Source organism: Pelophylax lessonae, assembly GCF_965119305.1.
Source record: "Pelophylax lessonae genome assembly, chromosome: 2".
Lineage (NCBI taxonomy): Eukaryota > Metazoa > Chordata > Amphibia > Anura > Ranidae > Pelophylax > Pelophylax lessonae.
Window position 1 is genome coordinate 221,445,043 of NC_138769.1, and position 72,089 is coordinate 221,517,131.

Sequence of the window (72,089 nt, forward strand, 5' to 3'; positions counted from 1 at the left end):
TGCATATATTATTTTTTCTCTTGTTTGATGGTGTTTGCAGGTGATAAGGGTAATAATTCAACTAATAATGCCATTTTCAAAGTAAAAAACTCAACTGTCCAGACTAAAATATAAATATATATACGCCTTTCTTTATTTTATGGATAGACCATACCTATACCCTACACATCTCCTATTTATTTAAATGACGTATTACTGAACTTATAAACCCTTGGGATCCTTTTTTTTTTATAATAATATGACTACTTAAATTGTTTCTAAAGTGCATGCAGAGAGGTGTTAGAACAACTGTCAAGCTTTTATTGTTGTCCCTTCTGTGAAGATAAGAGCCGCGTACCCGACTTGCCGGGGCGACCTGTGAACTCGCACCGCGACCTCGGAGCGGCATGCACGGACTTCATATCATTGAAGTCAATGCAGGTCGCTCCAGGTCGCCCCAAAGTAGCTCGGGACCCTTTTTCTAAGTCGGAGCGACTTGTGTTGCTCCTATTAGAACGGGTCCTGTGCTAATCTATGGCAGGCGACCCGCGGCGACTTTTCAGGCGACCAGGTCGCCTGACAAGTCGCCCCAGTGTGAACCGGCTCTTAATCCTCTCCATTTGCCCAATTGTGACTTGGACTGAAAGTGAAGGAAATCCAAAATATTGATTTGCCACCAGAACAGAAATGGGGGGGGGGTGGGGGGGGATTCCTCCACCACTTATACCACTGATAACTATAAAAAGGCTACCAGGTTTTCAAAATGAAATCCAGATACGCATTACTAATAACACTCACTTTTAACCACACCCGCAAAATCATGCCTTCATCTGTAGCTAAACCCACAAAATAATGCCTTCATTTATAACATTTTTTATACGAAACACTTGTTCAAATACTTTTAGAACAAGAGAGACATTCAAAGTATAAAAACAAAATAAGCAGATTTCAAATGAGAGACACCAAGATATGCATACATATTTAGGATGGACATCCTGAAGGTATCAAGAAGAAAAACAAGGTAAAAATAGCACATCTATGACCAATAAAGTGGTGTTATTTTAGGGTATATACTGTAGCTTGTAATGTGGAAGTATAATAAGCCCCAGGAATGTTGTCATTTGCATTACTAGACATAAATGCAAACTGTCAGAAACATTTGATTTTGTTGGAAAAACTTATGAATAGAAACTTTTGACAGCAGGGTCACTTTTTGGTGGTTGGATGATAAGGATGTTAGCATGACCATTGCTCCTAATGTCTTTGGCCAGTGTCTGCAGTCCCAACTGTATTGGTCACCCCCCATGCGTGCACTCAATGCTTAAGAGCCTGGGCACTGGAGGGTGCACTGTGCAGCACCTCTGTGCCTGCTTCATATTCATTGTTGCTGCTACGCTAGGGACGCTTAACTCTGGAGGCCAGCACCTGCTTGGTGTTCAGGCAGAGCTGCTCTTTGTCTATAAATTTGTCTTTGTCTGGGCACTGCAGGTGGAATACTGATGCAATGCGCATAGTGAACAATGAGTGTAGCCATGTTGCACTGACCCTGGGAGGGCTTTGAGGAGCACAGTAAAACAGAATCTGGACCTGCTCACTGTATACACAGTGCACATATGCCACAATTCTTGTACCCAAAAATGATGCTTTAATTGCGTGTCACAAGCGATGGTATCACAGCACAATATTTTTTAAAAACTGAAATTAATCTATCACATAAGCTTTTCTAAACACAGAATAAAGAACTAACACTTTGTCGGAGCCTACCTTAAAGAAAATGTTTTAAAAATAGTCAGGGACTACATAGCAATTAGCAGCTGTTGAGACAATGAAAGCTGCCTGTAGCTCCCTATCAACATCCCTAATGAGCTATTAGGACTTTGGGACAAATCACTCAGCCTGTTTAGAAACATGTTTTCTAGTAGGTGACATCAAGGTTTCTTGTCCATCAAGCTGGGTGGTGCAAGACTGGGGAAAAATTAGTCACCAATGACATGTTTTGGATCCTGCTATGACAGACAAGAACTGGCAAGGTCTAGATACAATAACCTGGCATAAAATAGTAAAAATTTTCAAATGAGCACACCATTTATGCTAATGCCACTAATACACTTTAAAATACAAGATTCAGACCATTCTCAAGCCATATTAAACCTATTTCTAAATAAGATCAACAAAATGTAGTTGACATGCAGATGTGTATGGGGCACAGTCCAGAATCCCCATAGAAAGTCCCAAATTCTTTGATCTTTTCTATGACCTGATCTGCAGGTATTATGCATAGTACTTTCCACACATATTCTGACATCTAACGTGCTCCTGGCTGGGAATTAGAATGTAGGCAGGGTGCCCAGAATTTCTGAAAGGATTACCAAGCTCACCAAGCTGTGCATAGAGATAGAGGGCAGTGAGACTGCACTTCTGAATCTGAAGATGCCTCATTACAGTGTGACCAACATGAACCCTGCTAGTCACAGTAACATTTGATGGCAGGCATTCTCGGCATCCAAGGCTTTAGGCAAAAGACGTGGAGCCCATGCCCAAACTGCAGCACTCTAGCAACCTCACTGCTTGAAAAGGTGTGCAGGGACACTAGGAGGTGCTGTATAGGTCAGGAGAGCTCTGTAGACTGCTTACCTCTGTTCCAGCACCATACTTACTGCCACTGTTAATGGCACTTGTTCTCTGGAGACCAGCGCAGCTCTGCTGTACACTACTAATGTGTTTATTTTCTGGGGATACACCTTTCAAAACAGGGATCCTGCTTAATGAGGGCAATGAGGGCAAATGACAACCTTATTGTAAGAGTGGATTTCCCTGACTTTGGAGAGACTTCTTCTCACATTTTGAGAAGGAAGGACATTCAGAAAAAAACCCTAATGGAACACAGGGACAAAAAATATATAACTAAAGAAAATATGACAAGTGTTTAAGCGTTACCAAATCCCTAATCATTATCTGTGATTTTCCAACAAGCTCTTGATGATTTATTGTTTAAATTAATTTATCAGTATTGGTGTTCAGGTTATTTTATTAAGCCAGCCATAGATGGTTTGAATCTAGACCCGTTCAGCAGGAACCGGCCAAGATTGTAACCATGTATGGGCAGGCTGAATGTACTCACAGGAGGGATTCCCCTGTCAAAACTGTCTATCTGTGATGAGCCTAATGCGTCGTACACACGCAACGAATTTCCGCCGACCGGTCGTCCGTCTTTTGTCCAGAGTGGTGTCTGTTGGTTGGAATGTGCTCTAGACTGCACATGAATTTTCCCGCACGACAGAATTCTACTTCAGAAGTGATGTCATGTGTTGGATTGCTTTCTTTGTGTTCTTTCATCTCTGAGCATGCCTAGTCTTGCTAATAAGATTTTTCCCCATCGAAATCTGTACTAATGAGATGAAAATCGGACGTGTTTTGACGGTCGACAAAAATTATATGGTCTGCACACCAGGATTTTTTCGGCCGTCAGAAGACACATACTAACAAGCCGAAAATCTGCAGATCGGTCGTCGGACGAAATTTCCCGGCCGAATTTCTACTCGTGTGTACGGGGCTTTAGATAGCAAATATTGGGCTATTGAGGACAGCCTAAAAATAAATGCTAAAACAAAAAAAAAATATATTACAGATACCCAGTTGAGCAGAGTAACAGTTTATTACATACATGTTTACATGAGACTGTCAGGCACATATTTTCTTCCAGGTGTATAACTTTGCTAAAATTATGACAATGCCAAAGATGCCATTATGTCAAAAGATATCATGTTTCATTTAGAGGTTTAGAGGACAGACAAATAAGTTCACTGCTTTAGTAATTGCATTTGTTTTATGTGAAGCAACAAATAAACTGTAAATGGGAGGATAGGAAATCACACTGCCAAGAAGGTAAGATGCTGGGCCCTGAAGAAGTGGCAGAAAATATGGTGGTGGGGGTGGATGATGCAGTGAGCGTTAGAACTAAATTGTAAGCTTTGGAGGAGGCCAAAAATGAAGGTAAGTTTGCCATAACATTCAAGTATTTCCTCTGTAGATGGCAATGTCTGGTGACAAGAAGATTGACTGAGGGTCTCATATTTTGATTCAGAATGATCAGACTCCCATATATATATCCAGCTAAGTTACTGCTACCCTCAGATCTGCAAGGAATCAGTAGACATTTTCAACTTGGTAATTTGTTGTTCCTGTCAGCCAGTCAGTCTGTCAGTCAGATTGTGGTCCGACTCCTAAATCATGCAATAGAAGAATTATAACTGAAATCTCTTTGGTTCTTTAGCATAATATAGAGTTCCTCATGCTTTATCAAATCAGCTAGTTGTTGTTGATGAACATCCTTTTTTTAATAAACTAAGACAATAACAAAATGATAGATATAAAAAAAGGATGCTTATTTATATTTAATGCAATAATAAGTAGCATTAGGTACCCCTTATAATAAAGTAATACATTTTCTGTTGGAGAAATTCTTGAACGTATTTGTTTACATGCCTCTAGCAATAGCATTGTATTTTTCATGCTTCTTACCACAAAAAAAAAAAGAATATTCTCTCAAGCCAAGAAAGATGTTCAGAATACACTATAACATTGTTTAAATCCACATGTTTGCTTACTGAACATAAAGAGGTGCCAGATTAAACACTGCCATCAGTAAAGGAGGAATTTAATGTGTTTTCTCCCATTTCTCCAGTCAGATATTAAATGCATAGGGATTTGTTAACTAAAGAGATACACAGTGTTAACCCTAGCAAAGTGTAGGTGGAGCCAGGACCATGAGGCGAACTAGGCAGTCACCTCAGGCGCTGCCATAGCCAGTTGTTGTTGGGTCCAAACCCCCCCCCCAGAGCATCCTGCCCAAATACCCAGCCAGTGTATCTGCTGCCAGGATTGGGCCACTCAGCATTAGAGCAGGCTGTGGAGCATCCCGAGCTGTCCCTGAATGTATGGCGGCTGACAGCATCCACCTGCCCGCCTCCCCCAAACCTACCCGGTCCCAGTGCCCAGCCTTCCAGATTCCACCTGTCCTGTACCCGAATGCAGGAATGAGAAGGAACGGATCCTGATATAAGCTGGAGTCTCCACAATACTCCCTCCTCCCCTCCACTACTAAACCACTCCACTCTCTTTACCCCACTCTTCTCTTTCTTTCTAACTTTGGACACCCTATTGCAGGGCTCAAAATTTCAAGTCATGAGCTACTAGCCAGGACTTAAGAGTTACTCGCCACTTGTTGCCCCACCCAAACTCTACCCTGCTCCGCCTCTAAACACGCCCTCATAAAATATCTTATAAAATTACACTGTTAAATGTTTTATTCAGAATTAAGTTACAAAAAAATATTAACAACAACAACAACTTTAGAGTGCCCCCTTAAATGCAGAGTGACCACAGTGTGCCCCCTTTCAATGCAGAGTGCCCACAGCGTGCCCCCTTCAATTCAGAGTGACCACAACGTTCCCCCTTTAATGCAGAGTGCCCACAGCGTGCCCCCTTTCAATGCAGAGTGCCCACAGCGTGCTCCCTTAAATGCAGAGTGACCACAGCGTGCCCCCTTTCAATGCAGAGTGCCCACAGCGTGCCCCCTTAAATGCAGAGTGACCACAGCGTGCCCCTTTCAATGCAGAGTGCGCACAGCATGCTCCCTTAAATGCAGAGTGAGCACAGCGTGCCCCCTTTTAATGCAGAGTGCCCACAGCGTGCCCCCTTCAATTCAGAGTGCCCACAGCATTCCCCCTTTAATGCAGAGTGCCCACAGCGTGCCCCCTTTCAATGCAGAGTGCCCACAGCATGCTCCCTTAAATGCAGAGTGACCACAGCATGCCCCCTTTCAATGCAGAGTGCCCACAGCGTGCCCCCTTTAAATGCAGAGTGACCACAGCGTGCCCCTTTCAATGCAGAGTGCCCACAGCATGCTCCCTTAAATGCAGAGTGACCACAGCATGCCTCCTTTCAATGCAGAGTGCCCACAGCGTGCCCCCTTAAATGCAGAGTGACCACAGCGTGCCCCCTTTCAATGCAGAGTGCCCACAGCGTGCCCCCTTAAATGCAGAGTGCCCACATCGTGCCCCCTTTCAATGCAGAGTGCCCACAGTGTGCCCCCTTCAATGCAGAGTGACCACAGCGTGCCCCCTTTCAATGCAGAGTGACCACAGCGTGCCCCCTTTCAATGCAGAGTGCCCACAGCCTGCTCCCTTAAATGCAGAGTGACCACAGTGTGCCCCCTTTCAATGCAGAGTGCCGACAGCGTGCCCCCTTAAATGCCGAGTGACCACAGCCTGCCCCCTTTCAATGCAGCGTACCCACAGCGTGCCCCCTTAAATGCAGAGTGACCACAGCACGCAGAGAGACCAGCGTGCACTTACCTGATGCAGCGGCGGCTTCTCCTGAATCCTCCGTGTCTCCCTCCTCCTCCTCCTCCTCCTTGGCCAATGGCAATTGTTCGCCTTTCGGCCAATCAGGAAACGGGTCTCGGACCTGCGCCCCGATTCCACCCTTTTCTTACAGCACAGCCCTTACTCACCATCCTCATCATTCCACTTGCAAAATGCGAGCAGGCGAATGGAATTTTTGAAGGCTGTCCTATTGAAAGGGAATGGGCTCTAGGGACCATTAACCACTTACTGACCATCCACGTAGACCTACGTCGGCTGCCTTTAAGTGGTTGTACCGGGGTGATGCCTCTAGCTAGGCGATAATGACCGATGTGGCTCGGGAGCCGCTCGAATGGGTCTCCGATGACGTAACCCTGAGGCGGCATCCATGACGTCACATCCGGATTACTCGGCTGCTAAAGGTGCCGGATTTAAAAAGATAAAGAGTACCTGTCACTGTAAACATTCCTTGTGACAGCAATAAATGTGATCAATTTTTTTTTTTAAAAAAATCCTGTGCTAAAATTAAAAAAAAATAATAAATAGAAAAAAAATAAATAAATTTAGCCGCCCCCGTCACCGTGAGCTTGTGCACGAAAGAAAATGTATACAGGAAGTCATGCCGCAAATTAAATCGCTGTTCAAACCACACATGTGTGATCACCAGAGCGAGATCAATAATTAAAAAAAAGAGCTATACTCTAACTCTAAACTGGTAACCGTTAAAGCATTTTTAAATGGAGATTTTTATTGACCGTAGTTTGTCGCCATTCCGCGGGTGTGTGCAATTTTAACATGTTAGGTATCTATTTACTCGGCGTGACATCATCTTTCACAATATACGAAAAAAATGGGCTAACTTTACTGTTTTGTTTTTTTTTTTAAATGCAGTGAAATGTTATTTTTTGTAATTTTTCCCCAAAAAAATGGCATTTGAAAGACCACTGCACAAATACCACATGACAAAAAATATTGCAATGACCACCATTTTTTTCTCCTTGCTAAAAATATATATATATATAATGTTTGGGGGTTCTAAGAAGTTTTCTAGCAAAAAATACTGATTTTAATTTGTGAACAAAATGTGTCAAAAATGGGCTCGGTCCTTAAGTGGTTAAGTAAGGGGATTTTGGGGATCCTGATGAAGGGTTGCTTTAGGGACCCTGATGTAAGGGGGCTTTAGGGACCCTAATGTAAGGTCCCTTTAGGAATCCTGATGTAAGGGGGACTCTGGGAACCCTGATGTAAGGGTGGTAACGCTAGGGATCCTAATGAAAGGGAAATGTAAGAGGGAATGCTGGGGTTCCTGATTTAAGGAGAGGGGGCTATGTGGACCCTGATGTAAGGGGGGACTTTGGGATCCTAATGTAAGGGTAGATTTTGGGGACCCTAATGAAAGTGGGATTTCTGATATAAGGGCAAACTCTGGGGACCCTGATTTAGGGGGGAACTATGGGAACCCTGATGTAAAGGGGGGATGTTTCTGGGGACACTGATGCAAAAAGGGGGAACTCTGAGGACCCCAATGTAAGGGGGAACTTTGGGGACCCTAATATAGGGGTTTACATCTCATATAGGAGGGGTCAGACCTGGGGGGCCCAGGCCAAAAGCTGTGTAAGGGGCCCCAACATTTCTGTTGGTTGCCCTGTTCCCCACACACTGAACAAACATTCTACATACCACTGCAGAATTGGATGATGCTAGCTGGAGACGAAGCCTTCTCCTGCAAACTTCAGCCAAACCATGAAGAAGAGATATCCAGCCAATGAGGTGTCATGCAAGCCATGCTTCGCGCAACACACCTTACTCCCAGCTCTCCTGTCCGTCTTCGCGAGTTAATGTTTATTGGTTGAACTAGATACTAGATAGATTTTTTCAGCCATACTAACTATGCAACTTTGGCAAGGAGGTAAGAAAGTATCCCAGCACTGGCTGTATTTGCCACCTTTATTTTTTTGGGGGGATGCAAGTAGCGGTCTTGCCTAGAGAGCACAATAGTCTAGCACCAGCCCTGGGTGGAACACTACATACTCGTGATTAACTGATTACTGTGCTGCAGTTATTATTTGATAAAAACTGTGCACAACATTATATTAATGTTGAAGCTGGGAGTTCAGCAATAGCTGAATAGCTTGAGGCAGGGAGTAGCTTCTGTTCAGTAAATATTTTCAACTAATGTGCACATAGCATAGGGAGAGATAGATTTGGGCAATCATTCTTGAATAGAAAGCAATCATTCTAACGTTTGCTGAATGTATACATGAGATCATCAGGCTCCACCTGCTGTCTTAGTCCCAATGGAAGTCACAGTGGCACTATCTCCTTTGGCTTTAGAGCTCATTAAACTCTCAGTGCATTTGCCTTACCTATGCTATTAGAGCATAAGAGTCTACGTACTGATTACAGTTACATCATCTGATTTTGCATAGCCATATCAAAAAACTTTTTGCAATTTTAGCACCTTATACTGTCACTGTGCTTAGAGCTTAAGAGCCACGGTTTATCCATTTATGAATTACAGTTTTATCATCCGATTTATTATACAAAGGATAAGCGCAGCTCCATTACTGTAAAACTTGTTATATATTCAGTTGTTTGTGAAAGGCTGAAATAGGAGCTGCAGCTATCCTTTACTTCTAGTATATATCTACTTTTTCCCTCATCTGTCCCTTTCTGTTCATCTGGTGATAGCGCAGGGGCCCCTCTCTATTTACCATATTTGTGTAATGATGTCAACATTATGTTCCCCTTACTCATTCACATATAGGGGGAGGTTGTATCTGGGTGACCACGTATTGTTGTGGCTTACATATTTTGATAATCCCCCTGCCCACAACCCCCCTGGTGAGGTCCCCCCTTTCATGATCTGCCAGGTTTCATGCTCAGATATGTGCCTGGTAATGAATTTTTGGAGGGAGCTCGTGCTCATGCTTGTGCTTTTTTTTGTCTTGATTTTTGCATTGGCTCTCCCTTTAAATTCATGCCACACTTGAAGGATCTGGTAAAGAATTTAGAGAGCACTTTTTTTGACAGCCCCTTTAAATTCATACCAGACTCATTCCTGCTGGAGATTATGCTAAAACAAAAGTCACAGTTAAGCCCCGTACACACGTACCGATCGTCGGCTGACGGAACGTCCTACAAATGTTCGCGGCTGGTGTGTTTGTTGTTTGTCTGTTGAAAAGTGCTCAAAACTTGCCCAGGACATTTGTCTTCCGACAGAAAATGACGTCACTACGTTCCACGCACGTTCGCCGCTACAAAAGAGGAAGTGAGTGTTTGGCCGTGACCCTTCTGGGCATCTCGCGCTGATTTCGGTAGCATTTGTTTGGTTGACGACATTTCGCTATTTTCCGAGACATCGTTCGAGAATTTATTATGGCGACCGTGAATTCGTCCGTTGCTGTCGTTAGTGTTGGAGTTTTGGCTCTGAGACGACGTACGAGCAATAGGAAGAAGAAGCGGACCTCCTGGATGAAAAATTGGTTGCTTAACCGTGATCAATTTTCTCATATGTCCTTGCTGAGGGAGCTCCAGGAAAATAATCCTGATGACTTCAGGAATTATTTGAGGATGACGGATCCCATCTTTTACCGTCTTCTTGCCCTGGTGTCCCCCTATATTCTGAAGCAGGATACTTGTATGCGGCTTGCAATTACTCCTGAGCAAAGGTTAATTGCGACGTTGAGGTATCTTGCAACAGGGAGAAGCCTGCAGGATCTGAAGTTCACCACAGGCATCTCCCCCCAAGCTCTTGGAGTCATCATCCCTGAGACCTGCTCTGCCATCATCAAGGTCTTGCAGAAGGACTATATCAAGGTATGTTTGATTTTTTACATTACATTACATGTATTACTAGTTTCACCTGAATTATGATGTTTTTGGATGTACAGCAATTGACACAGGCCATTATTTGTAAACTACCCTCTGTCCGCATGCACATAGTAGTAAAGATGTAGATTATCTTTAACCATTTGTAAAATTACCCACTGACCACCCCACCATTCTCTCCTATGTGTCCCTAAACGCATTGCCTGTTAACAGTATGTCGAATTTATCTAATTTTATTGCTTTCCCTCAAACAATTATTCCTTGGCCAATGTTTTAGTACCTAGTTAATGATTTATCTAAAATACATCAGTCCATCCATTCCCACCTATGATTCTGTATGTTTATGTAATGATGTTAAAACCTTCACTGACCACAAGCCCTTATTGATGTATAAATGCCCAGTTTTACTTACCCATCCCCCACCCACATGCTAAATCTCAAAGTCAGCATATACCAAAGCTCAAGTTCAGAGGTCTTCAAACTATGGCCCACCAGTTGTTCACGAACTTCAATTTCCATCATGCCTAGTCATGTCTGTGAATGTCAGAGAATTACAAGGCCTCATGGGATGTGTAGTTCTGCAACAGCTGGATGGCCGTAGTTTGTAAATCTCAGCTCTAGCTGGTGAGTATAATGGGCCATACACACTAGAAGATTGTCAGAACAATTTATCCTTCCGATTTACCAAAACCAAATAATATAAGGTCCAACAAACACTTTCAAATCCTATGCAATCTGGTAGGCCCTTGCACTACATAGAAAAGGTAAATCTGCACGAAAAAGTCTTCAGAGAATCTTCTAGTGTGTATGGCCCTTTACAATATAAGAACAATAGGAGGTTGAAAATAAATGTATGTAGATGTTACATCCCCATATCCAAACCTTTGCCTTCCTGTTGTATATTTTTTTAGCAAGTTGCATAAGCATTTAACAGACAACTGTGTGTGTAATTAATAATGTGATGTGCTCAAGCACTAATTTTTTTTTTTTTATTTTTTCCCCACAGTTTCCTTCAAACGCAGAGCAATGGCTGGAGATTTCTGATCAATTTCTGGAGAAGTGGAATTTTCCCAATTGTGGGGGTGCTATTGATGGGAAGCACGTCCGCATTGTCCCCCCTCCGAATTCGGGCACATTTTTTTATAATTATAAAGGTTTTTTTAGTATAGTCATGCTAGCCATAGTTAATGCAAACTATGAGTTTATTTTTTTGGATATTGGCAAAAATGGCCGCAATTCGGATGGGGGAGTTATTGATCAGACGGAGTTCACTCGTCGTCTAAAGAACGGCACTCTGAACCTGCCATCCAGGGAGCAAACTGTTGAGGGTATGAGCTTTGTGTTTATCGCAGATGAGGCTTTTGCGCTTGGGGAGCATCTCATGAAGCCCTACCCTCAGAGGAACCTCACCCCAGACCAAAGGATTTACAACTACCGGTTGTCCAGAGCTCGCAGAGTTGTGGAGAATGCCTTCGGGATAATGGCCAACCGGTTCCGGATATTCCTGACGTCCATAAACCTGGCACTGTACAAAGTGGATAATGTGGTCTTGTGTTGCTGCATTTTGCACAACTTCCTACGCAGGAATGCACAAAATTATGTATTGCAGCAACTGGATACTGACCCTGCTATGCCAGGTACAAGTGGAGAGGCCCAACCTTCTAACCAAGTGGAGTCCATGACGTCAATGGAAGTTGGACGGTCAGCATTGGCATCACACAGGGCCCGTCAGATCCGCCAGGAATATCTGGACTATTTCGTGGGGAGAGGAGCTGTGTCCTGGCAGCAATCACTGTCACACACCCATTAATCTTGTTAAAGATTGGACACACAAGATAAATGTCAGAGATATATTATTTTTCAACACATTAAACAAAAATTGCAATGATTCTGTATTGTGGATTATAATCATTTGGGCACATATGCCAAACACAATTATTTGGGTTAATCATGTGTTATATATGTGTGACTTTGGAAGGGTTAATACATTCATCAGTGTGTTTCTTGACTGTAGTCTCTCACCAGCTGATCCAAAGTGATGATGGCCATGTGTTATTTTTTAGCCAGTGGTGTAAATACAAGGGCCTTCTGCACCCCACAAAATGTACACAAACCCTGTCACATTGAGAACTAGGTCACACCCAAGGTTCATCTAATGTCACCTTACATTGGTGTTCATTGTCCAGAAGTTGCCCATACTATATATTTCATATAATACATTAGGGTATTAACAAAGTACCTACACCTGTTATGTTGTGTTCATTTATGACATCCTTCTCACTGCCCACCAATGTTAGGATATGTCAGTGTTATGTGAAACTTGATCATTGTTCATCTCAAAGTGTTATATATATAGGTAATGGAAAGTGAACTAGAGCAACGAACAAGCAATACACTATAGATTACACTGATCTCCCTACACTGATTGCTACTGGCAATATCAATGCCATATTGAATCCTAGGACTGCTAGTACCTTGAGTGTTGAGTCACACTTATGCGATGCGGGAAGTCTGCGACTTTGCAGCCTTCCAGCATTGCATAAGGGTGACCCGCCACTTACTTTTTGCACAGGATTGTATTCCACAAGTGTTAAGCACTGTGCGATCCAATCCAGATACATCAGAAATAAAGGGTCATGTGCGACTTGTATGCGTGTTCAGTGCGAATGTAGCCATACAAAGTGTATGTCTCAATTCACACTGCACATCTGATGGCATGTAATATCGTAGCGCACTGCTCCTTTATTACATGCGATCAGATGTTCATGCGAAAATCAGCTATACAGTTTGTATGGCTCAATTCGCACTGCACTCGCACAAAAGTCGCACATGATGCATTTATTCAGCCGCATCAGGATAGGATCGCACAATCGTTCAAACTTGTGTGATCCGATCCTGTGTGAAATGTCAGATCGCACTGTGATATGCGTTAAAACTGGGGGTATCTTTAACATTTCATTGACACCTCCAGCAACTCGCATATGGCAGTGTCCAAAATGCTTTCATTAACATGTAAATATGGGAATAGGACAGCCATCATACATTTAGTGCTTCTTTACACAGCTTTAGACCTCGACCCCCCAACGAAAGTCTAATAAAGAATTGAACACACATTGTTGAATGTAAAAACGTTTTAGTATCAAACATTCACAGGGTTAGGGTTAGGGTTAGGGTTAGGGTTAGGGTTAGGGTTAGGGTTAGGGTGTTGTAAAGTGCTTTTCCCAAACTTGGGTACACTCTTTAACATCTGAGTGTAATTAAAATGCCCTAAAACATTATAAAAAATTTGTAACATCAGGAACATCCCAATACAAACATTAAAAACCTAGTAAAATTGTGGCTTAAAATTTGCCAATCATGTCCACAAAATTGCGCATTTTGATTTGTAATGCCGTTGCAGTCTCCTTTATTTGTTCCAGGTCTGCGCAGCATTGGAGAGCCTCACGGGTCAATTTGGCTAATGTGCAACTATGTAAAACATGGTCTGTAAAAAATAAAAAAAAATGAGTCAATGTGAATCACCTACATGAGGTCATAATAATAGAGAAACATTTGGTGTCCAGGTAATCTTAAATTCCTCTCGAGTTAATACCTACCCTGTTCTTATGCTCTTTTGCCCTAGGCTCTTCTTCTTCCTCCTGTCCTCCTCCGATGCTGTTGCTGATGATTCTGCCGGTCTCCTAAACTTACTATATATTCATTAGGGGTGTGAACGCATGATGACGTCATTGTGAGGGCATGGTTGTAATGTATATATATTAAGATGCAGAGACCAGAGACGGGCAGAATGCACGGCAACAGCATTGGAGGAGGACAGGAGGAAGAAGAAGAGCCTAGGGCAAAAGAGCAGACAACATAAGAGCAGAAGATTGGACAGCAGAAGACTGGAGAGGAGAAGATCCAAAGAGCAGAGTGGAGAAGACCGGATGAAGATCTTTAAGAACATTTCATAAACGTCTCCTGTCGTTATTCACATACACTTCCATTTATGTGGTTAATGTGTAGGGGTACTATGTACCCCATACCCATTCACATAGTGATTGGGGTCTGGGATCTGGGGGCCACCCTTTGTTAAAGGTTGCTTCCAAAGTCCTAGGAACCCCCTGGCCGCATGACCCCCCAAAACCACCAGACAGGGTTGTGGGGATGAGGCTCTTGTCCTCCTCTACATGGGAGTAAGGTGCTTTTGGGTGTGCGGTGCAGAGGCCCCCTGGCCCAAAGCAACAAAACCCCCCCATGTTGAGGGCATGTGTCCTGCTGTGGTCCAGGGGGTGTTTGGTCCGCTTGCTCGTTCTCTTTCCTGGCCTGACAAGCTGCATGCTTGTATAAGGGTCTGGTAGGGGTTTTGGGGGTAACCCACGCTGTCTTTTTGTTGTGGGCATACCCTCAAACTCAATACCACACACAAAAGGCCTGGTTGTGAACTTGGGGGGACACCCACGGTGGGTTGTTCAATTTTTTGGTGTAGTTCCCCCTCAAAAATCTTCACAACGCAAGTGGCCCCGCAAGTCAGAGCATCCTGATCCGACTTACGGTGCGACTTCCATTCAAATAAAGAGGCTCCCATAGGGAACTAGTGTTGTAAATTGGAGGCTAAAAATAACACTGATAAAAATCATTCTGCAAAAACCTACGTGGGCACACAATTGGCTCTTGGACACTTGGTCCTGGTTCCTCCACAGTTTCGGAACTGGCTTCCATGCTGCTTGGCAAGTTGCCAGGAGATCGGGCTTCTGACCTGGCTGGGGATGCCACATCCTGGCATGATGCAACATCTGCAATGTAAATTTGTAAGGGAATACAAGAATATAAGGTTAAACAATCATTGCAAATACACATATTTCTATGATCCCACTACACAAAAATCTGTGACTACCAACCTTCTTGTTGCTCTGGTGTCTCATCACTTGTTGGCTCCACCAGGATTATTTCCGGAATAATGTCTTCATCTACATAAAACAAAACATTGGCCATATCATAAAAGTCACAAGAGGTACATTTGTTAGGACATGGTGCCCTGCTTGATAGCTCTTTTAGTAACAAATATGAAGACATGTACATGGTTATCTACGAAAAATATGGTACATTAATGTTTGACAGTGCATAGGAACCAATTACCTTTAGTGGAATCTGTGCCACCTTCTGTGCCCATGTCCTCATCTTGTTCGGCAACTGCCGATGGAGCTGCCAGACCTCTCCTCCTCCTTTCCCATAGTTTGGCACGGAGTTTACGTTTTTCTCCTATTTAAAGGTTTGAATAATAATCTGTGATTAATAGGAATGTTTGCTGAGAAGATTCGTGCAGGAAAGAACGTTCGTTGCAACACAATACATATATTTTTAACTATGGCTTCCTGACTTTTAATGTCATATACTAAAACATCAACAATAGATCGATCAAATCACGACATGACAACTAAAATGAGTAATCTAACTTTTTACATAGACATTATAATCTAGACATGTTAATACAACATACACAAAATTATAAAAAACATATTGCATGATTAAAAAAATAAAGAAAAAATAAAACTTACTTTTTTTCAAAATCCGATGGATTTGGGAAAGCTGATCCTGCTCACGGTGTTTGAGGTCAGACCACCGTTTCCGAATCTGATCTTTCGATCGCTCGACACCGAATTTTTTGACCAAACAGGCCACCACCTTGCCCATGATGCCATCTTTCCTGGCATTGGGCCGATCGTAATTTGCCAACTTTCCATCGTAATCCATTTTTTCTAAAATGGAGACCATCTCCACCATTTCTGGCTTTGACATGGGTGTAGCCCTTGATTTTCGGGTGGCCCAATCACTTCGGCCCCCACTAATTGAGCTCCCAGATTGTTGAGACATGGTTCGTAATTAAACAATGATTATTCCACTGCCTCAGGTGTGAGTGTCGCATGTAGGCCTGATCTTCGGCACGTACACACCCCTGCACAAGCCCGCCACTGGAGGAGGAGTTGACGCCTGCGCTGTATTTAAAGGACGCCAGATCGTTCGGCCGACGATTCGCTAGCGGACATATCGAGAGTTGGAGCACGATCGAGCGGCGAATCACGACTTTTCCCCACAAACAAAGGTACGACTCTTTTAATAGAAAGTGTGTGTTTTGGGCCCTATACAGCTTTTATTAGGAATATCTTTATTATGTGCCAAAATACATGCTCTTTTAATATGTTTTGTGTTGTTTTGTGTCTTGCAGGCATATACTGTCCTGCAATATGGTGGACAATTTCACCACCCACAACTTTCTCATCAGTTTCATTGATGAATTCAGGCAACTGCCCTGTTTGTGGCAAGTCAAGTCCGCAGATTATAAAAATAGAAAACTCAGAAAACAGGCCATGGAACATTTGGTGGCCTTCTACAAGCCCGTCTGTCCTGGGGCAAATTTTGAGTATATCCGCAAAAAAATAAACAGTATTCGCACTGCCTACAGGCGGGAGTTAAAAAAAATAGAGGAGTCCACCCAGTCTGGAGCAGGGGCACGGAATGTATATGTACCACGGCTGTGGTACTTTGATAACATGCGGTTCCTGGCAGACACCATGGAATCCAGGCCGTCAATTTCAACACTGCCTTCTACTTCGGCAGAGGGCTCAGTGTCGGTTGATCCAAGCCAGGATGAGGATTTCCTGGAGGAGAGTTTTACTCAGGTATGGCATTTCACAATATATTGTCTGCTAAAATGTAATCATGTAACAAAATTATAAGCTAAACCATAATTGACCCTTTAGGTAAACGGGCATAGCAAGGGGTTGGCATGACAGGCAACCGCCAGGGGCGCAGGCCAAGGGGGGTGGGTCACAAAAACATTGGCATTGTTTTATTGTTTATTTTAACAATCCACTTAGCCTGCACACCCCAGAACCCCCAGTTTGCAGGCGGATTCATGCAGGTGTAAAACATTGAGAGCAGCTTCATGCAGGTGTAAAACATTGAGAGCTGCTTCATGCAGGTGTAAAACATTGAGAGCAGCTGAGCCAAAAGACCAGGAGACTGAGACTGCCTCTCACTGCATCCCCAGCACACCTCTGGTCTTACAAACACTGCTGCATCCCCAGCACACCTCTGGTCCTAACAAACACTGCTGTAGCCTCAGCATTCCTCTGGCTCAACCTTTTTTAATACAAAACTAACAGCTCCTGCAAATGATCCATCCATCCTTGCTTCCATGTCTCTGGTCTCTCACTCTGGGTCAGCAAGGCAGGTGGCTTCCTTATTCATGTTTCCCTGCACTGCTTCACCCTCAATGCCCTACATCAAGTCCTCTGCAAGTTCAGGCCCCTCTCTCTCTGCAACCCCCTCCTCTCTCTCTCACACCCCCTCTTTCTCTCCCTCTCTCTAGCTCTCAACCCTCTCTTTCTTTTTCACACCTGAGACAATGATTGCCCACTAGAGAGCTCTACACTGGGCAAACAAGGGGCAAATTAGAAACTTTTAATGCCCTTTAAATTTTTTTTGGGGGGGTGGGTTACAGTTTTACATTGATCTTGGGGGGGGGGGGGGGTTGTTGCCAAATACAGCTCCTCAACAAGGGCACTGGAGACCCTAGATATGCCACTGTATGTAAAGTCTGCTATTTGTTCACAATAATATAACAAACATGCATTTTTATATACACTATAACATTCTAATCAATTGTTCATTTCATCAACAGGGAAGTGTCACTGAGGAGGAGCCAGGTTGCAGCCAGGAGCCTGGGGAGCCTGCGGAGCCTGAGGAGCCTGAGGAGCCTGCGGAACTCTTTCCACCACCACCTCCTCCTGCCAAACGGAGGCAAAAGAGGAAGCACGTGGATGACATCACCGACGAGTTTATCCAGGAGGCCACCATAGCCCTACGTCGGAAACCGGAGGCCAATGAGTCCTTCGGCAACATGACGGCAAAAATTTTAGATAAGGTGGACCTCAGGCAGTGTCAGTATGCCAGAAAAATTATTCTTGATGTGCTGCAAAAGGCTGAAAACGGCATACTTAATGAGCACAGCCATGCATGCCAGGAGCACCCGTGCCCTCCACCTCCACCTCCACCTCCACCTCCACAACACCCACCACCTCGCCAAATGCCACATGGCCAGTGGCAATATGGCCAGCAGGATCCAAACCTGCCCTCATGGCAACCTGATTTCAGTTACCAGCAACTTTAATTTTTGTAACCCCCTATTATTTATTTTACCCCTGTTTGCCAGTTTCTAGTTTAATTTTGTCCAAATGGACCTTTTTTATGTTTAGTTATACGGAAAGTATTGATGTTTGCTTTGTTTTTTTTTTGCTGAGATCCAAAAAATAAAGAAAATTGAAAATAAAAAATGGCCTATCTGAATTTGTTAACATGTTTAATATTGTGCATAACCTGAAAAATATGTTTTAGACATTAATTCATACAAGAATAAAGGGTCATATCAATAGTTAGATCTTTGGTGTGAAAATACAAAAATAATGGTGAAGAGTTCAAATTATTTAATTCTAAAATTTGATAGAACAGATAGAATAGACAAACATTATCTTCATCATAACAGAACACATGCCTTTTTATTAGAAAAGTATGGCATTATGAGCAGCATCTTCCTTCTTCTCACATTTATCAAGATGAGCATGTGCTCCGCATTTCACCTATTTCTTGGACTTCCGCGAGCCGAAAGTTCTTTCTGAATAAAATGTTGAGTTTACTAGAGAAAATTCTTCCGGGAACTCATTTGGTTTGATCATGCGTGTTGGGATTTGTAGCTGTGTGTCGGCAGAATTGTGTACTGACAGGCGAACAATCGTCCGTTCTGGTGTCGGCATACAAATATTTTCATGTTTGCAAGAAAGACTTTTGTCCGCGGATTGTGCGCAGACATCTGTCGGAGGCACCATACTAACACGCGTACAATCGGCAGATCCTTCGTCCACCGACGTTTGTATGCCGACGATCGGTACGTGTGTACGGGCCTTTACAAAGAAAAAAAGATACAATTTAAGTTGCCAGCAAATCAAATTTCATTGCTGGTTTATTAAAAAAAAAAAAAAAAATGGCACACAGACCCCTCCAGAGGTCCCTCAAAATGGGGCAACTCAGTGGCTAAGTGGTTAGTACATAAGTACATCCACCTAGCAGCACTCTGGTTGTCAGTTTTGGTTCAAAACCCGACTTGGCCCTAGAGTACGAGTTAGAGACGTTAGATTGTAAGCTTCTTGTAAGCTGGGACTGATGTGAATGTACAAAATATGAATATATGTAAAGTGATGCATAAATTGATAATACTATATAAGTATCTGTAAAAATAGAATACATAGCAGACTCTATTTTGTGGCAATATAAAACATTTTTGTTTCTTTTGTACATGTCAGTGCTTAAAAAAAAATCACTGTTCTCAGCCTAATGGAATTACAAAAATAAACTTTTTTTCAGATGCCCACCTACCCATGCAATTTTTTTTAAACCTTTTGTAAATTAGCCCAGAAGATGATTTTGATTTGACAGATTCAACTTACATTAATTTCAATGGAGTTTGTTATCTGAACTTCTTCGAAGTTTGCCAGATCCTGCTTGAAATGAACCCAGTGCAATTTGGCTCATCCCTAATCATGACCGGAGTAAATCTACATTGCAGTATACCTGAAAAACATGCATAAAAGGAAGGTGCACCAGACCAAAAGATAAAAGAGTTTAAATTAATTTATTGGTATTGTAGTAAAAAAACAGTAAAATCATTTCAGGGGTCAAAAGAACTCCCCCTTCATTAGGGCTTTAACAAAGAAAATATAATCAGGGCCAGTGATCGACCATTTTGTGTCCTAGGCAAGACCAGCTACCTGCACCTCCCCCCCCCCCTAAAAAAAAAAAAAGGCAAATGCAGCCTGTGCTGGAATGCTTACTTATCTCCACTGAGAACAGTGGGCGGGTAGATGCTGTCAGCTGCCGTACATTCGGGGACAGCTCTGATTGCTGCACAGTCTGCGCTGTTGCTGAGGTGTGGCAGGAGATACTGTACGCTGACTGGGTCTTTGGGCAGTCAGCCCAATATAATGTAAATATAATTGTGACTGATAAAATCATGAGTCTAACAATCATAGAACATCCCCGAAGACATACATATACAGAATCTCATAAAAAGTGAGTATACCCCTCATGGTTTGGTAAATATTTTATTATATCTTTTCATGTGACAACACTGAAGAAATTACACTTTGATACAATGTAAAGTAGTGAGTGTACAGCTTGTATAACAGTCTAAATTTGCTGTCCCCTCAAAATAACTCAACACATAGTCATTAATGTCTAAACCGCTGGCAACAAAAGTGAGTACACCCCAAAGTGACAATGTCAAAATTGAGCCCAAAGTGTTTTGTGTGGCCACCATTATTTTCTAGCACTGCCTTAACCCTCTTGGGCATGGAGTTGACCAGAGCTTCACAGGTTGCCACTGGAGTCCTCTTCCACTCCTCCATGAGGACATCACGGAGCTGGTGGATGTTAGAGACCTTGCCTTCCACCTTCCATTTGAGGATGCCCCACAGATGCTCAATAGGGTTCAGGTCTGGAGACATGCTTGGCCAGTCCATCACCTTTACTCTCAGCTTCTTTAGCAAGGCAGTAGTCATCTTGAAGGTGTGTTTGGGGTCGTTATCATGTTGGAATACTGTCCTGCGGCCCAGTCTCCGAAGAGAGGGGATCATGCTCTGCTTCAGTATGTCACAGTACATGTTGGCATTCATAGTTCCCTCAATGATCTGTAGCTCCCTAGTGCCAGCAGCACTCATGCCGCCCCAGACATGACACTCCCACCACCATGCTTGTATGTAGGCAAGACACACTTGTCTTTGTATTCCTCACCTGGTTGCTGCCACATACGCTTGACACCATCTGAACCAAATAAGTTTATCTTGGTTTCATCAGACCACAGGACATGGTTCCAGTAATCCATGTCCTTAGTCTACTTGTCTTCAGCAAACTGTTTGCAGGCTTTCTTGTGCAACATCTTTTGAAGAGGCTTCCTTCTGGGATGACAGCCATGCAGACCAATTTGATGCAGTGTGCGACATATGGTCTGAGCACTGACAGGCTGACCCCCTCAACCTCTGCAGCAATGCTGGCAGCACTCATACATCTATTTCCCAAAGACCACCTCTGGATATGACGCTGAGCACATGCACTCAATTTTGGTCGATCATGGTGAGGCCTGTTCTGAGTGGAACCTGTCCTGTTAAACTGCTGTGTGGTCTTGGTCACCGTGCAGCAGCTCAGGTTCAGGGTCTTGGCAATCTTCTTATAGTCTAGGCCATCTTGATGTAAAGCAACCATTCTTTTTTCAGATCCTTTAGAGAGTTCTTTGCCATGAGGTGCCATGTTGAACTTCCAGTGACCAGTATGAGAGAGTGAGAGTGATAACACCAAATTGAACACACCTGCTCACCATTCACACCTGAGACCTTGTAACACTAACAAGTCACATGACACCTGGGAGGGAAAATGACTAATTGGGCCCAATTTAGACATTTTCACTAAGGGTGTACTCACTTTGGTTGCCAGCGGTTTAGACATTAATGGCTGTGTGCTGTTATACAAGCTGTACACTTACTACTCTACATTGTAGCAAAGTGTAATAAAATATTTACAAAAATGTGAGGGGTGTTACTTACTTTTGTGAGATACTGTACATATGTGTAGATATACATTATGTGCATCCAAAAATATACATGGACACATGCATTGAAATGAAGATAAATAAATATAAGATAAGGGATAATGAGTGACAGGGTCATGACTGACATTGGATTTAAATCTTAGGATTTATTTATGTTTTTATCTAATCAACGACTTTTTTTCATGGTGCGGGGGTTTTTAATTATTATTTATGTTTTTCGTCTGTTAGTAACAAGTGGTAATATATACCTCATACTTATGCACGAATATCTATGGCCCCCCTTATGTTAAAGGAAGCTTCCAGAGTACAGTCTTTTGAGGGACAGGGTATGGGGATAAGGCTCCTGTCTCCTCTACATTGGGGACAAAGAGCCTTGCAAGGGAATCTTTGCTGCCCCTTTGCAAGGGACACTCCCAATGTTGTGGCAGCTGGCTTGGTATGATTCAGGTGGGGGTTGCACATTTGTTGCCCCCCTCGCCACCCAAGCTACATGCTTGCATAAGGGTCTTTTGTAAACCTTAAGGGGGACCCCACACCGTTCCCTCTTTTTCCTTAATCACTTGCCTGTACGTCATTTGACTTCAAGTGGTTGTACCCAGTACCGTTGTTTAGACCCAGCGGTCGGCTCTCTGTAATACCAACCGATGAGGCTAAGCTGCTGAGCTGTTGTTACAAGCAGAGGGAGGGAATGTCCCCCCCCCCCCCCACACTGCCTTCTGCCATTCTCCCGGGCTCTCCCTTCCCACCAGTAGACCAGGGCAACCAGCCAAAATGTCCACTGACTGGCCAGTGTGATGTGTGTGTATATATATATATATATATATATATATATATATATATAATATAACGCATGAATTATATATATATATATATATATATATGTGTGTGTGTGTGTATATACATATATATATATATATATATATATATATATATATATATATATATACATACATATATACACACACATATATATATATATATATATATATAATATAAATGTTATGTGTGTGTTTGTGTTTTGTGCAACGTTCAAAGTTTGAATTTCCCTCCCTAGTTCCGCTCCCATGCAGCATTGCTGCTGCAGGGAACGGAACTAGGAAGTCATCATACCGACGGAGGACGGAGGAACATAATTGTACACATTAGGTAAATCTTTGAAATTTTTATTTCTCTTTTAGCTTTTCTGGGTTTTTTGTAAATACAGAAAATATTAGTATTACTGGCTGGTAAAACAGTGGGGTTGATTTACTAAAACTGGAGAATGCAAAACCTGGTGCAGCGCTGTAAAGGAAACCAATCAGCTTCCAGTTTTTTGGGTTTTTTTTTTTTTGTCAAAGCCTTAGGCCCCTGTCACATGGGCTTTTTGATCAGGTCCGCCTGTCAGTTTTTCAAGCGGACCTGATCAGATGCTCCATGCAGCCCTATGGAGCAGCGGATATCAGCGGAGACATCTCCTTTGACACCCGCTGCTACTAGATCTGATCCTGTCCATGAAATTCAGATGGATGGAAATCCTATTTTCCTTCCGTCTGGAGGATCTGATCAGATAGGATCAGATGAAAACGGACAGGCGGTCCGTTCTCATCTGATCTCCCATAGAGGAGAGCTGGGCTCGGACAGCTCTGTCTCTGCAAAGTAATTGGAGATAAAGCTGTCATCCACCTGCTCAGTGGGGATTGGCAGAGCAAACGGAGTCCGTTGGGCGCACCGTTCATGTGAAAGGACCCTAAGAGCTGGTTCACACTGCTCCGACTTGTCAGGCGACTTGGTCGCCTGACAAGTAGCGGACCGTGCTGTGCAATTGAAACCGCTCTAATAGGAGCAACTCAAGTCGCTCCAACTTAGAAAAAGGTTCCTGCACTACTTCGGGGCGACATCGGAGCGACTTGCATTGACTTCCATTAAGTTGCGATGCACGGCGACGGCATAACTCGCCCAAAGTGGTGTCGCCCTAGTGTGAACCGACACTAATTGAACAAGCTGAAGTTAGAAGACAATTGGCTGCCATGCACAGCTGCGCCAGATTTTGAACTCTGTGGTTTTAGTAAATCAACCAAGCTGTCTGTAAACCCTGAAAAACAAATTTCCAAAATTAAAAAGTTTAGAAGCATTTAGAAAAGCACAAATTTGTGTAGACAACTACCCAAAACCCTTGAGGCAAACACATACTGTATATTCAATTTAATAGAATCCTCCAGCGTTAGGGTGAGAGTCTTCTGCCACACTAGCTCTTTCTAACTACCATGCTAACCAGCTCAGCCAGATATAGATACAGTTCCGTAATAGTTGAGATGACAAAGAGTTCTTATTCCCAGAACATTGATTTTAAAACTGAGATTATGTACAAGGAGAAATATGATTTCATTGTTTATTGTAACACTCTGTCTGTCTGGAATAAAACATTATTTTAGGTGAAATAAGCAATGCACTAAGCTACAAACTACGTTTTCTCTAAAGAATGGAAAAAATTCATTTTCACCAGGATTAGCAGTGAAATATATTTTGCATCTTTTCCAAGATATTTTATCCATTTCAGCCAATCCTAAACTCATTTCCTTTTTCAGTTTAAGGGATTGTCCATTATAGCAACTTCCATCACTCAGGTCCTACACACCCATTGGTCGGGGAGTTTTTCTACTTTTCTGGTTCCAGAAACTGACCTCACTATTTAATGGAGCATAAAATATGGACATCCTTGGAAAATGATGTCTTTATTTCTGAATCAACAAAAATATGCGTGAGGAAAAGATTGAGGCACGTAAACTTTTGCTGTTTATTATAATAGTTTATTGCACAACTTCAAACTCTTAGAAATCACATCTTTGATCTGATCTTGGCCATGACACCCAGATGCAGCAAACCAGAACAGTGAGTTTACGGTCTGTCTGAGGCAAAACGAACATCTGGTGAAAAGTTGTTTTGCTTAAAAGAGGTTATGTGTGGGTCCAAAAGCACTAATTATCTCTTTCATTTTTTCTTTATATGACACAATTAGTGATTGTAGAGACTAATTACATCCCCTTGGCTTTCGTCAAGATAACAAAAATGCAGTTTTTGAAGCAGGCCAACATAAGGGCTCAGTATTTCTTTAACTAGATGAAGTTAGTTGCTGATTGACTACCATTATTATTATTATACAGGATGTATATAGTGCCAACAGTTTGCGCAGCGCTTTACAATATGAGGGAAGACAATACAGTTACAACACAATTCAATACAGGAGGAAATGGATGGCCCTGCTCGTTAGAGCTTACAATCTATCTTTGTTGAAAAACTCAACCTTTGTTGGAAAAAAAAAAAAAGCAAATAAAATAAAAATAATAATAATATAGCATATACAATTGTGACACAAGTCATATTGTAATTGAATGTTATTAATAATGACCTTTCCTTTTCAATCTGGAGCTCTGTAATTTCCTGTAAAATGCAATGCAATATAGCTACCAGGAGTTGTTCTGTACACAGAATGTGTACTGGCCACACCCCAGAAACATCATTTCCTGCTTGTGTGATTGGCTCACCAATTTTCCCAGAAGTCTACACTAAGATACAAGTCAGATTTCAGGCATCCCCTGCAAAAAAAATTTAATTTTGGTGAGATACTCCCAATAGGAAATTATGTCTAAAGGGATGCAGACCCAGCAATTTTCCTCATTAGAGCCCTGCAGGTGGAACAGCTGGTTGATAATTATGAAACCACTCCCATTCAACTATTCAACTCACGCACATGGGCACAGACAAAACCACAGGGATTGCTTAAGAATATCAAAAGGTAGGAATCGGCAACAAAGTTTGTTAATCCTTGCAATGTACATAGATCACCCAGAGGAGAATGTTTTTTTCTTAACAAAAGTAGAGTTACAGTTTAAGTAAATCAACCACTTAGTATAATTTCCCCCAAAACAGGTAACTCCTTTGAAAGGCTGATGCTTTGGTTGGCTCCAGTGATAAGAACTCATCACTTCAGCATCTAGCACTCACCCCTACAATGAAACATTAGTCCTTCTGCTTTATCTACTGTAAATCCAAATAAAACATACAATTTACAGAATGAGACCTTCTTTACATAGGTACATAGTTAGTCTGGCTGAAGAAAGACACAAGTCCATCTAATTCAACCGGTAGTTTAATTGGTTGAAGCAGCTAAAACCTGTTATCTTAAAGTAGAACTATGGGCAAAACTTTTTTTTTTCATTTTGGATAGAGTGAGGGAGGGTTATATCACCTGTCAGATTTTTTTTCACCCGCGTCCCATTGCGGAGATTTACTTTCACATCCTGTCCCATAACCAAACAGGAAGTGAGAAGAAATCCCTGCAAATTAGGGGACATTTTTGGGGACCTCTAGGTCACCAGAACTAGTGTCTCCATTGGAAGATTTCCCATCTTTTACTTTGCTGGGACTACCCAAAATCTTGGGTTTTCTTTTACTTTCACCTTTAATGATAATGGTAAACAGGACAAATAGAGAAGGTGAATCTCCCTAATGGGGACACAGTCATCAATAAAAACTGACAAGCGTTCTAATCCCTCTCCACTCAAAAGTTTTGCTTTTAGGTATACTTTAAATGCAGATCACACCTCTGAAGTTTCAAAGACATATAAAAAAATAATCTTGTACATCAAGCTGCCAGGATCAACTAAAATATCAGTTTTACATAGACTGAAACGTTAAATATATAATTCATAAAGTGAACAGGTTCCAGATTCTGTACACTGCCTTTATTTTCAAAGAACACAGAACTGATCATCACATATAGTCTAGTTTAATAAAGGGTGATGACTCTCCATGGATAGAGTACATTGGTAACAAAGAAAAGTCATGTTCTTTGATGAAAGCCATGTCCATCTATTCAACACTGTGTAAACAATTCATTTCAGTGTAGGCCTAGTGACTCATTGCTCTGTCAGGGCCGAAAGGATGCAACTGCCACTGCTGATAATATGACTGTGAGCACAGTGGATGTTAGCCATTTTACTATGGTGCCTTTGTTCCTGCAGGGTGACAAGTAACAAAACACAAAATGCGTGAAAAATATGTCTCTTTCATTTAAAGGCGTTCAATTTGATTGTTGTACTCGGTGTTTGTTTTTTCCTTGGCTCAATATTAACTTTTTTGTAATCATGATTTATTAATTAGTAAATATCAGGAAAGATTACATCGCCCTCATTTGAACTTAAGTGTCATAGCCTTTTTACTTTTTAAAATGCATATTTAGAAATTTGTAGTTTTATATAAATTAACGAATGGGTGTAAACAAAAAAAAAAAAAAAAAACACTTTCTGTTACTTGCTGAGAGTTAAAACTGGACTTAGGGAAAAAACAAAAAAATATTCTTGCAGTGGGGCCACCCTGCACACTGTATGGGTAAATGCTTGCTAAGTCTAGAGCAGCTTTTCTCAACCTTTTAAACACAGAGGAACCCTTGAAATAATTTTCAGGTCTCAGAGAACCCCTGCTAAAAATGACTATGCTTACAACTCATGATACATTAATGTGATGGTTCCAATGTCACACTTGCGGACATTGGAAAGAATTACCTTCTTCCAGATAGCTTAAAGATTAATGGTGTCAGGGGAACTTTTCTGAGATGCAGATATTGTCCATTGCTCAAGGAACCCTTAGCAACCTCAGGAGGAACCCTAGGCTTCCACGCAACCCTGGTTGAGAACCACTGGTCTAGAGGGTAGAGGAAAAGTCCTAATATTTACCCTATTCCTTGCTCTCCTAGCCTCCGGCACTCTTGGAGCATGGCTAACACAGAAGAACTAATCTGGCTGGTAAGGGCAAGATCTTGCCCATATGACCCTTTCGACAACACCTGCAAAGATCACATCAAGCTTGAGAAGGAAGACAGAAGAGCACCTCTAAGTGTAATATTTGAATGTACATAAATGGAGCAATGAGCCAAATAAAAACTCACATGGGGTACAGAAATAAAGGCTTATCTAAGGGTGACAATCCAGGAGCGAGGAGATCCATGCGTCCAGTCCAGAAGGTTTAAAGCCGCAGTCTAGCTTGTACTCGCCAGCGAGAAAGGAGTAATTCCTGGTGAAAGCAGGGTGGACAGCAGATTGGAACGCAGAGCTGGAGAAAGGTGTCTTGGGGTGGAAAAGACACGGAGAAAGCAGCAGCTATTGCTTCATAACAGATCAAGGTACCAGTCAGAAGTATATACATAATCTGTTATAAATATAGATTATATATCTTTACTTTCCCCAAGACTCCTTTCTCCATTCCATTCTGCTGTCCACCCAGCTCTCACCAGGAATTACTCCATTCTCGCTAGCGAGTACATGCTACACCAGTGGCAGCCCATCCATTGGTTGCACAGGGGCGCCGCCCCCCCCCCCCTCATCCATGCGTCCGGCCCCCTAATCTACATGCAGGGTGCCAGACGCATGGATTCCAATGTTTTTTTTTTTTTTTTGAAGCATGTGATTAGAGCCAGAGGCTCTAATAGGCTTCAAAAAAGGATGGGCTCGGGCGCAGAGCACTGCACCCTGAGCCCACCCAATTGTGTGACAATAGCGAATTAATATTCACTATTGCCACACTGATTCTCCTCCTGGCCAATCAGGAAGCGAGTCCTGAGCCCCATTTCCCGATTGGCCGAAAGAAAAAGCCATGCTATTGGCCAAGGAGCGGAGAAGGAGGAGGGAGGAGACTGAGGAGGAAGCCGCCGCTGCCTGCCCAGGGTGAGTGACCGGGGGTGGACAGTGTGGGCTGGAGGTGGTGGGGGACAGTGCGGACTGGAGCTGGTGGGGGACTGGCGACCGGGGGGGAGGGACAGTGCGGGCTAGAGCTGGTGTGGTCGGGGCCAATGGAGCACCAGTCGCAACTTCGCTACACCGCGGCTTTAAACCTTCTGGACTGGACACATGGATCTCCCTGCTGCTGTATTGTCACCCTTAGATGAGCCTTTTTTTCTGTACCCCATGTGAGTTTTTATTTGGCTGATTGCTCCGTTTATGTACATTAAAATATTAAACTTAGAGGCGCTCTTCTGTCTTCCTTTTTGTTCTATATCCAGAGTCTGCTTCACTCCAGAGTAGAGCTGTGCCCTAGTGTATATTGACATTCCACAGCCTGTCTTACAAGTCCCCTTGATTTTAAACAGACATTGTAATGGACTTTATGTACCTCTGACATTATTATTTTTTATATCTTGAGCACTAGCATTTTATTTCTGACATCAAGCTTGAGAGGGCATGGCAGGACATTGCCTGTGAGGTGTACAAGAATTGGGACAGTTAATGAGAAAAGAAAAAAAGCAAAGCGTAAGTTTCTTGTGAACATAGCTTTAATGCATATGTCAACAAAATAAACTGTCACACCTGGTGTGCTAAAAAAGGATCAAAATCAAGAATAAAGTAGAGCACACTAAACATCTGAATACTGGACCAAAAAGCGCTATCACTTTAAATTATACAAATCACACGTGTCAAGATAACAGAAGAGAATTGTGAAAAAGGATATTTTGTTTAGGTGAGTATTATGCGCAATCAGAGTTTCAGAGCAAAAATGCGAAGAATGATTCTGGACAAAGTCCACATACAAAAAGTCCAGAAAAAAGTTAATAATCTTCCAATCTTGTGAAGACATATGGTGCCAGCAGTGAATTATTACACAACATAATGTGCTCCACTCACGTGCCACCAGTGCTCCAAAGCCCTTTAACTGATATTTTGATCTCTGGAAACCGAAATCAGATGCGCTGTCACACCGCTATAAAATCTTCCCACTACCTTGGCTCAGCAGTACTCTATAGTATCAATGCATGCGGCACAAGAGAGGGGCAAATCCCATAGTGTAGTAAGTTAACCTCCCTGGTGGTATGATTCTTTCTGATTTTAGGTGCTGAAAGCGGTACCAATATTTTGCATGTAATTCTTAAGGACGAGCAGCCCAAACCAACTATTTACATATGATTTTTTTTTTACTGTGCGTTCTTCTTTATAACATCTCGGGTATGATAAAGTTTGAAAAACAAAATCAAAAATTATAATATAATAAATTACTATAAATAAGTTAAAGAGTGTATATATATATATATATATATATATATATATAAATATATATATATATATATATACGTATACATATGTTTTATATATATATATATATATATATATATATATGTATACATATGTTATATACAGTATATATATATATATATATATATATATATATATATATATATACAGTATATATATGCGTATACATATATATATATGTGTGTATATCTATATATATATATCTATATATCTATATATATATATATATATATATATATAAAAAGTACAGTAAAACTGCAGGAAAGGGCACTTGGGGGGCAAACTAATATCAGTTTATTTTATTTTGCAATGAAATCAGTGTGCTTGTGTGTATAACTTTTGAAATTTGCCGCCGGTTCCACCCCCTGTGAGCGTCACGTCGCAGGAGACTGAAGCCGGGGCTCCACAGCATCGGGCGGAAGATCCAGCCGCCGTATGCTGAAGGGACACATCTCTGGATCCCGGCGTCAAGGTAAGTAACCTCTACAAGGATGCAGCAATGCTCCCTGGCGGTACCCCGAGTGTGGCTCAGGGTTACCGCTTATGGCAGTGAAATCCCACCCCAACCACACTCGGGAATACCGCCAGGGAGGTTAAACAAATACCAATTATTAAAAGCCAATGCTCACATGGATAAAAGAGAGATCAGCAATGCACAGGGGGAGATTTATTAACCACTTCTGGACCGGAAGGATTTGCCCCCTTAATGACTAGGCCATTTTTTGCGATACGGCACTGCGTTACTTTAACTGACAATTGCGCAGTTGTGCAACACTGTACTAAAAAATAAAATTGATGTCCTTTTTTTTTTACCACTAATAGAGATTTCTTTTGGTGGCATTTGATCATCTGTGCGTTTTTTGTTTTTTTGCGCTATAAATAAAAAAAGAGCGACAATTCTGAATTTCTGCTATAAAACATTCCCAATAAAAGAAAAACTTTAATTCTAATTTTTTCATCATTTTTGGCCAATATGTACTCTGCTACATATTTTTGGTTAAAAAAAAATCCCAATAAGTGTATATGGATTGCTTAAGCAAAAGTTATAGCATCTACACAGTAGGGGAAAGATTTATGTAATTTGTATTTATTTATTTATTTTTTACTAGTAATGGCGGCGATCAGTGATTTTTAGCGGGACTGTGGCATTGTGGCAGACAGATCAAACCCCTAACTGACATTTTTGACACTTTTGGGGGACCAGTGACATTACTACAGTAATCAGTGCTAAAAATATGCACTGTTACAGTACTTGACACTGGCAGGGAAGGGGTTAACACCCGGGGCGATAAAAGGGTTAAATGTTTCCCTACGGGGGGGGCTTCCTAACTGTTGGGGGGATGGGCTTGCTGCACGAACACAGGGACCTGTGTTCCTAAATAAGAGGAACACAGGAGCCATGTGTTCATGACTGACAGAACAGCTGTCTGCCATGTTTACAATGGCAGAACACCATTTTGTCTCCACGGGGAGCGATTGCGGGGCCCCAGTGGCAGTCACGACCCCTGGACCCACTGATTGGCTCCCCTTGTGGCCAATGGGTGCCCCCGCAAACCGTCCTGCAAATCGACATGCAGGTACGTGGTTTTGCGGGACAGAGCGGACCGGCCGCAGTAAAACTACGGCAGCTAGTTGGCAAGCGGTTAAAACTGGGACACACAGAATGTAGTGCTCTGGTGCATGGTAACCAATCAGCGTCAAGGCTTTATTGAACAAGCTGAAGTTGGAAGCTGAACAAGCTGAAGTTGGTTACTTTGCACAGCTGCACCAGATTTTGTGTGCACCAGTTTTAGTAAATCTCCCCCACAGTGTACAAGCAGCACCGCCGCTTATAGCTTGGCCACATGAAAAACACACATAGACATGTGTAGGAATGCCCTAAAACAGGAACAGAAGCAGAAGTACAGGTGTGAGTGAATCTTTATAGAGTGCCTGCTGGCTTTTATCCACAGGAAGCTTCTTAGGCTATTTTCACACGGGATCTGCGGAATCTCCTTGCTCACTGTACAGAGCGGAGAAGGACACAGTCCTGCTCTCCTCTATGGGGAGATCAGGGAAAACGGACCGCCTGTCCAGTCTCATTCAATCATATCTGATCCACCAGATGGATAGAAAATAGGCCCATCATTCATCTGGATTTTGAAGAAAGGATCACAATGTATGTCAACGGACATGTCAACACTAACATCCGCTGGTCCATAGGGGTGAATGGAGGGTCCGATCAGGTCCACCTGAAAAACTGACAGAAGGACCTGATCGTGTGAAAGGGCCCTTATGGAGAACCAATGGGGGGGGGGGATTAATCAGGAGACTAAGGGAACACACTACATAAAGGGGAGAAGAGAGAGCCATAGGCAGCCTCTGCTGGGTTTGGGCACTCCTGTTGATCCAATGGGGCTTGGGCCCAGTATGGGAGAATTTCCTGTACCCACTATAGACAGCCCTGATGGCAAGGATCACAGAACTCTGGCATAGTTGCCAACATTCTGAAAAAAATTATAGGGACACTTTCTTGTCTGTGGGCGGAGCCTTTTTTAATTAGGGATGGGGCATTCATTTGTAGGTCCCAGCTGGAGAGGAATAATGGGCATAATGGGTGAAAAATGGGCGTAGTTTAAACTATGCTAAACATGGGGTGTGGCTTTAAAGGGTGTGGTTAAATAGAGTCTGAGGTGAAAAAGGATGGAGGGAGAAGGAAGAGAGAGAGAGAAAAGGGGATAGAGGGAGAGAGAAAGAAAAAAAAAAGTGCTAGGGAGGGAAGGAGAGAGAAGAAAGGAAAGAAAGAGCGATGGAGGGACAGCAGGCCCAGATCGTACACCACATTAGCAATATGTGTATGCCAGGAAGTTTAACAATCAGCAGATAAAGATACTGCAAACACCATCCCCCAAGGCAGATCCCATCAAACAGATACAAGAGATGGTCCAAGAGTGTGCGGACACGATACAGGAGATGGTCAGAGAGTGTGCGGGCATGGTACAGGAGATAGTCAGAGAGTGTGCAGGCATGGTACAGAAGATGGTCAGAGAGCGTATGGACATGATACAGGAGACGGTCTGAGAGTGTGTGGTCATAATACAGGAGATGGTCAGAGAGTGTGTGGATATGATACAGGAGATGGTCAGAGAGTGTGCGGGCATGGTGCAGGAGACAGTCAGAGAGTGTATGGACATGATACAGGAGATGGTCAGAGAGTGCACAGGCATGGTATAGGAGATGGTCAGACAGTGTGTGGACGTGATACAAGAGATATTAGAGAGTGTGCGGGCATGGTACAGGAGATGGTCAGAAAGTGTGCGGGATTGGTACAGGGGATGATCAGAGAGTGTGCGGAAATGATACAGGGGATGGTCAGAGAGTGTGCGGACATGATACAGGAGATGGTCAGAGTGTGCGGACAAGGTACAGGAGTTTGTCAGAGAGTGTGCGGGCATGGTACAGGAGACGATCAGAGAGTGTGCCGGGGATTGTACAGGGGATTGTACAGGGGATTGTCCAAGAGTGAGCGGGCATAGTACAGGAGACGGTCAGGCAGTGTGTGGGCATTGTACAGGAGATGGTCAGAGAATGTGCAGTCATGGTACAGGAGACAGTCAGAGAGTATGCGGACATGGTACAGAAGACGGTCAGAGAGGGTGCGGACATGGTACAGGAAACGATCAGAGAGTGTGCGGTCATGGTACAGGAGATGGTCAGAGAAGGTGCGGACATGATACAGGAGATGGTCAGAGAGTGTGCGGACATGATAAAGGAGATGGTAATGAGGGTGTGGACATGGTACAGGAGATGGTCAGAGAGTGTGCGGTCATGGAACAGGAGACAGTCAGAGAGTGTGCGGACATGGTACAGAATACGGTCAGAGAGGGTGCGGACATGGTACAGGTAGCGATCAGAAAGTGTGTGAACATGGTACAGGAGATGGTCAGAGAGGGTGCGGACATGATACAGGAGATGGTCAGATAGTGTGCGGACATGATAAAGGAGATAATAATGACGGTGGGATCATGGTACAGGAGATATTCCGAGAGTGTGTGGGCATGGTACAGGAGACGGTCAGACAGTGTGTGGGCATAATACCGGAGATGGTCAGAGAATGTGTGGGCATGGTACAGGAGACGGTCAGAGAGTGTGTGGACAAGACACAGGAGATGATCAGAGAGGGTGCGGACATGATATAGGAGATAGTCAGAGAGGGTGCGGACATGGTACAGGAGACAGTCAGAAAGGGTGCGGACATGGTACAGGAGACAGTCAGAGAGAGTGTGGACGTGGTACAGGAGACGGTCAGAAAGGGTGCGGACATAGTACAGGAGATGTTAAGAGAGGGTGCAGACATGGTACAGAAGGCAGTCAGAAAGGGGGGGGGAATGGTACAGGAGATGGCCAGAAAGGGGGGGACATGGTACATGACTTGATGTGCCTCTCCAACCCTAACATAGCTCTGTACCCCCTCCCCCCCCCCCACACACACAGAATGTCCAGCAGATCCCCCCATGGCCACTGACCTGCAACTGCGGTGCCTGCAGCATCTTCCCTCTGTCGGGTCACTATTAGGAGGGGGGGCGGATGGCAGCTCTGTGGTGCCAGCGGGATCTCCTTCCAGCTAGCAGGTATCTTCCCTGTGTACAGTGGAGAGGGGAGGGGCCTCCGACCTGGGCAGCTTATTGAAAGCAGTGTACAAGTGAATTGCTTTGCTTGTACATTAAAAAGAGAAGCGGATTAGTTGCTTGGGTCAGAGGCCCCTCCCCTCTCACTGTTCCACCGGCCATCCCGATGATCTGACAGGTCGTCCACAGAACACCGGGACAAAGCCAATTTACCGTTATTTTTCCTGGGACACAGGCAGACTGGGAAATGGGTCTGAAATGGGTCTGAAAATTGTGATTGTCCAGGGAAAATCGGGACTGTTGGCAAGTATGCTTCTAAACATTTTATGTAAAAGAATGGCATGGGATGTGAATTGTGACAGAAATGTAACCTAGGCAAAACCTTCAAATAAACATACAAGTTAAACTTTGTATTTGCAATGCACCCACCAGAACTCTACAATGGATTGTTTTAGTCTTCATAAAACTGTTTCATGGGAACTCTGACTGTACTATATCTACATGCATCTGCTACATTTAATAATAGAAAGGACTATGTCCTTACAAATGGCAATGCTGTATCTTTTATTTTTTTTTCTGTCATGTCTGTTTTAAATATTCAGCCATCTGCACATTTCTATAATATGTTTAATACATGACAAAAACACATATTGTTTGGCATCCATGACGAGTGAGAGTTTTTTAGCAAAACAAGTATTTGTTCCCATAAAAAAGAAATCTCTGAATATCTGCGAGACATCAGGTATTTTGCTTATGCTGCTTAATTATTTCATATACCATGGCCAAAACATTGTATGTCATAGTATACTGTATAGTTTATTGTGAATGTACTCTATCTGAAAGAAATGTATTATAAGCAAAAAAATATTAGATTATTATTATATTATTAGAAACAAATGCCACTATTAGAACTATTTTTCTCATAGTTTTTTTTTTCAGATTTTTTAATGTTTATGCCTCTGAACACAGCTTTATATTAGCCATTGGGTCCATGCACATTGTTGCATTTAGATTTGCATTTTCAAGCAGTGTTTAGGGGCATAAAACAAAATGTCCCAAACTTACATTAAGGAAGATAATTGCTGCCATAATTTATACGTGCAAATGCACCATGTGCATACCATGAAAAAAGGCTTAAATTTGAGTTCCAGTCTGGGGATACATTTTGGATATATTCGAGATGATTTTATTATATGTTTACACTGACTTGTAGAAATGTTAAAAAAATAATAAAACAAAATAATAATAAAATAAGTAGCAAAAGCAGCAAAGGCACTGCTTTGTAAGGCCCCATTCACACTACTACAGTCTAGTGCATTGTATTATTGCATGTAAAGTTGTATGTGAACATTCACTGTATTAATACAGCCCATTCATTTAAATGAGCTGCTAATGCACCAGAATGTAGAAAGAAAAGGAAGAGCATCTTTATTTGCTGTAAACAGCAAAATAAAGCATGATAAAATGGCACATTATCGCACCAACAAACGTTACCGAACTGCATTGGTTTGAGGCCCAAGGCTAATGTGTCCCTAGGGGGAGCAATGCATTCTAGATAGTCCAAAGTACGCTAGATGATTAACCACTTGCCAACTGCCAGCAGTGCATATACTGTGGCAGGTCCGCTCTGTCCCGTGAAACAACGTAACTGTATTCACCCCCCATTCGCCACAGGGGAAGCTGATCTATGGGTCCAGCGGCCGTGATTGCCCCCTGGGCACCCGCGATCGCTCCCCATGGAAACAGAACGGTGGTCTGCCGTTCTAAAAACGGCAGACCACTGTTCTGTCAGCAATGAACACAGGGATCCTGTGTTCCTCCTATTTAGGAACACAGGTCACTGTGTTCTTTCCATAAGCCCATCCCCCACACAGTTAGAAAGCACCCCCTAGGGACACATTATACCCTTTGAAAGCCCCTGGTGTTAACCCCTTCCCTGCCCTGCCATTAATACAGTAACAGTGCATATTTTTAGCAACGAATAATGTAGTAATGTCACTGGTCCCACCAAACGTGTCAGTTAGGTGTCCGATCTGTGGCAGTTCCGCTAAAAATTGCTGATCATCCCCATTACTAGTAAATAAATAAATAAATAAATAAATTAAAAAAAAGACATAACTCTTTCCCCTAGTTTGTAGATGTGATAACTTTTGCGCAAACCAATCAATATACACTTATTGGCCTTTTTTTTTACCAAAAATACGTAGCAGAATACAAATTGGCCTAAGATGAAATGTGATTTTTAATTTTTTTTTTTTTATTGGGAATGTTATATAGCAGAAAGTGAAAAATATATATACTGTATTTTCTGGCGTATAAGACTACTTTTGAACCTCAAAAAAATCCCCCAAAAATGGGGGTCGTCTTATATGCAGAGTATAATATCTACAAGGTAACCTAAGTATAAGTATTACCGGTAGATGTAATCTCTCAAGACACTGGCTGTGTGGGAATCCTGTACTGGTATACCGTATGTACTTTAGCTTCAGCTACATACAGTGTACCACGCTAAACCAATCAGGGAGAGCGATGTTTTCTATTATTGAATGCAAAGCCTGCTCGGATTGGCGGAGTAACATTAGAGCGCCTCTCTGACTCTGCCAATCCGAGCAGGCTTTACATTTAATAATAGAATACATCGCTCACTGTGATTGGCTCAGCGCGGTATACTGTATGTAGCCGAAGCTACGGTACATATGGTATACCGTTACAGGATTCCCACACAGCCAGCGTCTTGGGATTAGATCTACTGGTAATAGTTAGGGTAGCTTAAAGATATTATGAGAGATTACATGTATTACAGTACTAGGGTACCTTGGAGATCTATGAGAAATCTGATGTTTTTCAATGGTGTGGCCTTGCTTCGGAAGGGGGGTAGTCTTATACGGCGAGTATAGCTCAAAACCTATGTTTTAACTTGAAAATTAGGGGGGTCGTCTTATACGCCCAGTCGTTTTATTCGCCGTAAAATACGGTATATATTTTTTTCAGAATTGTCACACTTTTTTGTTTATAGTGCAAAAAATAAAAATTGTAGGGGTGATCAAATACCACCAAAAGAAAGCTCTATTTGTGAGGAAAAATGGACAAAAATTAACGCAGTGCCGAATCGCAAAAAATGGCCTGGTAATTAAGGGGGAAAACCTCCTGATCCAGAAGTAGTTAAAGATTAAATCCAGGCAGATATAAAATACAGAAATGAATGCAGCTCTGTAGTCATTAATAAATCTTTAAATGTTTGATATTAAATGCAAGCAGTGCAAGTTCCTGAATTTGACCTGGTATAAGCCTCTTCCTCCAATCTCCTTTACAGCAGAGCTCAGACTGAGGAAGTGCTGCAGTGCAGTATGCAGAGGAATAGAGGAGACCTTTAAGCATTTCTGAGCTGCAGCAGGGAAAAATCAGGGTTCTATTAATATTATTTAAATATATATATATATATATAGACAATGTGGGCTATGTGGGACTTTAGATGAGACACCGGCAGGTATGCCCAGCGTCTCCATCCCTATATTGGAAAAAACAAATTGAAAAGGATTAAAAGAGGTGCATGGAAGCCAGCCAGCCCCCAGTCTGATGTACTCACCCTCCAGTCTGCCACCAACCAAGTAGACCTGTCTCAATATGAATAAAGAACAGGGGTTTAGTTGACACGCATTTGCAAACGCATGTGAAAGCTGCAGAGCCACGACACGGCACCCTGTGTTATCTGCAGTCCCTAACACTTTTAAATGTAAGTGTCTCCACTCTGGGAGCACATGGTTGCTAATGGGTGGATAGGAAGCAGGTGGGAGGGAGCAGCCCAAACTTCCCCCACCCACTTCCGTCCACGACTGGTATGGTATCTCAATGCTCTAATAGCAATGATCTTAAGATGGTACAAACTGAAAACGACCAGCTGAGAAGCATACACCTCCAATCCCTTGGCGGATGCAGTGTAAAACACAGATTGGGACTTTATATGAGGCAATTTGCCTGTATAGCTCAGTGCCTCCATCCCTAATTTCATAAAAATATTTGGGACTTTACATGAGACAAGCAGGTCATGCTATGGTCTCCATCCCTGTATATGAAAAAACTGGGGTCAAATTTGACTGCATCCACCAAAAACGCATGGAAATCGCACGGTGGGACTTTAAATGAAGCACCAGCCTGTAGGCAAGGTGCCTCCATCCCTGGTTACATAGACAATGTGGGCTATGTGGGACTTTAGATGAGACACCGGCAGGTATATATATAACAACAGCCGGTAAAATAAGTATTGAACACGTCACCATTTTTCTAGGTATATATATTTCTTTAGGTAAATATACTTCTAAAGGTGCTATTGACATGAAATCCTGCCCCTTGTCAGTGCAAATTAATATCAGCTGGTTCAGTCTCAACTGATGGCCTATAAAAAGGTGTCTCATTACCAAGGTGTCACACAAGAAACATCTCATCATGATGGGTAAAAGCAAAGAGCTCTCTCAAGACCTTTGTAGCCTTATTGTTGCAAAACAGACTTAGTGATGGCTTTTCGTTACAGAAGGATTTCTAAACTCCTGAATGTTCCAGTGAGTACTGTCGGGGCTATAATTTTACTCGCTGAATATATATATATATATATATATATATATATATATATATATAGTTATATAAATATAAATAATGTCTGTGTATTTACTGTAGCTGTTTGCCGGGAATTCAGCTTTAAAGTGGAGTTCCACCCTATTTTTATACTTACCTCCATCTTCTCGCTCCGGGTCACCTGAAAAAGAAATGGATAATCGCATATTTTTTTTTTTTTTACTTACCTCGTAGCGAAGAAAATATACTTACCTTACTTCCTTCTTCCTCCTTCCTCGGCCGCGGCCCGTCGTCACTTCCTGGCTCTGCAATGATTCCTGGGAGCTGGACGTCATAGCTCCCAGGAATCATTGCGCCTGCACCGGCCCCGACGTCAGTTCCGGGTCGCGCGCATCATCCCCTTCTAAACAGCTTCTGGGCATGCCCAGAAGCTGTGGAGGGGTGACGCGCGCGACCCGGAAGTGACGTCGGGGCCAGCGCAGAGCATCGTGGGACCACAGAAGGCGGAAGAAGACGCAGAAGAGGACGCGCTGGCTTCAAGCTGCCCACATCTGAGATGGCAGCGCTGGACAAGACGTTTGCAAGGTAAGTATTTCGTCTTGCAGGTAAGTGCAACCCGGGACAGATCAGAGGCTAGCCATTGTGGAATGCACTAGCCCTGACTGTCCCGGGGGTATTAAAAAAAAAAAAACAAATCCAGGGTGGAACTCCGCTTTAAATCTATATCCCATGCATTCAGTTACACACATATGTTAAATATGTTGACCTGTGCAAGATGGCAATCCAGAGCTGTGCCTTAGAGCAGCAGGTCTCTCCTCTCTCTTTATTTCTCTCTCTCTTCTCTATTCTTTCTCTCTCTCTCTCTCTCCTCATTGGACATGGAGGCAGCAACAGGAGCCATTGGCTCCTGTTTTCTGTCAATACCAGCTTGTGAGGAGAGAGTGGGGGGTGGGGTCATCGGAAACAAAGGGCTTGACTCGGGACTAAGCTCTTCCAAGTGCCAACATAGCAAGCAGCTTTCTATGGGGGTGCTCAGAAGGGGGAGGGGCCAGAATTGCTGGTAGGGGACCTCAGAAAAGGAGAATACCATTACACAGAGTAGGTAAGTATAACATGTTAATTATAAAAAAAAAAATCCTTCAAAAATCACTTTAACCACTTCAATACCGGGCACTTTTACCCCCTTCCTGCTCAGGTAAATTTTCAGCTTTTAGTGCTGTCTTGCTTTGAATAACAATTGCGTGTTCATGCAACACTGTACCCATAAGAAATTGTTATAATTATTTTACAAATAGAACTTTCTTTTGGTGGTATTTAATCATCACCACTGGGTTTTTTATTTTTTGCTAAATAGACATGTTTTTCTTCGTTTCTGTTATACAATTTTGTAAATAAATAAGCTTTCTTCATAAATGTAGGTTCTGCTACATTTTCTGCTACATTTCCTTCATGCAAATACCCCAAATCAGTGTATATTATTTAGTCTGTAGGAAAGTTATAGTCCACAAATTATGGTATAAATATCTGAAAATTGATCAATCCTGTTTTACTGACACTCTGCCAATCAAATTTCTTGAGGCCCCAAAACACCAGAATAGTACAAATATCCCTATTGACCCCTTTTTGGAAAGTAGACATTAACAGGTATTTATTTAGTAAGAGGCATGTCAAGTTTTTGAAGTTTTAATTTTTTGTCACAATTACAGTATTTGGAAAATAAAGAAATCATAAAAAAAAAAAAATGTCACAATTTTTTTTTTTTAACATACTGTCAACAGTGCAGGCAGTGCAGCATTATCATATCACTGGTGTGGCAGGGATCAGAGACACTGACTGGTGACAGTATGAAAAAAAATATCTATTAATTTTTTTCTTCATTTTTTTTTTTTTTTTTACAATTTATTTTTCTAACACACTGTGACCAGAGCAATACAGTGTTAACATAGTAACACCGTACTACTCTGGGGAAGTGATCAGGATTTTTTAATACAGATTATGATTGCATAAACTAATGATTTTCTTCAGTATATGCAACCATTTTTCCTGACTGAAACAGGTTCATTCAGTGTCTTTTGTTGTGATTAGCTGTGAACGCTAATTACATGGTACAGATGGGCTGTAATTGGCCCAGTCTATGCCATGAGATCACTGTGATCAATCACAGCTAGCAAAAAAATTGTATACAATGGATGGCATGAAAGGAACCCATCCATTGTTTACAGTTGTCATGGGATCTGCTGTGATTGGTCACAGAGATCACATGACACTGGCAGCGGGCCGGTGCAGTGGTTAGTAATTGGTTGTGTCCAGTGGACACAGCCAGGGGACAGATTGCGGTGCTGCACGGTCCTGTGGCCATGGGAGAGGCACGTTCTGGGAGGATGTCATATGACGTCCTTCCAGAACAACAGAAAAGAACAAAGATGTTAAACACCTGAAGGCAGCTATAAAATCTCAAAAAAACACAGGTATACTATATATTTATAAAACATTAATCTGTTTTTAAACAATAGAGATGGGCCAAACACTCCCCTGTTTGGTTCACAGCAGAACTCCCAAACAGAGAAAAAGTCCTAACCCAAACGGCAATCCCCATTGAAGTAGCCAAACAGGAAAAATCAAAAGTGCCCATTTTGAAGGCTTATATGCAAGTAGTTGGACATAAAAGGGGTATGGGGGTATGGGTACTGCATCAGTGCAAACATTTTAAAAAAAAACTATGTTTTTTCAGGAGCAGTGATTTAAATGATGCTTAAAGTTCAACAATAAAAATGAAAAATTGCTTTAAATATAGTGCCTTGGGGGGTCCCCTTAGTCTTGCCTGTAAAGTGGCGCATCTATAGCATATATAGAACATGCTGCAGCAAAAATTAAATTTCGAAAGAAAAAAAATAACGAGTCAAAACCCACGGTTGCAATTGCCGGCACCCAGCTATTGAAAAAAAAAATAAACAAAAAAAAAGGTCTTCAGGTCTGGTATAGATTTTAAGGGAACCCCACATCAAAATTTGAAAAAAAAAAAAAAAACGTGTGGGGTTCCCTTGCAAAATCCCTACTAAACTCTTAACCCCATGCAGCTGGGCAGGTCAGGAAAGGAGGTGGACGAGCAAATGCCCACCCCCCTTTTGAACCATTTCATGCCCATATGGCCTCAACATAGGGGGTGGGTGCTTTGGAGCAGGGGCGCCCTGTGTCACAGACCCAGCATGCACCGGTCTGTGACATCCAAAGGGGTGGTGCCCCCAGGTGACGTAGTCAGGTGGCCCAGCCCCTTACCTATATAAGAACTGTCAAACAGCTTAGCCTGCAGTACGCGGCCAGTCTTTATGGCAGTGGGAGCGTTTTCATTTTTCAGGTGTGGTGTAATTGAGGATTGGTTTACATCAGGGGACACTGTTTTTTTTATAAAGGAATAGTTAAAAACTGTCTCTGTGTCTTTATTCATTTTTGACATTTTTTTGGTGAATGGGTAGGGGTACTATGTACCCTATACTCATTCACACATTGTTAAAGGGGGCTTCCAGACTCTGATAAGCCCGCAAACCCCCACAGCCACCGGCCACAGTTGTGGGGATCAGGCCCTTTTACCCCATCAACATGGGGACAAGGTGCTTTGGGCTGGGTGAAACAGAGCACTCCCTGCCTGAAAGCACCGACCCCCCCATGATAAGGGCATGTGGCCTGCTATGGTTCAGAAGGGGGGGCACTTGCTCACCCCCCACCTCTCTGGGTCTGGTATGGACTTGGGGTGCCCACGCTGTTCTTTTTTTACATTTTTTTACCAACCTTTCTTTTTTTTTTTAACTCAGCTTTTAGCAGGGAAACTCATTGACAGCTGATGACTCATCGGTTGCTAAGGATGCTGCAGCCAGCTTCTCGGCCCTGCTCCTTAACAACCAGTTTATACTGTGCCCTGATTGGGCAAAGCTTTGCCCAATCAGGGTGGAAAATGCACTGTTCACTTGCAAATTCGGGTGTTCTCTGAACGGGTGAGCAGCCAATGTTCAGCCGGAACTCATGCTCGGGTTGAACCTTTTGCCCAACTCTATTAAACAACAGTCTGGCGCTACACTTCAAACAAATCCTAAATTATTGATTTACTATGGTAGGACATTCTGGCAACACTATTTTGTGGTGTGATGCATCATATAATTATAAGATCAATGCTTGATTTGTAATGCAGTGACACAGATTATGCAAGTTGTGCTGTTGGCAAGCAATAATCACTATAAAACTAGTGGTGATACATGACAGCTTTACAATCCTTTGGATGATTACTGTTCAGGAAGAGGTAGCCTATCAGCAGCTGTGCCTTAACAATGTTTTTCTCTTTTAGCAGTGAGTATGTAACCAATGCATTGGACACAAGGCCGGGATTCGAAGACAGAGGAATTCCAGTGATCCAAAGAAACACGTATTTCATATCTGTCTGTTTTATGATTACTGGCAGAAAAGGGGCTTATAGTATTTTGCAAACTGCATAGGTCTGCTTTAAAGAAAAAAAACGCATTAAGGCTTCATGTACACTGGGCATAAAAATGCTGTCTATTTAGGCTTTCAGCATTTTTTTTTTCTTCAGCCTGTATAGGCAACTCAATGTAAACCTATTTGTCCATGCACATTTGGTCGTTTACAGGCATATTTGCACAGGAACATTTTCTGGGTGGAAAAAAAAACCATCACAAGTTTTGAGAGGAGCTTTCAAGCCGAAAAAATGCTTGATGCGCATAAATACGCTTAAACGCGGAGTTTAGGAGCATTCAGCATTTTAAAGTATACATTGATTACAGTAAAAAATGAGCAGAGGGGAATGTTTTTGGAAAAAAAAACACTTCCAAAGCAAATGCCCATAAACTTGCTTAAACTCTTGTGCAATACGAGCCACTATGAGTGTTTTTTAATGCTGATTTTTCTTCCAGAGGTTCTGGTATTTTTTTCAGCCACCTAGTGTGCATGGACCCATAAAGTAATTACTTCACAAGGTGACTGCACAATTCATATAACACTTTTCATAGTTACATAGTTAGTCAGATTGAAAAAAGACACACGTCCATCTAGTTCAACCAATAAAAGAGAGAAAAAAAAGTCATACAATCCCATATACAAAATCCAATACCCACAGTTGAGCCAGGGGAAGGCAAAAAACTATAGCATATTATATTATAACCCCAGTTATGCGGCATGCAAGTTGGGATGGAAAAATCTACATGCAGCATCTTCCATTATGTGCACGGGTGATGTATTGTAAGGTGTGTATGCACATGTAATAGATACTATAAAATCACACTCAGCATAAAGAGCATACAGAATTAAGAGCAGATAAGGAGAATTACACTCAACATACAGAACAAGAGATGTATTTATTGGTGGTGTCTATTTTTCAGTGTCAAATTCTTTGTTACCATAATACACTGCATGGTCTTTGAATTTTGCTCAGCCAAGTGTGTTTATCTGCCCTATGCACTGCAGTTTATTCTCCCCATCTCATCCCTTCTACAAATAATCTATGGAGATAAGGAAAGAAAGAGTTGTTGAGCTTGACTATGGTCATAGAGGCCTAAAACTTTTCAGCTATGGCAATTCACCGTTCTCTACTTTTTTAAGCTAAGATTTCCTCTCCCAATCTTATACCTCAGACCTCTTAAGCCCCGTACACACGTATCGATTGTCAGCCGTAAATATTCGTCCGACGACCGATCTGCCGATTTTCGGCTTGTTAGTATGATGCTTCCGACAGCCGACAGCGCATTTTCGGCCGAACAGAATCTGTCGTGCAAGCATTAAAATTTTTGTTGGCCAACACCAGAACGGCCGATTGTTCGCCAGTCAGTACAGAATTCGGCCGACAGACAGCAGATTTGCAAGACTGGGCATGCTCAGAAAAGAAAAAAGACAAGGAAAGTTAACATCACATGACATCACTTCTGCAGTCGGCTGTTGTTGGCCGACAAAATTCGTGTGCAGTCTTTTGCAGTTTTCAACAGACACGACAGCCCTGGACAAAAGACGGCCGATCGTTCGGCCGACGATCGGTACGTGTGTACGAGGCATTAGTCAATACCTGTGAGATAGTGCAGTCTTTTCCAGAGACAGAGACAGGAGGAACAACTTGCAGCTGATTTCTGGGAAAATCAGCTGACTGGGAGCTACATATATATATATGACTGAAAATGAGTTCTTTTTTTTTTTTAATAATATTTTTTATTGAAAGTTTGCAAAATAGATACAGACAACATTAAGACCCCGTTCACACTGGGGCGACCTGTCAGGCAACCTGGTTGCCTGACAAGTCGCCGTGGGTCGCCTGCCATAAAGCAGCACAGGACACGTTCTAATAGGAGCGACACAAGTCGCTCCGACTTAGAAAAAGGGTCCGGAGCTTCTTTGGGGCGACCTGGGGCGACCTGGAGCGACCTGCATTGACTTCAATGATATGAAGTCCGTGCCGGCCGCTCTGAGGTCGCGGTGCGAGCTGCACACCGCGACTTCACAGGTCGCCCGGAAAAGTCGGGTCGCCCCAGTGTGAACGGGGTCTTAGGAAAAAATTTGCAGTAAAGAATAACATTCAGGAAGGGGAGGGGAGAGGGTAAGGGTTGCTCCAGCCATAGTAATATTGGTAATAACAATAGCAGTAGAAAGGTGTGCGACACCATCAGAGACCCAAAAAAACCCCGAACAGAACAATGGGGTACTAAAGATGGGCCACACTGTAAGTCAAGAGAAGGAACGGAGGAGGGACAGTCCTCCCCCCGACATCCCAGTGGGAACATAGTCGTCGGGGGGAAGAGCGCCACTCCACCCGCCCTCAAAAAATGAGTTCTTATTAGTTGCTTTGGTTGGTTATTTAATATTCAACTGCGCTAGTCACAACTATCAACCATTAAAACACTTTTTCATACCATATACAGTGTTTAATATCAATAAGCGTTAATAGTGAACAAAGACAATGGTTAAAACCTAAAAAAATTGCTTAAATATGTCAAAAAAGTCCCATAAGTTATAGTCCACTGTGCTCGTGCAAGCGCGCTGTAAACATTTAACTTTGGTCCTTGATCCGACTAGAGCATGTAGTGCCCCACATGGATGTTCACTCACCAGAAGTATATGACCAATTATTGCTAGTATAGTCAAATGCACTTGTGGGGCTTGTTCTCTTTAAATCTAGTGTTTTCTGTACTAGATCTGCTTAATGTTGACAGCCCAGAGTGGTATGACCAGGCTGTCAACATCAAGCAGATCTAGCACAGGAGTCAACGGATTTAATAGGGACATGCCCCACAAGCGCATTTCACCACACTAGCGATATTTGGTCATATACTTCTGGTGAGTGAACATCCATGTGGGGCACTATATGCACTAGTTAGATCAAGCACCAAAGTTAAATGTTTACAGTGAACTTGCACGAGCACAGTGGACTATAACTAATAAGACATTTTTTATATATATTAAGGCAATTTTTGTCCCATGGACTTCAATAGGATTTGCTGTTCAGGTTAGAACTTTCCCCCTGTTCGGGAGTAAGGATGACCGAACTTTTGAAAAGTTCGGTTCGGCCAGAACATCCGAACTTCCTGAAAGTTCGGCCAGGATTTCAGAACCCCATTGAAATCAATGGGACCCGAACTTCGGTAATCAAAAAACACAATTTTTAAGCCCTAAAACCCAATAAATGCCCCTAAAAAGTGCCTAGGGTTCTGGGTCATGCCCCATTAACTATTAATCACACAAAAAAAAGTTCTTAAAAATTGTCATTTTTGATAAAAAAGCCAATTATTGAAAAAAAAAAAGAGATTTTTTTATTTTGACTTTGGATTTAGTATCTGGGGGGTCTAAAAGTTGTACATGTGAAGTTTCAGCTCTGTAGCATGTCCAGAACCATGAAAAAAAAAAGATAATTTCTCTATCGCTCATTGACAGACGTAGTCTTCTTGATTCTCAAGAGCTGGGTTATGTTGTCTCCGCAGGAGTAGGACTAGGCAGAATGACAAAACGTTCTGGCTCCACCCTAGGGGCAGTCCCTGAGGGTATATCCTCCCTCTCTCTGCTACAGGGAATCAGTTTTTTTCTGTCTAGTCAGGAGTAAGGACCTAAGTTCCTTGCTGGGATCTTTTGGTCCTGGCAAGACTTTTTTTCTTTAAGAAAAAGACATTTTTTAGGTAGTTTTCTCCAGTGTTTTTTTCCTGTGAGATCTTCAAGCAAAAATGCCGGACTGGGCGACACTTGTGGTCACCCCAGCCGGCCTACGAGCGCGCGCAGACCATGGCATTGCGCTTGGTCGGCCGCGACATATTCAAGTAAGTATGCGGGGCCGGGCGACGGGCTGGATGTTGAGATCCAGTGGTCACCCCGGTTTCTGCCTAAGAGCGCGTGCAGACCAGTGCGCTGAGTCGGCCGCGACGGAGTCCCAGTAAAGGGACTGACTTTGCGAGTTAAAAGCTCGCTTGGACGCCAGGTACCAGAGAGTCGAGGCGTCCACAAACCCCCACCCCGGTGGAGAGGGTATTGTGAAGAGAGGGTGCCTGTCGGTTCGGTATGGTGAGTAAACGTCCCCTTTTTTCCTCATTATGAGGCAGTATATATTATGGGCCCCTCCATATATGGTCAGTATATATCTGATACTTACAAGTCCCCCTTGTAATACAGCATGTGTTTGTGGGAAGTGGACTTGGTTCAAGAGCTAACACTCTACCCAGCAGACTGTAACATTACAGCAGACATAGGAGGTATAATCCTACCTTATGTGCAGTGTATCTCTGTAGATCCATATGTCACCTCTTAGCAGAGTGCAGGTGGATATGCTGGGAAGACGATATCGGCGGTCCGCCGCCATTTTGCCGTAGACCGAATGCATGTATGTCCTCAGGTCACGCCGGCCGCCATGTTTTTGGAGTCTTATGTCTCTTCTATGGGGGCGGCCATGTTTTGTGAGCCCAGCTACCTCGTGGAGGGCTGGGAACGCCGGAAAGGCGTACACAGGGGGCGGAGCCACGCCTTCTGCCCGGGAAAAAGCAAACAGCTCCTTCCAGTCTGTGTAAGACAGACGCTGACTGCAGTTTGTTGGAAACTGCACTGCATCGGTTGGTGAGCCTTGGGGGTCCCTCTCTCTCTCTCTGGGATCGAGAAGCAGGTACTCTGAGGGGCGCTATTGCGCTAGGGGGAGACACACAAAAAAAAAAAAAAAAAAGAAAAAGTTTTTTTTGTTTTTGCTGGCAAAGGTGTCCTGTATTAACATGGACCCTGCCACTCATGTATCTCCTCCGGATCCCCTCGAGGGGTCTGCGGGATCCTCCAGCACCCCATTGACAATTGAATCTTTGTCAGCTATTATGGAAACTTTTGTGTCCCGGGTGGAAGTGGCTTGTCAGGGACAGGGCGCAAGAAAGCGACCCCCGCCTAACCCCTTATTATCTGAAACTTCGGATTCAGACTCTGAGCCTATTTCTGCAGTTGCAGGTACTTCATCTGGTATTGGTGTCTAGGGTCCTGTCTCTTCAGACAGTGAGGAGGATGTTTCGGCATCCGCCATAGCCCGAGAGGAAGCGTTGGTAAACGCACTCATTGTATCTGTTCAAGAGACTTTAAGGTTACAGGGTATTCCATCAGAAATAGCTGAAACTGAGATCCCTTTTGGGACTAAAAAACGCATCAAAGTGGCGAAGGTTTTTCCATTGCCCAAATGTTTTGGCAATCCAATCGAAGAAGAATGGCGTCTGCCAAAACGCACTTTTAATATTTCTAAACGCATTGACAGGCGTTATCCGTTTGAGGAAACCCTGATTAAGAAATGGACAGAACCACCTGTGGTGGATTCACCTATTGCTAGATTGAATAAAGCCACGGTTATTCCTTTAGAAGACGCTCCGTCTTTTAAAAATCCAGTGGATCGCAAGATAGAAGCTATGTCTCGCACCATGTTTTCCTTGATTGGATCAGCTTTCAGACCAATAATTGCTATTGGTCTGGTTTCGCAGGCTGTAACTGAATGGACCAAGTGGTTACGCCGGGACTTAGAAGAAGTCCCTCAGGCGGTATCAGATTTGTTGGAACAAATGATACAGGGGTTACAGTTTGTATGTGATGCGGCGTTAGACGCCACTCCATTAATGGCGCGAGCATCAGTCTCAGCAGTGGTTCTCAGGCGTACACTGTGGCTAAAAGGTTGGTTAGCCGACCAAGGTTCCAAAAAAGCATTGGCTAATATCCCCTTTTCAGGAGAGCGTCTATTTGGAGCCAACTTAGATGAGATCATTAAGGATCTCACCGGTGGAAAAAGCACCTTTTTACCGCAAAATTTTAAAGGTAGAGGAACTCGTCAAAGACGAGGGCCTTCTTTTTCTGCTCACAAGAGGTTTTTTCGTCCAGCGGGTGAAAAAACGAAGTCCTCCAAAGCTCCTACAGGAGGCGTCAGGGGTCGTTGGTCGGGCAAGCAAAAGCCCGCCCCCTCCAGACCTGAAGATAAACCATCCAAAGCCTGAAGGTGCGCCCCCACCCATAACCGGGGTGGGGGGACGTCTTCGCCGGTTCCCGGATCCATGGCTTTCCAGAATCCCGGACAAATGGGTTTGCAAAGTCATAAGGTCAGGGTACAAGATCGAGTTTCGATCTCTCCCACCGGCGCGATTCTTCCCTTCCAATATCCGTCTATCCGCAGATCGTTTAGAAGATCTGCGGAGAGCAGTCACAGATTTACTACAACAAGGAGTGGTAGTCCACGTTCCTTGGACAGAACGGTTTCAAGGGTTTTATTCAAACCTGTTTACAATACCCAGGAAAGAGGGCAAAGTGCGTCCAAATCTGGACTTAAGAGCACTCAATTCTTTCGTCAACATAAGAAGATTCAGAATGGAGTCCATTCGCACGGTAGCAGCCTTCCTGCATCCGGGGGATGTCCTAGCGTCCATAGACATCAAGGACGCCTATCTTCACATTCCCATTTTCGCAGGACATCAGCGTTTTCTACGCTTTTCCGTAGAGGAGAACCACTATCAGTTTGTGGCGTTACCTTTCGGTCTCGCCACGGCTCCGCGGGTCTTCACAAAGGTGTTGGCCCCAATGTTGGCACTTCTGCGCCAAAGAGGTATATCGATTCTAGGTTACCTAGACGATCTTCTGCTTCATGCAGAGTCTCCTCAGACCTTGCTACAAAACATAGAAATTACTATGATTTCTTTACAGGAATTCGGGTGGCTGGTGAACCAGCAAAAGTCATTTCTGGTTCCCACCCAGAGGCTCGAATATCTGGGTCTAATTCTAGACACAGTCAGGACAAGAGTTTTCCTTCCGGTAGGGAAACTCCGAAAGATTCAATCAGCAGTCCAGTTGTTACTGTCCAACAGCTGGTCTTCCCTTCGGACTTGCATGAGGGTTCTGGGGTTGATGGTGGCTTCATTCGAAGCAGTTCCATTTGCCCAGTCCCATACCCGAATTCTTCAGCAAGAGATTCTTCTCAGATGGAATCGGAATCCGGAATCCCTGGACAATCAGATACGATTGAGCAAACAGACCAGAGAGTCTCTGGTTTGGTGGCTTCGGTCTCCAATGCTCAGCCAGGGAAAGTCATTTCTGCCAATATATTGGACGACAGTGACCACGGATGCCAGTCTATCCGGATGGGGAGGAATTCTTGGTCAGTTATCTGTCCAGGGACTTTGGTCCCCGGAAGAATCCAGGTTACCGATAAATGTATTGGAACTGAGAGCGATCAGACTTTGTCTGATTCACTGGACCGAGCAGCTCCAGGGCAGCCCGGTTCGGATCCAGTCGGACAATGCCACGGCCGTGGCTTATGTCAATCATCAGGGGGGCACCAAGAGTGTCCGAGCGGCCAAAGAAGTGGCTTGCATTCTTCGCTGGGCGGAACGATTTGTTCCAGCAATCTCTGCGGTGTTCATTCCGGGGGTGGAGAATTGGCAGGCAGATTATCTCAGCCATCAGACCCTGGATCAGGGGGAATGGTCCCTCCATCCAGACGTTTTCCACCAGTTGTGCCTACGGTGGGGCACCCCGGATGTGGATCTGTTGGCATCACGATTCAACAGGAAAGTTCAGAGATTCGTGGCTCGCTCCCGCGATCCTCTAGCAGAAACCGCAGACGCACTGATCGCCCCGTGGGGGCAATACCAGCTAATATATGCCTTCCCTCCTCTCGCGTTACTGCCAAGACTTCTTCGCAGGGTAGAGGAGGAAGGAATCCCAGTAATCCTGGTAGCTCCGGACTGGCCTCGTCGAGCTTGGTACGCCGACATGGTCAGACTGGTGGCGGACGTCCCATGGAGACTTCCTCTCAGGGAGGATCTACTGTCTCAGGGACCGATCTTCCATCCTGCTTTACGATCGCTGGCTTTAACGGCCTGGCTATTGAGACCCAGGTGCTGAAGGACAAAGGTTTGTCAGCTTCAGTTATTCCTACTCTAGTTGAAGCAAGGAAAGCGACTTCCAGAAAGATTTATCATCGCACATGGAAGTCCTACATTGCATGGTGTGAACCTTTGGGGTTCCGTCCTCGGTCTTATTCGATTAGTCGAATATTGGCTTTTCTGCAACAAGGGGTTGAGCAGAAACTGGCCTTGAGTACTATCAAGGGTCAGGTCTCAGCATTAGCCATCTTCTTTCAGAAGCCTTTGGCTACTCATTCCTTGGTGCGGAATTTCATCCAGGGGGTGCGACATCTGGCTCCGCCAGTGCACGCGCCGTTACCCCCCTGGGATCTTAATTTGGTGTTGTCGGTTCTTCAGAAACCTCCCTTTGAAGATATTAGGGAGATTCCTCTACCCACGTTGTCCCAGAAGGTGGCCTTCTTGGTGGCTATTACTTCTGCACGCAGGGTGTCAGAACTGGCCGCATTATCTTGTCGTTCACCATATCTGGTGGTTCATAGAGATAAGGTGGTTCTTCGTCCGAATCCATCCTTCCTACCAAAAGTGGTTTCAGAATTTCATCTGAATGAAGAAATTGTATTACCTTCCCTGTGTCCTAAGCCCAGTCATCCTCGGGAATTTGCTTTGCACTCCTTGGATGTGGTCCGGGCGATCAGGGTATACTTGAAAACGACAGACTCGTTTCGCAAGACGGAGTCACTTTTTGTGATCCCAGATGGACCCAAAAAGGGGTTGCCTGCATCTGCCGCGACCATTTCCAGATGGATCAGACAGACGGTAGTGCAGGCTTATTCTATTAAGGGTCGGGAGCCCCCGTTCCCTGTTAAGGCGCACTCCACTCGGGCACTTAGTGCGTCATGGGCCTTTCGCCATCAGGCGTCAGTGGTCCAGGTGTGCAAGGCGGCTACCTGGTCATCGGTGCATACCTTCTCTAAACATTATAAAGTTGATGTAATGGCATCGTCTGATGCCTCATTTGGCCGCAAGGTTTTGCAGGCCGCAATTTGAGGAGACCAGTGGTCTACCTCGAGGGTTTTTTTCCGTTGGAAAAATTTTTCTTTAGCCTCATTCTTTGTTTATAATGAGCCTTTAAAACTTCTAGTTTGGCACCGGTTGGGCCTTCTAGATTGGATTTGATTTTGTCAATCCCACCCCTCATTTGTGGCACTGCTTCTGGATGTCCCAGCTCTTGAGAATCAAGAAGACTACGTCTGTCAATGAGCGATAGAGAAAAATGGATTTTTAAAAGAACTTACCGTAAAATCCTTTTCTCTTAAGCTCATTGACAGACGTAGTACCCGCCCCTCTATCATTGAGTTGGGTTGGGTTAAATTCTCTGTACTGCTTTAAACAGAACTGATTCCCTGTAGCAGAGAGAGGGAGGATATACCCTCAGGGACTGCCCCTAGGGTGGAGCCAGAACGTTTTGTCATTCTGCCTAGTCCTACTCCTGCGGAGACAACATAACCCAGCTCTTGAGAATCAAGAAGACTACGTCTGTCAATGAGCTTAAGAGAAAAGGATTTTACGGTAAGTTCTTACAAAAATCCATTTTTTTCAGTAGAACAGGGATGTGGGACCCTCCTTTAACACCTATATGATCTTTTTTTCTGGTTCTGGACATGCTACAGAGCTGAAACTTCACAGGTACACCTTTTAGACCCCCCCAGACACAAAATCACACAAAAAAAGTTCTTAAAAATTGTAATTTTTGATAAAAAAGCCAATTATTGAAAAATTAAAAAAAAAAAAAAGAGATTTCTTTGGATTTAGTATCTGGGGGGTCTAAAAAGTGTACATGTGAAGTTTCAGCTCTGTAGCATGTCCAGAACCATAAAAAAAAAGATTGTTTGCATTAGAAAACTTTCAGCACAGGAGGTTGGCTTCGCTGCTGTAACACCTTGCCGGTTTAATAGCAGGCATTTTTTGGGGTTCTTTGCAGTCAGGAAAAACATCTGAACTTGTGTATAGTGGTACTGTGCACAAGTTCTGATGTTTTGCCTGCCTCCAAAAACCCCCAAAAAATGCCAGCAAAAACACACCTGGGCAGCGTTTTTTTGGGCATTTTTTGGGGTTCTTTTGAGGCAGGCAAAACATCAGAACTTGTGTATAGTGGTGTATATACACACATACATATATTTATATACACACCTAGACATATATAGGTGTGATAGTAGCAGAAATATATGCTTGCGCTAATGAAATCATTTACAGTAATATATTTCTGCTACTATCACACCTATATATGGCTAGGTGTCTATATACATATAATTATGTGTGTGTATATACCACTATACACAAGTTCAGATGTTTTGCCTGCCTCAAAAGAACCCCAAAAATGCCAAAAAAAACGCTAGCGTCAAAAAAAAAATGCCCAGGTGTGTTTTTGCTGGCATTTTTGGGGAGTTTTTGGAGGCAGGCAAAACATCAGAACTTGTGCACAGTACCACTATACACAAGTTCAGATGTTTTTCCTGACTGCAAAGAACCCAAAAAAATGCCTTCTATTAAACCGGCAAGGTGTTACAGCAGCGAAGCCAACCCCCTGAGCTGAAAGTTTTCTAATATAAACGATCTTATATTTTATGGTTCTGGACATGCTACAGAGCTGAAACTTCACATGTACACTTTTTAGACCCCCCAGATCTGAGTCAAAAAATCTCTTTTTTTTTTTTTAAATTTTGTCAATAATTGGCTTTTTTATCAAAAATGACAATTTTTAAGAACTACTTTTGTGTGATTTTGTGTCTGGGGGGTCTAAAAGGTGTACCTGTGAAGTTTCAGCTCTGTAGCATGTCCAGAACCAGAAAAAAAAAGGATTGTATGTATTAGAAAACTTTCAGCTCAGGGGGTTAGCTTCTCTCCTCGGTTTTCACACCTTGCCGGTTTCAAAGCAGGCATTTTTTTGGGTTCTTTGCAGTCAGGAAAAACATCTGAACTTGTGTATAGTGGTACTGTGCACAAGTTCAGATGTTTTGCCTGCCTCCAAAACCCCCCAAAAAATGCCAGCAAAAACACACCTGGGCATTTTTTTTTATGCTAGCGTTTTTTTGGCATTTTTTTGGGTTCTTTTGAGGCAGGCAAAACATCTGAACTTGTGTATAGTGGTATATATACACACATAATTATATGTATATAGACACCTAGCCATAGCCATATATAGGTGTGATAGTAGCAGAAATATATTACAGTAAATGATTTCATTAGCGCAAGCATTTATTTCTGCTACTATCACACCTATATATGTCTAGGGGTATATATACAGACATATATGTGTATATATACCCCCTATACACATGTTCAGATGTCATGTCTGACATCAAACATGTCCTCAAAAAAGCACTGGCAGTGGCAGCCCCTGCAGCATAAAAAATGCTTGGCTGGTGAGAAGCCATATGCCTGTCCCGAAGCAATTCAGAGAAATGATCATTACTCTATAGCGGTCACCCTGCTATGGAAGGGTTTTGTCACCCTGCCATAGCAGTCACTGCCAGTTAACCCTACACTACACTATGGTCCCCTTACACTTAACACTTTCCCTACAGAAACTAAATTTTTGAAGCTAACTTAAGTGTAAAGGAGCACTCTAACTACACTAGATATCCCTTTCCTCACACTAATAAATTGCTAAATGACACTTTTAAAGTAAAATTAACAGAACTGCTTCCACTCTCTTCCATGTCCAGTATAACAATGCTAGGAATATGGCGGGGGCGATCTTATATACTGGGGGGCGTATTCACTAATGATTGGTCTAGGGACCCCCTAGTCACTCCAATCACATTCCTAGCATTCTCCTGCCCCCTCAATTGGCTTTTGCTAATGGTTCTGGTCCAATCATGGGCTTTTAAAGCCCATTTCCTGAAGCATTGCATTTTGGTCGGTTCTGGTTGCCGAATTCCGAACTTTTTGGGCAAAAAGTTCTAAATTCGGCCGAACCTCGAACACCCAATGTTCGGGCCGAGCCGATGGTGGACCCCAAACGTTCGATCATCCCTATTTGGGAGTTCTGCTGTGTTCTGGGGGGTGTTTGGCCCATGTCTAATGTACATCAGTATGCTAGCTGTTTCCCTGTGTCTCCAGAGATAATCTCTTGTTCTTGTGTATCCTTGGGTTCCCCTGTGGCTTCCAGCATTCCTGTTCCTGAATGTCCTGTGCACACCAAGAGAGCTTCCAGAATTTCTGATCCTGTGAGCCTTATGCACTTCCGGTAAGCTTTATATCTGCGATCAAGGCAGCCCAGTGGTCTCAGAGACTCTCCTGTGTTCCTGTGAACCCAATACCCCAGTGATCCTACAGACTCTCTTCTGTGTATCAATGGTATCAATGTTTTCTCCTCTGTAGCTGCCTGTTGAGATGAGTAAGAGGACCACAGTCTGGAAGCCATCAACAGCAAAGCCCATCATCCCTTGACTATTGCTTTGGTGCATACCAAGCGGATCCATAGACTCTGTGCTTTTGCCTTTTTCAGGGCTCTAGTGTCCACTGAATGTACAGGTACCTTAAATCTATACTTAATGGAGTATCCTGTCTTCTCAGCATCTAGTGTCTTTCCATGTCACCACAGCATTTGATGTCATCCTGTGTACCTTTGATCTCTGCTGTTACCAGCATCTACACAGTTACCTGTGTTTTATTCAGTGACAAGATTGTCATCTGCCACTTTGTGACCCAAGCTTCCTGTGTTTGTCGATGACCATGGGGCTTTTTAATGAATTATAAGGAGTAGCAGTAGTAGTAGTAGTAGTAGTAGTAGTAGTAGTAGTAAAACCAAAATGTGTATGCTTATATCACCGCTCTCAGGTATCTACATGTGGAAACAAATCCAGTTATTATTAAAATAATCAATTCAAAAGCTTTGCTGATTAGAGCTTGGAGCATTTTATTTAAAGTTGCTTGAGCCAGGATTTGTTTGGCTTGGCAATGGTCTGAAAACACTGTAATTATGTTATAGTTATTATATATAATCACTTTGAAAATGGTTTTCAGACTGACCAAATTTAAATCTAGACCATGAAGATGCAAGCTTGTATTATAACCCAGCAGTTTTTGTCGCCCCGGTGTCTTTTTTAGATGCCTTTCATGAGATTAAATGTGTGGAAAGAACATTCACCAAGGGCTGGGAACAAAAGATCGTTTTACCACGGCGGAAAGCTCTAGAGACATTTAAAGTATAATGCTTATTTAGCATATGTGTAAACCAAGAACATTTTTCTTTTCTGCATTGCATTGTATAGATATTTACAATCTTAAGTGGCTTAAAGTCTTGCTGACTTCACATATGTGGAGATCACTGTGTTGGGACTTTTGAATGTTGTAAATCAGTCACAAATTTGTGTTAACATTTCAGCTTCCAGTCCAGAAGGACATTGGGGTTGATTTACTAAAACTGGAGAGTGCGAAATCTGGTGCAGCTCTGCACAGTAACCAATCAGCTTCCAGTTTTTTTTTTTTTTGTCAAAGCCTAAGGCCCCTTTCACACAAGCGGGCCGTTCAGATCCACCTGTCCGTTTTTTTGGTGGATCTGAACGGTCCCCCATGCATTCCTATGGGGGATAGGATGTCAGCGGAGACATGTCCGCTGACATCCGATCCGATCCGTCAAATCTGGACGGATGGAAACCCTATTTTCCATCCGTCCAGCAGATCGGATGGGATTGGATGAGAACGGACCGACGGTCCTTTCCCATCCGATTTCCCCCATAGAGATGCATGGGGAACTGACAGCTGTGTCTCCGCACACAGCGCAGAGACACAGAGCTGTCATCCTCCTGCTCAGCGGGGGAACAGCGGCTCGATCCCCCGCTGAGAAAAACGGAATCCGTCCGACGGACGGATAGTGTGAAAGGAGCCTTATTGAAAAAGCTGAAGTTACAAGCTGATTGGCTACCATACACAGCTGCACCATATTTTGAACTCTCCAATTTCAGCAAAGCAACCCCATTATAATAGTCTGTTATTTAACAAAATTGAGAAATGGATAGGGTCTTCAGTATGTCAGTCAAAGTACCATGGATAAGCCATGAGGCAAAAGGCCATGTCAAATATTCCCAAAATTGTGTCAGTTTCCCCTTTGCTTTTCCGCTTTCAGGGTTACAATGAAAAACTAAATTTAACATTTTTTTTTTTTTTTTATGATTGGATTATTTAATATTTAAATAACCTGAACTGATATGACAAACCATGTTTATCATACTAACAACAAGATAGAATTTGGTGGTTTTTAAAGCTTTATCACATACAGTTGCATGTTAATGCATATTTTGCTTAAAAATAACAAACATGCCTATACTTACCTGCTCTGTGTAATCATTTTGCACAGAGCAGCCCTGATCATCTTCTTCTAGGGTGCCCCGCAGGCGCTCCAGCTGCTCCTCCTAATCAGATGCCCCCTTGGAAAGCGACTTTCCCAATAAGTGCTCGCTCCCAAGTCCCACTAATGCGTCTATTGACACAGACAGCGGGACTCAGCCCCGTCCCCTCCCGTGTCAGAGGATTTGATTGACAGCAGCAAAAGCCAATGACTCCTGCTGCTATCAATCTGTCCAATGAGGAGAGAGACAGCACCTGGAGCTGCTGCGCTCATGCACATCATTGGATTGAATCAGGCTCAGGTAAGAAAAATAGGGGGGGGGGTGTCTGGGGGAGCTGCAGCACAGAAGGTTTTTTTTACTTTAACCGCTTGCCGACCGTATATTGTATACATACAGTGGCAAGGCGGCCCTCCTGTGCAGGATCACGCACCTCTACGCTTTATCACATACATGTACCGGCGCTGCTGGCGACCCGCTCCCACTGTGATTGGACACAGCGGGAGCCAATCAGCGGATGACTCGCTGTCAGCCGGGACACGCGGATCATTCCCGAGAGAAGCATAACGGCGGTCTACCTATGTAAACAAGGCAGATTGGCATTCTGTGAGAAGGTAAGGTAGTGGTCCTATGTTTCTGCTAAGCAGTACAGATCTTTGCCTTCTCACAGTACATTCACCCCCCACACAGTTAGCAAGCACTCCCTAGGAACACATTTAACCCTTTGATCGCCCCTGATGTTAATCCCTTCCCTGCTAGTGTCATTAGTACAGTGTATTGGTGTCACTGGTTCCCAAAATGTGTCAAGTGTCAAAGTGTCCGATTTGGCCGCCCCAATGTCACAGTCCCGCTGTAAGTCATTACTAGTAAAAAAACAATAAATAAATAAAAATTCCATAAAAAATATCCCATAAGTTGTAGACGCTATAACTTTTGTGCAAACCAATCAATATACGCTTATTGGGATTGTTTTTTACAAATAGATTGCTTTTTAAAATATGTAGCAGAATACATATTGGCCTAAATTGATGAAGAAATCAGATTTTTTACATTTTTGTTGCTGGGTGTGTTTTATAGCAGAAACTAAAAAAATATATTTTTTTTTATTTAAAATTGTTGTTTTCTTTTTTTTTTTTTGTTTGTTTATAGCGAAAAAAAAAAAAAAAAAAGCACACAGGTGATCAAATACCACCAAAAGAAAGCTTTATTTGTGGGGGAAAAGGACATAAATTTTATTATGAGTACAGCTTTGCACGACTGCCCAATTGTCATTTAAAGTAACGCAAAAATGGCCTGGTCATGAAGGGTGGTAACCGGTAGTTAATACATAGAATGCATTAGGTTGAAAAACCTTGAGATTTTACAACCACTTAAAGTGGAAATTATTTGTGTTTTGAGTGTGGAAAAGTAAGAAATCCTGTCAGACTTTTATTGCTGTCTGGATCTCCCCCGGGGAGATTTACCCTCTCTATTTGGCTCCATTCACACCTATCGTGCATATCGTTTTCAGGCTTTTTTTTTTGGCATTTTTCAGGCTTTTTTTGGGGGGGGGGGGGGGGCATTTTTAGGCATTTTTCAGGCTTTTTTTGCAGGTGTTTGAAAGGCCGGCATTGACATCTAACAAAAAAGCTTGTCATCTGCGAAAAAAGAAGCTTGTGTACTTTTTTGAGCTTCAGGCGTTTTGCTTCAGGCAACAAAACGCTCATATATGAACAAGGGCCATTGAAATGAATGGGATTTTGCTTGTTGGGGCATTTTGAGACTTCAGAGATGAGCATTTTACGAGCTGAAATACGTTCAGGGGTGAACAGGGCTTTAAGCCTCGTACACACGCAACGATTGTTGGCCGACCGATCGGCCGTCTTTTGTCCAGTGTTGTTGTGTTGGTTGAAATGTGCTCTAGACTGCACACAAATTTTTTCGGCCAACAACAACCAACTTCTGAAGTGATGTCATGTGCTGGTTTACTTTCCGTGTGTTTTTTCTTCTCTGAGCATGCCCAGTCTTGCTCGTTTGATTTTTGTCTGCCGAAATCTGTACTGCACACCAGATTTTTTTCGGCCGAAAAGTCGCAGTCGGTTGTCGGAAGCATCATACTAACAAGCCGACAATCGGCCGATCGGATGTTGGCCGAAAATTCACGGCCAACAATCGTTGCGTGTGTACGAGGCTTTAGTCCTGGTAACCAATATTTAACATGACTAAAAGTGAGAACACCAGAACAGCAGCAGAGGTGAACTCTTCAGATGTAATAACTTATTCTCAGTTTTTAGTTGTGTATACATATTAAAACATTAAAGGAAATAATGCCAGTGGCAATAAAAACTTCTAAAAAAAAACTCTAGATAAATTAAAATGTTTTAGGCTTAAGATATGCTTTAAAGCAGCCATTCTCAACCTTTTCAACAAAGAGGTGACAATCAGTGGGAAGAATGCTCCTTACTCTTGTCATCATTGGCAATAATTACCCACTTACAGAGAGCTAATAGGAACAATGGTGTCATTGGGAACTTATCTGAGAGGCAGAAATTGCCCATTGCTCAAGGAACCCCTAGCAACCTCAGGAGGAACCCTAGTTGAGAAACCCTGCTTTAACCTTCTTAGCGGTATTCCCGAGCGCAGCTCGGGGTTACATTTCAGAGCCAAAAGCGGTAACCCCGAGCCACACTCGGGGTACCGCCAGAAGCATCGCTGGATCCTGTAAAAGAGGTTACTTATCTTGCCACCGGGATCCAGCGATGTATGCGAGTGGTATGCGGCAGCAGATCTTCCTCCCGATCCTCTCCGTGCCCCGGATTCCGTCTCCTGCGACGTGACGTTCGCAGGGGGGTGGAACCGGCGGCAAATTCAAAACACACCAAACACACTGATACCATTCAAAATAAAATAAATTCACATTACATTGCCCCCCCAGTGCCCTTTCCTGCAGTTTTACTTTACTTTTTATGTATATATATATATATAAATATATATATATATATATATATATATTTACACGTGTATATATATATATATATGTATATATATATATATATATATATATATATATATATATATATATATATATATATATATATATATATGTATATATATATATATATATATACATACTTTAACTTATTTATAGTTTTTTATTATATTAAAATTTATGATTTTGTGTTTCAAACTTTATCATACCCAAGATGTTATAAAGAAGAATGTACAGTGAAAAAAGAAAAATATGTAAATAGTTGGTTTGGGCTGCTCATTCTCAAGAATTACATGCAAAATAATGGTACCGCTTTCAGCACCTAAAATCCGAAAGAATCATACCGCCAGGGAGGTTAAAGAAATAACTATATATATATATATATATATATATATATATATATATATATATATATATATATATATATATATATATTTATTTATTTTTATATTTTAAAAGTTCAGACCAATAAATCTGTTTTAGTTGTGGCTGGATGGTAGAGGGTTGGAGAAAAAAACAAAACCTTCTGAATTCTGACTCATTTGCCTCTTAAAATAAGCCATATATTTGAGATGGTATCTGCTCATGTATGCACAGGCCAATAGCCCTTAGCGTCCACTATCTGCAAAATGATCCAAATCTCTCCATAAGCTGACCTTAAATGGAGGTTAGAGAGAGGTGTATAGCTGGGAGCTAGGAACATTTTAAGGGCAGACACAGTACAGTTTAGAATCTTTCAGGGGGACAGAGCTTCTGGGTCCAGAACATTGCACACGGACATGATAGTGTTATGACTCATCCAATGAACCACTAGCACATTATGTGTATAGGTATATTTAGGAGCAACGGTGATAAGCTATTTACATCTGAAGTTTCAGGCGCTCCCATCTACAGCAAGCATGACAAAAGAGATTTGACTCACACATTGAGCAATTATTTTAATTTTTTTTATTACAAATTTTTAGTTATTAGAAGGAAGGATTGGGAACCTTAGTTAGAAGAATTTGCTCATGATGTCTCCAAGATTCATAAGAAATGTATCATATCTTCTTGTGTCAATAAAAAACATTTGGTCAGCATGTGCAACACTACATTTGTAATTTCCCTTAAAGTATTATTAAACCCACAACAGTAAAATCAGTCTGTATATGCAGTAAAGCATGCTTGTTATTCTCAATGTGGAACCTTAGAGGTAAATCCTCTGCATTGTGTAATTGTGTAAAAAAGGCTCTTTGATCTTCTCTTCTCTGATCCTCCCCTTCTTCCACAGTCCCCAAACCATCCACTGATAAAACAGAGTCTTGGGGGCAAGCAGCACATGCTCAGTTTGGTGTGTATTGCTAGAGAGTTTTTTTTCTTAGGAGAGTGCATGTGATCAGTATAGGGCCAATCAGCACTATCCAGACAGAGGGTCAGGGGTCCTGCAGCCTCATAGGACAATCAGGGGAGAATGAAAACTCCTCCTTTAACCAGACACTGATAGAAGTAACAAGACTGCTTACTGCTGATGAGAAAAGGTGTTTAGCAGTTTATATTTACTAAAACTATTGCATTTCCATGTTCTGTGGTAGACCGGAGATAGTAAATGCAGGGTACTGGGTTTAGTAACACTTTAAAGTTGATGTGTTTTGGGTAGATGATGGTGGGTTAAATCACTTGCCTGCATTAGGGATTATTTGGGGACTATGGCAACAAGTTCCCAGGTCCTTTTAGCTGCCACTGAGATCTGACTTTTTCATCTATTTTATATATTAATCACGCTAGCGGTAAACCCGAGCGTGACTCGGGGTAGGAATTTCCTGCTATTATCGGTATCCCCGAGTCACGCTCGGGGTGAATGGGCAGAGCTATGCAGACAGCGCAGCGGAGTGTCTTACCTTATCCTGGCGATCCATCGATGAGCTCTTATTGCTGTGACCGCCAGCCGAGATCTCCGCCGCTCGTCTGTCGGTAGGAGGACTTCCTAGTTCCGTTCCCTGCAGCAGCAATGCTGCATGGGAGCGGAACTAGGGAGGGAAATTCAAAAAAAGAAAAAAAAAACGTTGCACAAAACACAAACACATTTTATATTATATATATTCATATATATATATATATATATATATATATATATATATATATATGCATATATATATATATATATTATTGATTCGATTATAATTCATGCACACACACATATATATATATATATATATATATATATATATATATATATATATATATACACACACATATATATATATATATATATATATAATATATAACGCATGAATTATAATCTAATCAATAATATAATTTTATTATATATATTATATATTATATAATAAAATTATATTATTGATTCAATTATAATTAATGCGTTTGTGTTTCAAATTTATCACATCTGGGATGTCTACTAGAGTCTTGTTTTGGTCAGGTTTAAGTTGGTAATTACTAAGAATTGTAGGCCTATAATACATAACGCCAAATTTCCATGAAAAAAATTGTACCGCTTTTGGTACAGAATTCCTGACAGAATCATACCGCGAGGGAGGTTAAGTGAGACTTGGTGCTTTGGGGGAGGGTTAGAGCTAGTAACTCCACTGTGAAGGTTGCTGTTTTACCTGATAGAGGTAAGTAGCTACTGGATAGTTAAGATTTGGCCTATTAGAATAACCACATTCCTTTTTTTTTAGACTGGTAAATCAACATTTTTTTTGAGTTTTGGGGACCGCGGAAGACCAGAAATTTGAACTGTAATCTATAGCTCCCAGTTAGATTCCAATTGCTATTTTGCTAGTGATATAAAATAAAAGAACCCCTCTGACTAATTTATATAAGAAACAACTAAAACTGTCTGAAGAATTGCCACTGGTTGTTTGGCTTCACTATATACAGTATATATTTATACTGTTTCTATGTTCTATTACAGAGCTGAAATGGGCATTTTAAGTGTAGGGGCTAAGAAAAATACTTAAAGAGTTTGTAACCCTAAAAATAAAAAGGGATCCTGTTACTTTATAGCATGTTATACAGCACAGTGCTTGTGCTGTGTAATTTGGCCCCCTGTATAACCTTAAATACCTGTCTGATCCTGCCTGATTCTGCTCTCCCCCCTGTAAACTGACTACGGTTTATCATGCCTGCTATGCCCTGACATCGTAGTCAGTTTACGTGACTCCATCATCCAAGGTCCTGCTCTGTCCTCCTCTCCCCTCCCTGCCTGCCAGCTCTGACTGCTGCTATAATTTTTGAGTGTCATTTCTACAATTCCCTCTATTACATTAACTGAAGGGCTCAGTGTATGTGGTTTTATTGTATTTCCGAGCGTCGCTCAGTGCTCACTTAACCGGCCGCCTCTCTCCTTCTCTCCTCTCCACCTCCCAGCTGATGTCAGAAGGGGTTTCTTGGCCCCTCCCACTGAAGTTGTCTAACTTGGAAAGGAGAGAGGTGGTTGGTCACATGAGCGCTGAGCGGTGCTCCAAAATACAGTAAGACCACATCAGTCCGTAGGGACCTCACCCGCATCCCCGGATTCAGAGCAGAGGCCTCAGGCCTTTCTAAGATGACGCCGAACATGTCGGAACACTGGGAGACTGGGAAGGGGAGGGGATGGAGGACAGCACAATACCCACACTACATACCGCTGGGACCGTGAGTAGTCCTCCCCCCATTGTCCCGTCTCCCGCATCCACGGAATCTCTGCTTGAGAGGTCAATAGGGGATATGCTTCACACTCCCTCACGGGGCCTAGAGGGAAGCCCCGCCATATTTCCATTCTCAGGCCTTACATCCCCAGGCACTTCTATGGACTGTAACATCATGATGTCCACATTCTCCAAAATGCTCTCAGAGGGCTTAGCACAAACAGCCTCTCAGATCACTCATACTATTCAAGCTGATCTTCAAAATCTGGGCACTAGAATTGAAATCATGCAGTCTTATTTGGACCAATCGATTTCTAGAACCAACCAGCATACAGATCGTATACAGGACTTACAGGACCATCTGGACTCAGCCATCTCCAAAATTGATGACCTGGAAAACCGCTCCAGGCGATATAATTTCTGTATCAGGGGCTCCCTGAAACTATACAGGATGTCTCAGCAGTAGTGATGTACCGAACTGTTCGCCGGCGGACAGTTCCCGGCGAACTTCGCATGTTCGCGTTCGCCGCTGCGGGCGAACATATGCGATGTTCGGTCTGCCTCCTATACATCATCATTGAGGCAAACTTTGACCCTGAACCTCACAGTCAGCAGACACATTCCAGGCCAATCAGCATACCTCCCTCCCACACCCTCCCACCTCCTATAAATAAGCAAGGGCAGCATCCATCTTAGATCATTTCTGAAGCAGTGTGTTACTGAGAGCAGGGAAAGTACTGCTGCTGTTATAGCTAGGGACAGTTAGTCAGTGTTCCCGGTCTTGTTGTTAGCCAGTGTTCTTGGTACACTCCTGCTGTAGGGACAGCACCCCAAAAAGCCCTTCCTAGGGCTGGTATTTGAGGTTTTTTTTGGATATATATATATATATATCTATTGTCCCCAAAAAGCCCTGTTTAGGGCTGGTATTTGTGTATTTTTTTTGTTCTGTGATATACAGTATATATATATATATATATATATATATATATATATATATATATATATATATATATTGTCCCCAAAAGCCCTTTTGAGGGCTGGTATTTGAGTATTTTATATATATATATATATATATATATATATATATCTATTGTGCACTGCAGTTACCTGCCCGCTGTGTGTGAGAGGCCACAGACCCACCACAGACTGTACTGTGTGCACACCCCACTCATTTCGGGTGGCACAGGCACAGTACCTTGCATTTTAAAAAATATTTTTTTTTTCCTCTGTCATAATTGCAGTGAGTGCTGTGTCAGGTCCACAGAGTGTACTGTACCCACTGCAGTGCACTGCCCACCACTGATATATATACGGTGGCACAGCATCTTGTTGCAAATTGAAAAAAAAAAAATATTTTTTATTATTGCAGTTGCCTGGGCTGCCAGTGACTGTCAGGTCCACAGAGTGTACTGTGCCCACTGCAGTGCCACTGCGTGCCCACCCACCACTGATATATATACAGTGGCACAGCAGCTTGCAAATTAAAAATATATACATTTTTTTATAATTGCAGTTGCCTGGGTGCCAGTGACTGTCAGGTCCACAGAGTGTACTGTGCCCACTGCAGTGCCACTGCCCACCCACCACTGATATATACGGTGGCAGGCATGACATTTTTTGGATTAGTGTCTGGGGGGTTCTAAAAAGCGTACCTGTGAAGTTTCAGCTCTGTAGCATGTCCAGAACCAGAAAAAAAAAGATCATATAGGTGTAAAAGGGGTTCCCACCATCCCTGCTCTACTGAAAAATGATCTTTTTTTTTCTGGTTCTGGACATGCTACAGAGCTGAAAATTCACAGGTACACTTTTTAGACCCACCAGACACTAAATCACACACAAAAAAAAAAAGTTCTTAAAAATTGTCATTTTTGATAGAGAGCCAATTATTGAAAAAATAAAAAAAATAAAAACTTAAAAAAAAAAAATTATTTGGATTTAGTGTCTGGTGGGTCTAAAAGGTGTACCTGTGAAGTTTCAGCTCTGTAGAATGCCCAGAACCAGAAAAAAAAGATCATATAGTTATAAAAAGGAGGGTTCCCACCATCCCTGCTCTACTGAAAAATTATCTTTTTTTCTGGTTCTGGACATGCTACAGAGCTGAAACTTCACAGGTACACCTTTTAGACCCCCCAGACACTAAATCACACACAAAAAAAAAAAGTTCTTAAAAATTGTCATTTTTGATAGAAAAAATAATTATTGAAAAAATTAAAAAAAAAAAAATTCTTTGGATTTATTGTCTGGGGGGTCTAAAAAGTGTACCTGTGAAGTTTCAGCTCTGTAGCATGTCCAGAACCAGAAAAAAAATTAGAATTAGGGTTAGGGCTAGGGTTAGGGTTATTTTTAGTGCTTAGGGTTAGACGGTTAGGGTTAGAGGCGTAGGGGTAGGGTTACTAACTCTAACCCTAAGTATCTCACCGTAACCCTAACCCTAGCCCCTAACACTAAATCTAACCCTAACCCTTAAAGCCCAGTTCCTGTCCCATTTTGGTCGGTTCTGGTCTGTTTGCGGTTGTTTGCGGTGCGTTAAACGGGGAGTTTGGTCTGTCTCTGTGAAGCGGGCGTAACCCTTACACTACCTGATCGATACAACATCATACCTGATCGTATACACACACTGGATGTTTTAACCACTTAAGCCCCGGAGGATTTGGCTGCTAAAGGACCAGGGGTTTTTTTGCGATTTTTTACTGCGTGACTTTAACGGACAATTGCGCGGTCGTGCGATGCTGTACCTAAACGAATTTGACGTCCTTTTTTTCCCACAAACAGAGCTTTCTTTTGGTGGTATTTGATCACCTGTGCGATTTTTTGATCACGCGCTATAAACAAAAAAAGAGCGTAAATTTTGCAAAAATAACAATATTTTTCACATTTTTTTATATGAAATTCCCCCAAAAAAAAAGTAAAAATCAAAATTTTTTAACATTTTTAGGCCAATTTGTTTTATGCTACCTATGTTTGGTAAAAAAAATCGCAAAAAGCGTATTTTGATTGGTTTGCGCAAAAGTTATCGCGTTTACTAACAAAGAGAAAGATTTTTGTCATTTTTGGTGTTTTTTTTTAACGCGTAATGGCGGCGATCTGCGATTTTTTTTTCGGTACTGCAACATTGTGGCGGACAGATCGGACCCTTGACTGACATTTTTGACACTTTTGGGGTTACCAGTGACATTACTGCAGTAATCAGTGCTATACATATGCACTGTTACTGCAAAAATGACACTGGCAGGGAAGGGGTTAACTTTATTGGACAGGGAGGGGTTAAGTGTGTTCTAGGGGCGTGCTTTCTACTGTGTAGGGACATTCCTATTGGTGTAAAAGCAAAGATCAACCGTTCTACATAGTAGAACGGACAGATCTTTACTTTTACACAGGGAGAACTGACAGGCAGCTTGTTTACACAAGCTGCTCTGTCTTTCTCCCTTCACAGGAGCGATCGCAGTGTGACTGGCGGACATCGAGTCCGCCGGTCACACGCACTGACTTGCCTGTGAACGAGCCGCGGCGGGCGCGCGCCTCGGCGGGCGCGCGCCCGCCCGCGATAGGCTCGCAAGTCAGTGACAGGCGAGTGACGTACCGATACGTCACTCTGCCTGGCCGGGGCTGACCGCCGCAGTATATAGTCGTGCGGCGGTCGGCAACCGGTTAAAGCACGTTATTCCAAACAATTTAGGAATGTTAGGGGATTTATGCCCTTTATGGAATAAAACCCGACTCTGCGTCAACTACGTAATTTTCCATGGGAGTTTTGCCATGGATCCCCCTCCGGCATGCCACAGTCCAGGTGTTAGTCCCCTTGAAACAACTTTTCCATCACTATTGTGGCCAGAAAGAGTCCCTGTGGGTTTTAAAATTTGCCTACCTATTGAAGTCTATGGCGGTTCGCGAACATTTGCCGATGTTCGCGTTCGCCGTTCGCGAACGCCAAATTTTAGGTTTGCGACATCACTACTCAGCAGCAGTTCAAGGCTTCATCACCGCACTCATCCCTAATATTCTAGAACATTGCTTAGAGCTGGACAGGTCTCTCCAAGCCCCCAGGAAAGACAATCTCCCTAGAGACATTGTGGTTAAACCACACTTTTACGAGGTGAAGGAGGAGATCATGCATCTAGCTAGAAGCTCAGAACACCTCGCAATTCAAGGTCACCCAGCACAGATTTTTGCAGACTTATCGCCACTGACGATCCAGAAAAGGTGATCTCTTAAACCTCTACTGAATGTATTGTCCCAAAAAGCCATAAAATATTGGTGGTCGTTTCCATTCCAACTATCATTCTCCTTTAACAGCAAGATGTATGGTTTCTCCAGTTTTCAGGAGGGAAAGAAACTCCTCCTACATTTGGGCATCATTTCACTGGATCACCCACCGCTAACTCAACCTCAATCTGTGGTTTCCTCCAAGCGCCCTTCACCGACGAGCCCCATTGCTCCAGCTTGGCAGAAGAAACATTCAAAGAGATCTAAGGAGTTGCATGTTACCTGAACTGCCTTGTTATAGAAGCCTGTTCTCTCTTTTTTCCCAACCGCCGGTCTCCCTAGGGTCCTCGTGGGACTTTGGTCCCTTTGTTTCTTGGACTATTTGGACTGGTTCGATTTCTCTTAGCAAGCTCTGAAACTACTAATAATTTTTTATAATCCCCCCCCCTTCTTTTTTTTCTCTGGTGCTGTTTGTGCATTTAATCTATGCACTTTAGCAAGATTTGAGCCCTCCTTTGTTTTTGCCCGGTCCCCTGGGGGAGGGGGGAGTTGCTGGGACCCCTTTTTCTGTCCTGCGTGGCTCCTCTTGTCCCGGGGTTATGCTCTGAAGGTTTTCTTGCTTCAGGTTCCTGATGGTTAATATTATTGTCATATTTATGTTGTATTTGCCTGTGGACGGCCTGACTTTTCCACACTTGGCATTTATTTACCTTATTACATACGGTTGATGGGTGGTTCGGGGCCCGGGGTGGACAAGGGTTTTCCCCCCTCCGCGGGTGCTCGCCTCCACCCGGGGTTCAGGATCTCTTCTACAGCCCCTCTTGCTCGCCGGGGGTGTATCTCCCCGGATCACATGGTTAATTGTCTATTGGGGGGGTGGCTGTTTTTTGGTTCATGTATTGGAGTTTGGTTTGGTTTGGGGCGCGAGCTATGCGCCTCCCTCTGATCCTGTGTGGTGTAGATTACCCCGCAAGGAGTCTGACTGCTTTTCATGCGGACAGGTTTTTACATACCGTCTGGGATTAGGTTGGCCTATCACGGACTTAGAGGATGAAGGGGTCCCCCTGGATTTGCTGTTCCAGGGGCCTTTTGGGCGCCCCCCCCTCTCCTTCAGTTCTTCTTCTCTATTCCGTTTTCTTACCTCTTCTTCTTCTTTCCTCAGATGCCGGAGTGGAGCTCCTTCGACGTGCCAGATGTGTGTTAGTGTGATAGCTGAGCCCTTATGTCTACGCGTGAATACAGAAAGGTCAGTGTTTCATCTGGTGATCTCCACCTCTCTGATCACATGGCTATAAGCAAATATTCTCTTACTCCTCTAAAGATAGCCACCCATAATTTTCAGGGTCTGAACTCTCCCATAAAGAGACGGAAATATTTCTTGCTCCAAGAAACCCATTTTCTGGACAAATATACTCCAAAATTTATACACTCTAAATTTCCTCAATTCTTTTTGGCCAATGCGGACACTAAGACCAAGAGGGTAGGCATCTTTTTTCTCTAAACACATGGGCTTCTCCCCTACGTCAGAAATGAAGGACCCGGAGGGTAGGTATATTCTAGTATCGGACACTCTGGAGGGAACTCTATACACCTTTGTTTCATATTATGCTCCAAACAAGGGGCAGTGCCAATTTTTTGTGTCTATGTTTTCTAGACTCTCACCTTACCTTGTGGGCAAAATTGTCATGGGGGGGGGGGACTCAAATACGGCCTTAGACCAAATATTGGACACATCCAGACCCAGATGAGCTTGTGAATTGCGTCCACCTAAACGCAGCCTGCACATTGCAAAGCAAGTTCACTCGCTTGGCCTCATAGACATCTGGAGGGAACTTAACCCTTCCTCCAAGGAATACACCCACTTCTCTGCTCCTCACCGCACATTTGCCAGGATTGACCATATATTCCTGTCGGTCATGGATGCCCCTCTGGCAGTTAGGGTGCTTATCAAAGATTCCCTGCTGTCCGATCATTCAATGGTTCTGCTCCATCCTATGACTTCTCAGGAACGGGATGGGGTGTATAGATGGCGCCTGAATGAATCTTTACTCAGCAATCCCTCTCTCTTTAGTGGAGAAAGATATTGCCGAATATTTTCAAACTAACGATCTTGGAGACGTATCTCCAGAGACAGGGCAGCTCAAAAGGCGGTTATTCGGAGGAAGCTCATTTAGCTGGCCTCCAAAATCAAAAGGGAGACCCAAATTGATGTTGCTAAACTTGAACATCAATTTCAGGAGCTGTCTAGAAGACACAGACGTTAACCTACCCTTGCTTCCCAAAAGCAACTGGAGGCCAGTCTTCTGGCCCTTAACATGGCTCTTACCACCCGGGCTGAAAAGAGCCTACGATGGTCCACCGCCCAATTTTACTATCATAATGATAAAATAGGCCTTAGACTGGCAGCCAAACTGTCACCCTGCCTCAGATCCTTTGCTTTTTCTAAAATTTGTACCACAGAGGGCACCTTGACACAGAACCCGCAAAAAAATATGAAGGAATTCAATGCGTTCTATTCCCAGCTATATACCTCTAAACTGGGACCTACTCACCCTGATAGGTCACAATTCTTAGACGATTTACCATTACCCACTATAGCCAAAGCTCAAAGGGCTAGTATGGAATCCCCAAATTTTGGACGTAATAAAACACTTGAAGAAGGGATCCGCCCCTGGCCCTGATGGATTCTTGTCATGTTATTACAAGACATTTGGTCCTCTGGTTGCCCCGTATATGGCCCGGTTTTTTAACTCTCTCAGGGAGGGAAAGCCACTTGAGGCATCTGCCAACACAGCATACATTACTGTTATCCCAAAACCTGGCAAGGACAGCTCTGATGTTAGGAATTATAGACCTCGATTAATAATGATTTGAAAATTATGACAAAAATGATGGCCAATAGGCTGTCGGAATTTATCGGACGTTATGTCCACAAAGACCAGGTGGGCTTTATGCCTGGCAGGCAGGGACCAGACCAAATCCGCAGGGCTGTGGACATCATTTCCCTACTGGGGGCCGGATGGGATGGTGGAAAAGCCCAGGAGGGTTTCCTCCTCTCATTGGACCTTCAGAAAGAATTCGACACTGTGGAATGGCCATATGTGTTTGACATTCTAGACAGATGGGGCTTTGGTCCCACCTTTCTGCACACTCTCAAGGCCCTTTACTCTACTCCTAAGGCACAGGTAAAGTTGCAGGAACATTTCTCGGAAGCTTTAAAGATTTCCCGGGGTACTAGACAGGGCTGCCCCCTGTCCCCCTTAATTTTTTGCAATAGCAATTGAAACGTTGGCCATAGTTGTCAGAAGCGATCCCAACATCCATGGAATTTACTGTGGAGGGCGGGAACACAAGTGCGCCTTGTTCGCGGATGATCTCCTCCTCTTTCTCTCGGCTCCTCTAATCACCACCCCTAACCTTCTTGAGCTCCTGAAAGTGTTTGGGAAGGTTTCGGGTCTCCATGTCAATCTTTTAAAGTCAGTAGCCCTGAACGTTACTGTCCCACCTGCTCTTTTACACACTCTTCAAGAACATTTTCCCTTCGAATGGGCCTCTACTCAT

General features: G+C 43.0%; 1 protein-coding gene across 1 annotated transcript; it reads left to right on the forward strand.

Annotated features, from left to right (window-relative positions):
- Nucleotides 1-3,966: 3,966 nt before the first annotated feature.
- Nucleotides 3,967-46,285, forward strand: LOC309548034 (uncharacterized protein; the record flags this gene model as incomplete). Its single annotated transcript, XM_082248008.1, has 3 exons — nt 3,967-3,972; nt 11,182-11,812; nt 46,224-46,285. 3 exons carry the CDS (start codon nt 3,967-3,969, stop codon nt 46,283-46,285), a joined length of 699 nt encoding a protein of 232 aa, XP_082104134.1.
- Nucleotides 46,286-72,089: the final 25,804 nt, after the last annotated feature.